A 71,522-nucleotide genomic window follows, 5' to 3' on the forward strand; every position below is an offset into this window, starting at 1 on the left:
AGTGGAGAGAACTGACTCCCACAGGTTGTCTTATGCTGTATCCTGCATGTACCCCCTACATCCACACACATATGACACACACAAACACCAAAAGCGTTTTAAATTTTAATAAGTAAAACAGGTATTATTTCACATATAATTAACAGCCCAGACATTAGCTAGGTATATAATTGCATCCCTGTTACCATAGCACTGAAGAGGAAATGGCAGGAGATGCTAGTTCAAGCCCACCCTGGGGGGATACTGTCCACCCATACCATTTTACAAAGGTTGTTTCACTGGTATATCTGTGTGGTGGTTTGAATGAGAGCGTCCCCCATGGGCTCAGACGCTGCCAAGTTGATAGCCAGGTTTGTGTAGGGTTAGGAACTGTGGCCTTGGTGGAGGAAAAATGCCACTGGGGGTAGGCTTGGAGGTTTCAAACGCCTCGCGCCATTTTCAGCGTGTTCTCTCTGCTTCCTGCCTGTGGTTTGAGATGTGAGCTCTCAGCTGTTCCAGTCACGATGTCTGCAGCCTAAATCCGCCATTCACTTCCATGATACACTCTAATCCCTCGGGAACAGAAAGCCCAAATAAACCCTTCCTTCTAGAAGTTACCCTGGTCACGGTGTTTTAGCACAGCAAGAGAAACAGAACTTAGGGAATTGCAAGAGTTTTTCTTGCACTCTGACGCCTCTTGCATCAGGCCATTGTCCACATGGCTGCCACACCTCCTCAATTCAGCCTCACCGTCCCTCTTCTTCCCACAGCCTCGTGCTTCATGCTGCACGTCCTCACCTTCAGGCGCCAACCTACTTAACTTGATGATGCTTCTCTCACGGCTCCTCCAGGCCCTGCTGCACATGCGCCCTAACTTCTGGCCACAGGCTGGCCTTCCCTCTGACCCCATACTTACCACCCCCACTTCCTCTCTGAGTCAGCAATTGCACTGGCCTCTGTCCTCATCAGCTCCTGTGCATCAGCTGAGTCTCGATGGCCCTGAGAGATGGAGTATTCCTTTCCCATGGGAAAACTGAGACACTAAAGAGCTTGATCCCAGCTGCCAAGTGATCTCTACCAGTTTCCACCCTGTGCCGTGTGTCCCCAGAGCACCTGCTCTTAACACCAGGCGGTGCTCCCTTTCCTAAGGGAACAAGCCCCAAATTCAAAAGACGGACAGCAACTTCAGTGAGCATCTCGTGCAGCGAAGGCATCAGCAGGGCAGGGCAGAACTCACAGCAAATCTCAGAGATAATGAGTTTTGAAGGTGACCAAGCTTGTGCCACCTGTAGGCCAACAAATCCTCCAGCCTCCAGTCTGGAGTCAGCGGTGACAGATGGTGCCGAGCCACAAGCAAGTTATGAAATGTGAGAAAAACAATTAGGGCAGAGCTGAGGCTCGGTGGATCCACGCAATTAATGGATTTTTTTTCTCCTGGCCACGCATGAAAGATACCTGTGAAGGGTGTGGCCGAGTGTGCGCTCTAATCCACTCAGCTTGTCCCAAGGGCTTTGCTTTTATATCAGCTGGACTCGGATGGAATCAGAAGGGCTGGTGCGACAGCTGCAGTTTCCAAATGGAAAAGCTTGCAGTTGAGGGCAAATGGCGTTTGAAAATGCATTGTACTTTTTTTTCTTAATTGGACCCATAATATAAAGAGGTCATAGAAATATAAAAGTCAGGGCTGGGAGATGGCCTTGGCGGATAAGGTGTCTGTCACTAAGCTTGATAACCTCTGTTTCATCCCTAAGACTCACGTAATAAATAAAGCAAGGTGACGGTCCTCAGTTCTTCTCTGACCTCCACACACTTCTGTCGCACACACGTGTGCGCGCGTGCGCACACACACACACACATGCACACATGGACAAATTAAATAAAATGTAAAAAAATAAAATAAAAAATTATGGTTGCCAGGACTGAGAATCTAAATAAACAAAATGAGAAAAGAAAAGAAAACTCCAACCAAGAGGTTGCAAAATTACAAGGATGTAAATTCTTGTAATCTTGCAGCCCCTTGAAGGCTCTTTGTGTCATCAAGAGGAGTTTTTCAGGCTATGGAGTTCAGGGAGCAGCAACTGCTGCAGGAACTCAGAGCGGCTTGTGCTGGGCCAAGGTGGCCAGGAAGGGTCAGCTGGCCATCAGGTGAGTGACGGTGCACGGTGCACACCTTCAATTTACAGCTAGACTGCCACTCCTCTCCATGGAGAGATCAAAGTCTACTGCCTGCTAATTAAAGGTGTCAACCTCAGAGGGCTGATCTATCAAAGGCTCTTTATAGGATCAAGCATCTGGAAAGGGGAGCCACCTGCTTTGTTCACAAGGGATTTGACAGGAAGAAGGGAAGCGCTTTCCCTGATCCTCACAGCCCTGACTTCTTATACTCTTGTTCCTTGCAGGAGGTGCTTGTCCTACGGCTGTTTTAGGGAGGTCCCAGAGACAACACCTTTTGAGAGTTAAAAAACTAACACCCCAACATTTTCTCCAAATGCTCAAGATTATTTACAGGAACACAAATATTCTATTTGTGCCGAATGTGATGGTCTGATGGTGCAATTAAGCTTCTTTAGACTGAGTAATTGCTGGTGTGGCATATTGATGCTTTTAATCTGGTCTCACACCCAAGAGGGGAAGATTATCATTCCACTCTAATTATACAACCGCAATGCCTAAGTGAGCAACCTCTCCTGGTCACACACACACAACCAGAAAACTGAAACAAACTCGAACCTTCCAGTGAGCATTTCCAGAACATAAAATGTGCACTATGGGTTTAACAATAACCCATTAGGACAAGGTATAGAGGAAATTCAATAAAAAAAAAATGTCTGATGTAGAGCCATAGTTTGGACACATTCCTGTGATCACAGCACAAGAGTTGGGGGGAGAAGAGGAGGGAAGATCAGAAGTTCAAGATCATCCTCCACAAGACAGCCAAGTTTGAGACCAGCCAGGGATAGATGCGGTCCTTTAGAAAGAAAAGAAAAGAAACAAGGAAGGAAGGAAGGGAGAGAGGGAGGGAGGGAGGGAGGGAGGGAGGGAGGAAGGAAGGAAGGAAGGAAGGAAGGAAGGAAGGAAGGAAGGAAGGAAGGAAGGAAGGAGAAAGTGCTAACTTTAGTGGGCAGGCTCCAAAGAAATAAGATCAATGAAATGATTTGAAACTAGATAGTGGTATTGGTGAGAGAACTTTGTGGATGGATTAAATGGTAATTATCTCTTCATGTTATGTAAATGTTACCTTGATTTAATTTTTTAAACTCTTCTTTCCATTTTAAATAGTGCTGTATGGGCTGGAGAGATGACTCAATGAAAAACAAATAAACAAACAAAAAAAATAAGACTTGGATAGCCTGTAACTGCCTATAACTCCAGCTCTGGGGACAAGCACATCTAGCTTCTGTGGGCACAGACACTCATGTGCACAAACCGACACTAAGGCACACATACACATATTTTAAAATATAAATAAATCTTAAAATACTGTTCCATGTGGACGTTAAACTGGAAATGGGAAACGTTAGGTATTTTAAATAAATCACTTACAACATGGCATACTACTTCCCCCATGAGTCCTTTGGGGAAATCTGATTCTCCACAAAGGAGAAAGGACATTTTATTACCCAATAAACATTAAGCCAGGGGGCTGGAGAGATGGCTCAGTGGTTAAGAGCATTGCCTGCTCTTCCAGAGGTCCTGAGTTCAATTCCCAGCAACCACATGGTGGCTCACAACCATCTGAAATGAGGCCTGGTGCCTTCTTCTGGCCTGCAGACATACATACAGATAGACTACTGTATACATAATAAATAAATATTAAAAAAACATTAATCCAGGAGGCGATGTGCATGGCAAGGGAGTCACTAAGGGTCCACAAGCACAGAGCAAACCCTGGCATGTTAGACAGCCAATCATACAACCAACAAGACTGTGTTCTCAAAATAAGCCCTGGTTAATTCTCTAGTAGGATGGTCTGGTGGACCATTTGCCACACAGACATCATCCTGGGTGCCCGGTGATTAGGATTATGTCTGTTTTACTTAATAGTCTTCATACACAGGACAAATGAACTTCTTCCATCTTTATAACAGAAGGCAGTTTAGAAACAAGGTGCCCATGGACATCAAAGTTGCTGAACTTGGGAGGCGAATGATGTTAGTTTCTTTGGACATTTACATCCCAAAGAGAGAGTTTCCAACTCCTTGAGAAAGACTGGAGTGGTAGTACACGCCTCTAATCTCAGCACTAGGGAGGCAGAGGCAGGCAGATCTCCGTGAGTTCAAAGCCAGCCTGGTCTACAAAGTGAGTTTCCAGGACACCCAGGGCTCATACAAAGAAACCTTGTTTCAGGGTGGAGAGAGACATTTCCTATGATTAAAGTCAAGCTGCCAAAAAGCTTATTTAACCTTTTTGTACGTTTGTTTATTTGTTCTGGTGTGTGTGCTGTTGTTCAAGTATATATGTGTAGGTAGACATGCGCCTTAAAAGCCAAAGGTTGTGCCCAGTGCCTGCCTTTATCACTCACTGTCTAATTTTTTGAAGGAGGGTTTCTCACTTAGACTAGAGTTTACCAGTTGGCTACAGTGACTGGCCAGAGAGCCTGGCGATCCATCTGTCTGTCTTCAGCTGAGACAAGAGGTGCCTGCAGCGACATCCCACATTTTATGTGGGCGCTAAGACTCCAGGCTTAGGTCCTCGTGATTGCACGGCAAGCACTTTGTGTCAGGGGAAATCATGTTAAGGTATGTTACTTTTGTTTATGCTGCGGAACATTTGTTTAACTCTGTGAAGCTGTGATTCTTTGCCTGGCTAAAGCAATTGACGGGCTAATAAAGAGCTGAACAGCCAATAGCAAGGCAGGAGCAAGGATAGGTGGGCTGGCAGGCAGAGAGAATAAAGGGGAGGAGAAACAAGGACAGAGGAAGAGCAATGAGAGAACAAGGGGAGGAGGACGTCAGGGGAGGGGCCAGCCACCCAGCCAGCCATGGAGTAAGGGTGAAAGTGAAATATTCAGAAGGGAAAAGCCCAGGGGCAGAAGGTAGATGGGATAATTTAAGTTAGAAAAACTGGCTTAGAAACAAGCCAAGTTAAAGCCCAGCATCCCTAACTAGTGTGTGACTTATTTGAAAGCTGAGTGGTGGGTCCTTCAAAAAGCCAAAAGAGTTAAAAAAAAAAAATCAAACAACAACTTTGCCCACCGAGTCGTCTCCCCACCCTTCGTTTGTCTTTTTGAAAGACTGACACTTGAAAGCCAAAGAAAGAATTTACAAAAGCATGCATAAATGATCACATTAAAAGGAATGAAGGAGACATCTCTTCCCTGATATCGTTTTGAGTGAAGGTCTTGCTATGCGTTGACTTTAATAACCTTCAGACAAGAGCCTCCTGCCTCAGCCTTCCAAGTGCTCCTGGGATTACAGGCATGTATCACCATGCCCATTCCTTCCCTTGGTGGGTGTGTGTGTGTGTGTGTGTGTGTGTGTGTGTGTGTGTGTGTGTTCTGGGAGTTAAAGGGACTATTCTTCCCTCATTTTTAACAGAAAGAAAAAAGACTTATTTTAATTTTTTTTACCCTTTTTTAGTCTTTTCTTAAAATGCAAGTAGATAAATAGATGATAGACTGACTGAGAGAGAAGAGATAAATAATAGATTCATAGATGATACATGATACACAAGACAGACAGAAACTATGTAGTCAGGGTTACCTTGGTGACAGATGCACACGCTAAACATGGTAAGGTTCTAGTTTCAATTTCCAGTACAAAACAGTTGTCACTCTTTCAGAGGACTGTTCTTGTGACACCTCCTACTTCCTACCTTAAATCAGAGCAGCTTCTATAGAATCAGCTCCAAGTCGATGAAGCACTGACTTAAGAAGCACAAGGTCCTAGATTCAGATCCACAGCCCCTACATAAAGAGCTGGACCAAGTCCCAATTTGTAATCCCAACCCTGGGGAGGTGGAGACAGGAGGATCCTTGAGGCTCATTGGCCAGCCAGCGTTACCCAATCAGTGAGCTCCAGGTTCAATGGCGATCCTGTCTCAAAAAATAAGAGTACTAGCTATGGCGGCTCATGCCTTCAGGAGGCAGAGGCAAGCAGATCTCTATGAGTTCAAGGCCAGCCTGATCTATGGAGCGAGTTCCGGGACGGCCAGGACTATTACACAGAGAAATCCTCTCTCTAAAAACCAAAGAGAGAGAGAGAGAGAGAGAGAGAGAGAGAGAGAGAGAGAGAGAGAGAGAGAGAGAACAATTGAGAAAGACACTAAGCTTTAACTTCTGACCTCCACAAGCACAGTACCCCACACATGGACAAAGAGATACATATGGATAGATACAAATACAAAATCCACTAAGAGAAGAGTTTTTGTTTTTGGGTTTGATGTTTGTTTGTTTTTTGAAACAGGGTTTCTCTGTGTAGCTTTGGAACCTGTCCTGGAACTCCCTCTGTAGAGGCTGGCCTCAAACTCACAGACATCTGCCTGCCTCTACCTCCCAACTGCTGGGATTGAAGGCATGCACCACTACCACCCAGGGAGAAGAGATTTTTTTTAAAACATCGTTTTAAGTAGGTGGCTAATAGAAAGGAAAGGACAGCAAACACCCAAACATGGGCATGGACATCCAAAGCAAGAATTACACTGGAAGTTTCTTATCAGTACCTAGACACAGGGCTTTGTGGTCCTCTCCAGTTATATCTCGAATGGTTGCTAAGAACTCCCCTTTGGGGCTGGAGAGATGGCTCAGTGGTTAAGAGCACTGTCTGCTCTTCCAGAGGTCCTGAGTTCAATTCCCAGCAACCACATGGTGGCTCCAAACCATCTGTAATGAGATCCGGCGCCCTCCTCTGGCATGTGGGTATAAATGGAGGCAGAAAGTTGTATACATAATAAATAAATAAATCTAAAAAAAAAAAAGAACTCCCCTTTGGTAAATGGCTCTCAGGGTGGTTTCTAGGGTGCTTTGGATAGGAACACAGTCACATAAGGCAAACCCACAGATCACAGGTTTCACAAGGGGACTAAGGCAAGCTTTTTATCATCAACAGAAGTTCTTAGAAGATTCTAGAAAGTGGCAGGTTTTCATCTGGACAAGGAGAAAGCCACACTTGATCACACACTTATACCATCATGAGGGTCTGTTGCTGTTTTAACATTATTTTAAACAGTTATGTAAAAGGACTGTAGCCTCTCCATCAGCAACCTCCACAGCACATTTATTAATTGTGCTGGAATCTGTGACTCTCTGGGACTTCAACCAGGCACCAGGGTGAGGGGCTCTTCTCTCTAGCCCTTATTTTTTGTTTTTCTGTCCTGATCCATTAGGACCCAACAAAGATCTCACTGCCAGAAGTGAGACGGGACAGAACATCTGTACCTGTGTGTGGACCTGGTGCACGGGAGTACCATTTTAGTTATAAGCCAGAAAGAACCTCAAGACTCGTTTTAGAAATAATCTCTGTATCTGGCAAAGGAATGCAAAAAGTGAAGGTATCTCAACAAGGCAAATCTTGATTGATAGATAGATAGATAGATAGATAGACAGATACATGGATAGATAGATACATGGATAGATAGATACATGGATAGATAGATACATGGATGAATGATAGATAGGTAGATGATAGATAGATAGATAGATAGATAGATAGATAGATAGATAGATAGATAACAGATGATAGATGGATAGATAGATAGATAGATAGATAGATAGATAGATAGATAGATAGATAGACATAGATACATACATAGATAGATGGGTTGTCCCAGAATCCAAACAGAGATAGCAATTCTTTGAGACCAAAATAGCTCGGGTCTTTTATCCCTCATTCCGGTGATAACTGTGTCTCACCCCATTAATGGGAGCTCGACTTCACCATCTGCTGTGATTGGCTAATTGTCACAAAGAGGAAGGGGAAGGTAGGGAAAACATAAGCCCTTACCCAGCTTTGATTAAAAAAGAGAAAACAACAACAAACAAGATAAACCTCATCTCTCACAGTGGCCAGAGAGGAAAATAGGGTGGGGAAGAGGAAGCAGATTCTGAATTATGGTCTGTAAAGCCAAAGCTTTGGGGCTACACTGCAGCCATGTGCTATCAAGGGCCTAACAGAGCCATCTTCTAATAAAGCTTATTTTTGAGCGGGAAGCATTTGCGTGCTCTCAATAGCAAGAATCAAGGCTGGAAGCAGAAGCACCACGGAAGATGCCGGAGGGGACTTTGTCCTGCTTGTCATCCTTGAGCGACAGGGACAAGGGATGAGTTCAGCATGTGGCATACACCCTGCTTGATCACTCCACATGAAATGCATGTTCAGGACTTATGGGCACGCGTGAAATCTTTTCTCATCCGCATGAAAACCTGCTGGGAAATGCTGACAGACAAGCACGTGCCATTGCAAAACTCTCCATCAAAGCTCCTAACTGACACACGGAACAAGCTCAGCCGCATCGTGTGGAGACACGCTACGTCCCGTGACCAGAAACCAGCCGCATCTCAGGAAAGCGGACAAGCCGGTAAAGGCCTCTCATCCATAGCAAGTTTTCTGAAAGATTAAAAAAAATTCTCTGTTTGCTGACTAGTATGTGTCTTTAATCCTATTACAATATAAGCTTGATTTAAAAAATCTTAAGCTGTTAAAAAATTATACTTCATAAATCAAGTAATGCCCAAGCCCTGTGAGATTATTGACCAAAATTAAGATAGTGGACTGACCTGTCTATCTAAAGAGACCCTTAAGGGCAAACTGCCTGGAGGGAAAAGCCAACCAGTGTAAACTTGCATTGCCAGTGAGTCTATCTGTGATGCTTTTTAAAGTAAAAACAGTACAAGGCCAGCAGGATGCCTGGGCAGGTAAAGGGGCTGGCTGTCAAATCTTATGACTTGTGTTTGATTCCCAGAACCCACTGGGTGGAAAGAGAACCAACTCCATCAGGTTATCTTCTGACCTCCACACACGCACCATAGCGCAGGTACTCACAGCCAGCAAATAAATACGTGTTTAACTCTGTGTGTGTGTGTGTGTGTGTGTGTGTGTGTGTGTGTGTGTGTGTGAACAGATAGGTAGGTAGGTAGGTAGGTAGGTAGGTAGATAGATGATGGATAGATAGATAGATAGATAGATAGATAGATAGATAGATAGATAGATGATAGATGGATGGATGGATAGATAGATAGATAGATAGATAGATAGATAGATAGATGATGGATAGATAGATGATAGATAGATAGATAGATAGATAGATAGATAGATAGATAGATAGATAGATAGATAATAGATGTTTGTGACAGGTAAGTTTATTAAATGGATTACAAGTTATCACCCTTGTATATAGCAATGTAATCATATAAAAATAAACTGACCTGTTACTTCCCTTTTGATATTTTTCCTTCTTCAAAGCAAAATTCCCATTCACACTTGTCACACGCTCTCACAAGAAAAGGCTGAAAGGGATGTCATTTTCTCCAAAACCTAATGCCGCACTCCTACCGTGTCATTTAGTAAAACACCGTCAGCATGACAGCCAGCTGTCTGCCCCACGTGCTCGAGGTTATGAACAGGAAGAACCTGAGAAATGGTGTGCTTCTACCTCCTGGCAATCCACTTCCTTCAGCTCCTTCGAGCAGACAAGGGAATACAGAAGATGCCTCTAAGGACATTTCCACTCAGGTAATATGGGACAGAGGTGTGAGTGGAAGTCACAAATCAATGACTTACAAGTGGAAAATCCTGATCCAGCCGACATTTGGCACAAGGTGGATGCCGAAGCTGACTGTATCTGCTTGACTCACTTGAGACTGTATAACACTGATGAGAGAGACGGTCGGAGCATCCTTATCATCTCTTACAATCTCATCGTGCAGATTTTTTAAGGCACAGCACTTTTCATCCATGGAAAAGGGGACTAAAGTAATGTTCCCATTGACCTCTCTCTTCCTGTATCACACTGTTACTCTGTGATCATTATCTTTGGAGAAATTTGAACAAAACCAAGACGTTTCCCAGGCCTTGGTCTCAGAGCAAAGGGAACTCGGACCCAGACACTGGTTCAGTGGAAATACCATTTCCCCCTCACATAGATGTTTCCTGCTTTCTCTGTGCCTGGCCCAGTGGGGAGGCTATGATGAATGAGTCAGACAGACAGGCTACGGAGTTGAGCTTCCAGCACTGGGAACAAGAATTCCCATCCCTCTCTTGAGAGAACAGCCTTCCTGCAGCAAGGGGAAAGAGGATAAGATTAAGGGATGGGCAGAGGTTGAATCTTAAGAAGGGGGCTGCCGATCCTGCACCTGCATCATAGAGCCTGGGAACCCACCAAACCGGAGGGGTGTTTGGGGATGAGAATATGAAGGACTGTGCCCTGCTCTGTAGATTGCAAGCCAGGCAAAGAACAAGAGCCAAATAGGTTCTGGGTGCACATGGAGTCTGGGCAGAAGATGCCAACAAACAACCCAGCTGCTATCTCCTTTCCCACCGACCCTCAAGCCCTACCTGCGAGAGGATGCAAAGGAGAGAGTGGCTGGATGCTTCAAAACATGTGGCTTGGCTTGGAGATGTAGCTCATTTGGTGGGGCACTTGCCTTGCATGTCCGAAGCTCTGGGTTCACTCCCCAGCACCCTGTAAACTGAGTATGGTAACAGAAGCCTGTGACCCCTGCACTCAGGAGCTAGAGACGTAGGGTGCGGGGGAGGTCACAAGATCAAGGAAGCTCTTAGCTACATAGCAAATTCAATTCTAGCCTGGGCTACATAAGACCCAGTCTCAAGACAAATTTAAAAACTAACAATTATAAAAAAAAAAAAAAAAGGCTTCGTCCTAGTGGATGCTGGGTGGTGGTGAACGCAGAGACTCGTGGTGCAGAAGGGGCTGAGAAAGTGGCAGGCGACAGATGAGTACTCACCCCTGAATGAGAGGTGTAGCGTTCCATCTAAGGCTCCAGGAACATCATTGTGCAAGGGGGGGGGGGCAGAAAAAATGGAAGAGCCAAAGGATAAGAAGAAGTGGAAATGCCACAGCCGTGGCAATCATGAACTCAAAGCAGCTTCAGATGCCCACACTGGGTCTGCACAAGAGTAGGCCCATCAACAGTAGTGCTGAATCATTTCCTAACAGATTCAGGGAGAGGGGGAGTCATCGCTTTCAGGCGTGTACCCACTGGTGACCCCACTGTTCTCCAGTGGGTAGGTCCGATCAGATGCTCACACAGAGAACTGTAGTAAAATGAAATAATTCACAAAACAAAGCTGGAAGTCATGGATCTGGAAAAGGGATTATGTGGGACTATGGGGAGGAATGATAGGAATGAGAAGGAGATGTGGGACAAGAAAGCCTGCAACTCTAGTCCCAGGGGTTTAGACTCCCCCTTCTGGCCTCTTCAGACACTACAGGCACATGGTACACAGATAATGGGCAAGCAAACACCTTAACACAAAAATAAATAAATAAATCTTTTTTGAAAAGGGTAGGAAGAAATGTGATTAGAATGCATTCATATGGGCTGGAGAGATGGTTCAGTGGTTAAGAGCATTGCCTGCTCTACCAAAGGTCCTGAGTTCAATTCCCAGCAACCACATGGTGGCTCACAACCATCTGTAAAGAGGTCTGGCGCCCTCTTCTGGCCTGCAGGCATACAGACAGAATATTGTATATATAATAAATAAATAAATATTTAAAAAAAAAGAATGCATTCATATGCATTTGAAGTCATCAAAAAACAAGCTAACAATTTTAATGGAGAAAAAGAGGCATAGTGGCACCTTATTGAAAATAAGACGTGCCTCCTTTTCTTCAGGTGTTAGTTTTTTACATGAATTTTACATGAATACACAGTGTGTGTTTGAAGTCTGAAACATGATGTTGTGGTGTACACAGGGGTTGGAAAGTGATTTCCGTAGTGAAGAGAATGACCGTTCAACTGTCTCACAGTTATGTTTTTAATGACAGGAGCAGCTAAACTCTATTTACTCAATAAAAATTCCACATGCCATATAATTTTGTTAACTCTATATTAGCTCTCTAGGCTTGCTGGGAGCAGTGACACACAACTTAAATCCCAGCAGTCCGAAGGCAGAATCAGGCAGATCTCTGTGAATTCAAGGCCAACTTGGTCTACAAATCGAGTTCCAGGACAGCCAGGAATACATAGAGAGACTTTTTCTCATAAAAACCAAAAATAAGAAATAGATCTCTAGGCTTGGTCACCCAACCTACCGGCCACTTTGTGCCCTTTGACCTTCGCTTTCCCACATCCTACTCCACCACCCACCCATGGTTTGTTCCCACAGCTTGGCTGTCGTGAATTCTTCAACGAACGCCAGAGCCAGACACCTTTGAGAGTGAAGCTAAGAGTATCTCTGTAGAAAGGCACCCATTCTTGTTTATTCTACAGCATTCTGAAGCATCTAGCTAATGCACCAAGGATAGCAGAAAGCCCACAAATGGCGTCTGATGAGCAGCTGTGACTGCTTGTCTTAATAAAGAGCAGTGTTTCTCACAAGTAGCTACATCTTTCTTTTTGGAAAAAAAGTTGAAGTCTTGAAATGACTAACCTCTTCACTCTCATGCTTATAGATGTGTAAATTCTAACCCCTTGGAGCAAACCCGGTGCTGTTGTCTTTACGCATGCGTAAGTATGTGAAGAGCATTTCCTGATGTGCAAGAGGAACAAATTTTAAACTTGCACTGTCTAACCCACTAGCTACGAGCCACAGTTTTATTTTTCTCTGGTGCTGGGACCTTGCACAGGCTAGGCAAGCTGTCTAAGAATGAACTATATCCCCAACCTATTGAACACTATTGGTGTATGTCCATGTGTGTTTGTGGATTTATACACTGTGTACATGTGTATAAATCATGTGTGTATAAGCCAGAGATAGATGTTGTGTATCTTCTCCAGTCCCTCACCTCCTTATTTTTGAGGCAGGGTCTGTCGCTGAACCTGGAGCTCGTGAATCTAGTTAGGATGGCTGAACAACCAGGTCCAGGGACCTGCCCGTTCTGCCTCCGAAACGCCTGCGTTATGAACGCATGTCACTACACCCATTTTTTAATGCAGTTCACGCGCGCGCGCACACACACACACACACACTTTTTTTTTTTAAACAAGAGGCACATGAAAGGCCCTGTGAGTTTTAGAACCAAGATCTGACTCATTCACTCTGTAAACAACAACAGACCTGTTCTCAAAAAATATTTCAGTTACATCTAACACGGTCTCTATCTTGAACAAGAATCCAGGTGAGGAGGGAATGAAGAAGCAGACAGGGCAGGCAGCTTGCGGTCAAAGTCCCTATCTCAGTGATGCTATCCCTTCCGTGAGCCAGCTTGGGTAGGACCCTTAACCTCTCTGACCACAGTCCTTCCATCTTCACAGTCACAAAATGTCAGGAACTGAGAAGATTGGGCCGAACAGTGTTACTGGAAGAGCTGAAGACGTGTCTCTAAGTGTGAGGTGCTGCTCTCTGCACGTTTGCAGAAACATCAGCCTCAGGGGTGCCCCGCCACAGGGACCAAGGGCTCGCTTCCACGACACTGGCAGTATTCACTAACCCACGACTTCCACACCGCTCCAGCGCCTGCTCCAGACTCATGACTTCAGGAGTTCCCTTCCATCCACCCCACTCTGCTCTGGGGCTGGCAATCCCCCACCGATTGAGAAACACAGCTAGCGGCATCATCGACGTTGTCTGAGAGAAGCTTTTTCCAACAGCTGTCAGAATGCTTGAGACGGATAACACGTTCAGGTGGCTTACCACACCATTTGGGTTTTCTTCACTGTTTTAAAGTCAACACACGAAGTTCTGGGCCCCATGGCAGCGTTTTCGTCCACGTGTGTCACCGTCCTTTGTGTTCCAACCCCTTCGCCATTTCCCACAGCCTTGCCCTTCCGTTGATTCTTCCTCCAGTCTGTTTCTGGTCACCTGGGTTCTTTTACCCTCTGTTTTCCTCCTCCTCCCCTCTCCTTTCGTATTTTGTTAAAAAAAAAAAAAAGTCCAAATACTGATTTAAAAAAAAAAAGAGCTATAAAAAAATTTGAACTATTATATTTGGAGCCCAGTTTAATGCCCACACAATAACACAATATCTATACACAATAAAATTTGGTGTGTGGTTTTTTGTTTGTTTGTTTGTTTTGTTTTTTGAGACAGGGTTTCTCTATAATTTTGGGGCCTGTCCTGTAGCCAGCTCTTGTAGACCAGACTGGCCTCGAACTCACAGAGATCTGCTTGCCTCTGCCTCCCGAATTTTGTTTTTGTTGTTGTTGGTTGGTGTTTGTTTGTTTTTGGTGATGGTTTGGATTTTCGTTGTTTTGTTTTCTCCCCACCCCTTCCCTAGACAGGGCCTCGCAATGAAGTCCTGACTGAGCTTGAATCCAAGATCTTTCTAACTGAGTCCTGAGGTAGCTAGCATGCCTGGCCACCATGCCTGGCTAACGACAGAGTTCTTAATGTCGTGACTCATTCCCTACCACAAAATAGAACGCCCCGCCCCCCACAGGCCAAGCGTTCACACGCGTAGGGGACCCTAGCAGTGACCTGTGGGTGTCATTTTCTTCTCTTCCCTGGAGATTCTGAGGTTTCTGCTGTACCAACGACAACGGGCGCGAACAGTTTCTCACATTTGCATAATTGACTAGCCGCGCGAGTTTCCCTGCTTCTGCTGGGGAAATGGATCTCTGCATCTTTAAGGCTCCGCGGGGCTGTCTGCTCCGGCGACGCAGGCAGGCAGGGCAGGCTCTGCCGCAGCAGCGACTCATCCCGTCGCTAAGGTCCAGTTAGCCAAGGTGGAGGATGGGAAAAGAATGGAGCTGTCCCAGCTCCTCAATGAGATCAGGGCAAACTATGAACAGCTTCTCACCAGAAATCAGATAGAGACGGTGCTGTCCACACGGATGCAGGTAATGATTTCATTCAGCCAGGCACCTTCGGGATAAGGAGACAGTCCATGTCTCCCCGAGTCCTGTCCCGGCCTCTCTGAGGTACAGTATTTCTTTTCCACGCAGCATCTACTGGGGAGGCAATGTAGATGTTTCTGCACTGGGTCTGGGGTGGCAGACAGGGATAAACCCGGTGGCTGTGCGGCTGAATGACCGTTCAATAAATATTGATCGATGAATTGGGATTTTACGTAGATAAGGTGACGGACCGTCATTACTAAAGCACGGGGTCAACACACAATAAAAGGGTGCACTCCGACCTCTTTAGATTTTTCTGGAAAGACGCATTCCAAACACTCTTCAAAGATATTATGGAGTTAATTATAGAAGCGATTTAAAAACATCTGTATAATGGAAGCTTGATAGTCGAGATTGTTTGCCTGCACATTCTGAGGCGATAAAAGCAAGTAAAATATTTTTTGAAAGGTTTCTATCCTCTTTCCCGTGCACTCAGTTTTTTGCTGATTGCCATTGCTATAAATAGAATCATCTGAGTGTGTGAACGCGGGTTTCAGAATCAGAGACAAATTCTAACAATCAAAATTCCCCCAGCTGGATAGTGACTCTCGACACTGAAAAGTACCCATTGTTGCATCTGGACGGTGAGAACTGTTTACTTCTGACATAAATGCAAGATATTTAAAATAGACGAACGAAACAGAGCCAACTCAGACCAAGGCTCAATTCAAAATATAATATATAGATTTATGCATGTGTGTGTATATATATTATATATAAACTGTTAGCAAGAAATCACAGGACTTCATTCCATTAGCAACTGAAAGATCATTGTAAATTTTGCTTGTGGGTAACATTTTCAGTGTTCAAAAAGAAAGACCAGTTCGCTGGATTAAATAAGGTCACTGGGCTGCTGGTTTAGATGCTGGAGAAGTTTGTTCGCCTTCATATGATAGGGGAAAATATTAAGAGATGACAACTTTTGACAGTTATAAACCAAATGAATACTTTATTTTACCAAGTAGAAATCTAAGTTTTGTTTACAAGTGCCCATGCTGAACCGAGTGACTACGAAGAAAAACAGCAGAAACTCTCACGAGTTCTGTTTGCAACATCTGATAACATAAAGGTTTTGAGAGAAATACTTTCCCCAAGTAATTCACAAAGCCAGTTTATTTTATTAACACAACATATTGCAAAGCCCTGGGTTCAAACCCTAGCACCAAGAGGCAAATAAGTCCGATAAAACAAGCATATAGCTGCTGCACTAAAAAGTTACCCCAAAATCTCAATGGGCTAAAATTTTAGGCTATTGTATTCTGGCTTGTAATTCTGTGGGATGAGGAGCAGCCTGGGCTGTGGAGACCCTGGTGCTATATGAGATGCGGAATAGGATGCAGTCACCTCAGGGTCCTACTGGCTGGCATCTCCAAATAATTGGCTAATGTGTTTGGAACCTTGGCAGTGGTTTGCCGCAAGGCTGACTTGAAACACCTGAGCCAGCTTCTGTCTCCACGTAGTCTCGGGTCCCTCTCCACCTAGCTTCCTTACAGGACCCTCTCTAACCAGGTATCCAGATTTCTTCTACAATGATGACCCAGGGCTCCCAAAAACATAATGTGGAAGCTGCCAGGCTTTCTTAAGGGCACAGCGTCACCGCTACCATACCCAACTGATCACAGCAAGACTCAGGGCATGAACTTGGGGGGGGGGGATTCACTGGGGACCATCTTGGGAATCTAGCTAACACCCAGTTTACCTGCCAGTTCCCTACTGGGAATCAAAAGACCAGTGGTCCCCACAGCCCTTATGCGATTTCTAAACGTCTTTTCATTCTTTTTTATAGTTGTTCCCGTAGTTGTTGTTGGTTGCTTGACTTTACCAAGTTAACACTAAACATGTGATCAGCTGATGAAAGAAAGGAAGAAAAAATTCCCTCCAGCATCTTTCTTTTTCCATTATTTGGTCAGGGGAAGGGGTGATTACGTGTATGTGTGTGCATGTTTGCATGTGTGTGGGTGAACTGTGCAAGATTCACAAGCATGTTGGTCTGTCTCGAACTCACAGAGATCCGCCTGCCTCTGCCTCCCAAGTGCTGGGATTAAAGGCGTGCGCCACCACCGCCCGGCTCAGATTCTACAAATTTAAAAGAACATTAAAACGTTGTCTTTTTTTTTTTTTACTTCATATCAACTCAACACATTGCTCCTAATGAGGTCAAATGTTGATAACGTTGTTAACTAGTGTTTTCTTTTAATTCCACCAGCATGAAAACATTTTAAGCAAAACAGAGAATACCGAGTTTCCCCCCCTCCACCCCATACCTGCCCAGGCAGGCATTTTACCACTGAGCCACACACCTTCCCCTAAGTGTTTTTATAATAGGAGAATATATATATGTGTGTGTATATATATATTTTTTTATTTTTATTTTTTTTTTTTTTGGTTTTTCGAGACAGGGTTTCTCGGTAGCTTTGGAGCCTGTCCTGGAACTCCCTTTGTAGACCAGGCTGGCCTCGAACTCACAGAGATCCTCCTGCCTCTGCCTCTGCCTCCCAAGTGCTGGGATTAAAGGCGTGCGCCACCACCGCCCGGCAATAGGAGAATATTTAGAAAATAATCTTTCAGATGTATTTTTGGGAGACTTAAAGGATAGCTCAGCTAGTGTTACTGTGAGAGTTTGAGGACCTGATCCTGACCCGCAGGATCCACATATAAAAGGGAAACACGGCGGTGTGCGGGTGTGATTCCAGCAATGCGATCTGGAGACAGGCACGCAGATCCCTGGGCTCACTGGTCAGCCATTCTAGCCTCCTCAGCAAGCCCCAGGCCCAGTGGGAAACCCTGTCTCAAAAAAACAAAAACGAACAAACAAAAAGATCTTTGGAAAAAAGTTAAAAGGTTTTTGCAACACAGAACTTTAAGAACCTTGACGCCTACGACAACTTGATTTTCCGATTTCCTAGCGTAGTAATACGTTTTCTAGTGGTGTCTCCTCCCAGTCCGTCCATCCAGAATTGACCCCTTTGGGGATAGACAGATGTGTATCTGCCTCTATGAAGCAGCCTACAAAAAAAAAAGTTGAAAAATATTCACTGAATTTCCCTCAATCTTTAATATCGACAGATAAGGGAATGTAAAATAATCAGAGGTCACAAAATTGTCTCGAAAACTTTCTCTTCGTTAAAACAGATGTGTTTCTCTGTATTTCACAGGCTGCCGTGTGGGAAGGGACTTTTCAGATCATTTTACAGCAGAGGAGATTGGGGCTGGGAGCATAATTGACTGGCTCGGGGATTTGATTAATTAGTGATGAAACGCTGGAGCACACACTTGTAATCTAATAGTGAAAAGAAGATGTGATTCGATTCCTGTATAATTGTTCTACGGTTGCTTTTAAGCACCTCCCTCTCAAGAATGCCCTTTGGGGTTTTTGTTTCTCTTGGGTTTTGTTTTCTTGCTCTTGTTGTTGTTGTTGGCTGTTGTTATTGTTGACTCTCTTGCAGCTAGAGGAAGATATAACGAAGAGAATGGACAAGGATGAGGAGGCTCTGAAGGCAGCTCAGGCCGAACTCAAGGAGGCCCGCCGCCAGTGCCACCACCTCCAGGTGGAAATCGAGTCTCTCCACGCCGTGGTAAGGAAGAGCACCAGAAACGGGCTCGCTGCACCCCAGAGGCTAGTGATTTATGGAGCAGAGGGGCCTTGGGAAAGAAGCTTGCTGACAGAGCGTCAGGTATAACAGAGGGAGGGAAAGAAGACACTGTCACTCTGCAGCGGAAGCCACTGAGTGCTGGCCCGGAGCCTAACTCTCTCCCGCCCTGTGGCCCTGTGTCTGTCAGAGCAGCTCACTGGAGGTTCCGTTTACACCTAGAAATATTCAGTTTTACTTCTCATTGCTCTGGGGCTCCCCGACAGTTGATAGGGAAAAAATGGATTGTGTGCTGCTGTTATCTATAGCCTTCCAAACACTGGCTTCTTGCATTGGTGTCATTGAGATTTCTAATGGAGAAAACACTTAAGCTCTTTCCTAATATGCCTTTTCCTATTACGTTTGTTTGTTTGTGTGTGTGTGTGTGTGTGTGTGTGTGTGTGTGTGTGTGTGTGTGTGCGCACATGTGAAAGCCAGTTCACGCCTTCCACCACGTGGGGCCAGGGTTTTGAACTCAGGTTGAGACAATACCTCTCTGTCCACTGAGCCATCTCATTAGCCTCTAGCATGCCTTTTATAAGCAGTCTGCTTCACCTTTGATATTCATTATGTTTTCAATAATTTACAAAATCAAATAATTCAGAATGACAGTAGGTAAATCACAATGTAAACCTTTTCTTGCCAGAGGAAATATTACAACACTATTTTGAAATACAGAAAGCTATCTCGTTATGTATATTTTAAAAAAATATCCAGTACTGGAGATTAAACTCAGGGCCTTGTGCATGCTAAACAAGTGCTTTACCACAGAGACAGGAGCCACATCCTCAGCCCCTGCTCCTTGTTGTTGTTGTTGTTGTTGTTGTTGTTGTTGAGATACCATCTCACAAAGTTGCCTAAGTGGGCCTTGAACTGATGCTCCTCCTGCCTCCACTTCCTGAGTAGCTGTGATTACAAGTGAGTGTCATCATGCTCAGTCGCTAAATATAATTTTTTTGGGGGGGAAAAAAAGGAAGACAGGCATAGTGGCTCATGTCTATAATCTCAGCATTTCAGAGGTTAAGGAAGAAGGATTGCCATTAGTGCAAGGTCAAATTGAACTTCAGAATGAACTAGGCCTCCTTACACACACACCAGTAACTCCAAGTTCAAGACCATCCTGGGCCACTTCACGAGACCTTGTCTCCAACAGCAGGAAGGGGGCCAGCTAGATGGCTCAGCAGGTGGCTTGCCGCACAGCCTGATACCCTGAGTTTAATCTCCCAAGCTCACATGATGGAACAAGAAAAACAGTTCCTGGAAGCTCTCCTCTGACTTCCACGTGCACACACTTACTTGCACAAAATAAATGTTAAATGTCGGGGGCCAGGCTCAACAAAAATACCTTTCTTCCAGAGTGGAGGCATGGGATTTAGAAATATAGTAAAGAAGACGAGAACGAAAATAATAAAACGCAAAAATATATAGGATAATATTGGGAGGGAATTTCAGTGAGTACTGAAAATTTGTCTGTGTTTAATTTCCAACTGGTTAATATACCCCTGACTACAAAAGGTAGGAGTAGAACAAAAGAACTACATTAACATACAAATTGAAAGTCATAGGGTACATTCATCACCATGCCTTTGACTGGAGCCCTAGACCAATCACTCTGTAGGCAAACCACTCCCTGGGTGGAATCCCAAGTTATTTCCATAAACGGAACTGGAACTTAGTTGGATCCTTAGACTTTTGTTTTAGGTAGGAACCAAGTACTTCCCTGTTTTAGGATCCCGGTCTGGCAACTAGCCACACCTGTTCACAATAGCCTTGAGAGAGCAGAACTCTTTGAGTTAGGAAGCACACAATCTCAAAAGAACTAAAAACAAGTCCCAAAATCTCTGACCTTTGGCCTTTTTGGGCCTCCACAGTGAAAGAAAGAAAGAAAGAAAGAAAGAAAGAAAGAAAGAAAGAAAGAAAGAAAGAAAGAAAGAAAGAAAGAAAGAAAGAAAGGAGAAAATTCAAATAGCAAAAAAAAAAGGTTCTCTTGCATAAGTAAAACACAACTGTTATAACCTTTCAAATAAAAAAAGTGGTACTCCAGGTGTAACTTGGTGCCTATCCTGTTTAACCTGTTTAAACCCCTGGCTTTGATTGCTAATGCCAAAACCACAAATAAAAATAGAAAGACAGATGATGGATGGATGGATGGATGGATGGATGGATGGATGGATACATAGACAGACAGAATGGAACAGGTGACGGAGACTTCAGAAGCCCATTCTGTGTCACTGGGTCACTGCTGCTGATATCTGTCCATAGGAAAGGGGCCTTGAAAACTCTCTGCAGGCCAGTGAGCAGCATTACCAGATGCAACTGCAAGATCTGGAGTCGGTGGTTGACAGACTAGAGAAGGAGCTGCAGGAAGTGAGGTGCGGCATCGAGAGGCAGCTTCAGGAGCATGAGATGCTTCTCAACACGAAGATGCGCCTGGAGCAGGAAATTGCCACCTACCGCCGCCTACTAGAACAGGAAGAGCTCAGGTACCTGAGTCTGCATCGCTAATGGCACAGGGTGGCATGGGGCCACATTCACAGAGCCACTGTTGATGCCATCAGAGAAACCAAATCCAAAATAGAGCCCACCGCCACCACAGCCGTTCACTGAGCTCCTATGGCAAAGTGGGATTAGCACACCCTCCAGGTAGCATGAAGAACTATGTCCAGCCTGCTCAAACCAGCACATTCATAGCCAGAGTTGGCTGTTACAACTCTTGTTCACTAAGGTGGTTTTTCTTGGCCTTCCCACTTTCTCCATTGCTTCTCTCTTTTAGAACTAGTCTGCATTTCATAGATCACTCCCAAAGAAGTTTGGTGACTCACAACCTGGCCCTAAGTTTCCACCCCCACCCCACAGTGAACACCAAAATGATATTACTATAGTTAGGGGGTGGGACTCAGCTAACGGAGAGGCTTGCTCAGGATGCATGAAACACCGAGTTTTCCCCAGCGTCACAAAATCCAGCCACGCACTCCAGTAATCCCAGCACTCGGGAGGCGGAGGCAGGAGGGTCAGGACGTCAGGAGGTTCAAGGTCATCCTCAGCTCTCTGGCAAGTTGGAGGCCAGTTTGAGTTCCAAGAGACCTTTTCAAAAAATGAAAAAGAGTAATAATGTGATTCTGCTAAAGCAAGGAAAGCAATACTGTCCCGAGCCATATTTAAATGGCTTCAGGTACCCTGAGATAAAAAAATAATAATAATAAAGTTAAAGGGGAATTCTTATTTATTCAATTTTGTATTTTACAACCATTTATAAGGCCTGAGACACCTGAACATGGCATTACCTCCATGTCTCCATATTCCCATGACAATAAATCTTTTTTCTTGCTTGTTTCAGAATTCTGAGTCTTCTGCAAAACGAGATGGAATAAGTTTAGTCTGTGATAAGCCTTGGCATTTCTTAAATCCTTCAAAATTATAAACTGAATTCAAAATATACCACTTACTAGCTGAGTGACCTTGGACAAGTTACTTAACCTCTCTGTGCTTCTCCTCAACAAAGTGAGAACAATAGTATCTACACCACAAGATTACTATAGGATCTAATGAGCTAACATCTGTAAAGTGCTTAAAGCACTACCTAGCACATTGTGCTTTGTAAGAAATATATTATTTTATATATAGTGTAAATGTAATATTATTAAATATATTATTAAATAATGATCATAGATGGCAATTCCTAATCATTTGAGATATTGACAGATTGGTTTTTAACATTTTAATAATTTTCTAAATTTTGTATTACTATATTTGATATAAATACAGGCAGATACAAATGAACAGTGTTATTACACAAAAGCCAGAAAATATAACGAACAATGTAATTAAGTAGTAGAGTTGTATTCCTATGACTTTTGAGGTCCTACATGTTAGCATACTTCTAGTTTCTCCCGTCTAAGATGTTATATTTTCTGGGAATCTAAACACCGTCCCTTTGCCCTCCACCCCTCACCCAACCTTAACCCACACCCACCCTGCTGGCTCCGAATTTGATATTAAGTAGTCTCACACAGCTCTTTTGGTAATATAAATGCCTATCTATACAATGTAGAAAACCGGTCTGTGTATTGTCTTAACCTTTATAAAACTAGCTCCTAGTGGCCCTGCACTCTCCCTTGTGCCTGGAAGGCTCACTGACAAAGACACTGCATGGCCTCGCTCATCACCGCTGAAGAAGTATTTCCATTGTGTGAGCGTAACAACTTACCCATTCTCTTGTCTATTTTCTTCTTGTTTTTGTCTTTTACTACTGCAGTGTTGTTTCCATGACTCTTTCCATTTCAGATATTATGGTTGTATCCAAGGAGAGAAAAAAGAAGAAAAACCTACCAGGAGTAAAGTCGGCTTTCTTCTGCCCTCAGGTGAGTTTCCCACACTACAGACTAATTTGAAAATCGGCCTGTTATTTGTGGAGGTTATACAGACAATTCTCCAAAGCAGCAAGAGAAGGAATTTCAGTACTTCAGTGTTGTGATTTCCCAACCCCCACTTTATGCCCCTTTTCTTTTCCAACGTTGTAACTTAATGTCACATTTTCACAGCCATTATAAATGAAATCTCTTTTTCAACGAAAGTCTCACAAAAGTACGAGAGTGAAAACGGGGAGACCGCGACCAAACAGGCGGTGTTAAATGGAAACGTGAAGGAGAGCGCAGAAGCTCGCGGCACCATTCAGTAAGTAGAACTGCTTGGACTACGAAGCAGTGCTAAAATGATGCCATTCACTTCAGCAGCCTCCCAAAAACTTTCAATAAACTGTGGTTTTTCAGGCAGACACGAAGAGACACAAAGAACAACACAAACAAGACTGTGAAAAGAATTCATTTTTTTTTTCTAAAACTAAAATCAGATCATAAAAATTTGTGTAGAGTCCCAGCATCTGGGAGGAAGAGGCAGGTGGGTCTCTGTGAGTTCAAGGCCTGCCTGGTCTACAGAGTGAGCTCTAGAAGTCAGGGCTACACAGCAAGCCCCTGTCTCAAAAAAGGTAAAAATAATTGTGTAGAAATTCCACAGAATTCCATATTAAAGATTATATTTTTGTGATTCTGGTGTGGAGAGATGGCTGTGGTAAAGATGGTGGCTCTCAACCATTTGCTGCTCCAGTTCCAGGGAATCTGACCTCCGTGGGTGCCAGGCAGGTACCACTCGGTACACATACATGCAGACAAAAGATACACATAAACAAATCTAAATTGTTAAAATCTCGCAATCTATATATTACACATATTTCTATTCATAAATACGAACTAGGCATTGTCTCTCTATCTCTTCTTCTATTAAAAAAAGTTTTCATTTTCTCATTTCAGGACAGAGAAAGTGGATGAAGTTATAAAAGAGTGGGAAGGTTCATTCTTTAAAGATAACCCCCGGCTGAGGAAAAAGTCTGTTTCTCTTCGATTTGATCTCCACTTAGCAGCCACCGATGAAGCCTGCTTACAGAGCAGACAGGATAATCTGCCAGACATTGAAGTCAGGCTCATCATGAGAAGATCATGTAGCATCCCCTCCATCAAGCCCCCGCCAGCCACCAACTAACCCAGAATAGTTTCTATCAGACACTAGGATGGACCCAGGTTGGCCATGCCGATGCCCAGCCCCGAATGTAAGTTATTCCATGTGTATGGATAATGTTAAGATGCTGTGGGCTGTGGATCTCTTCAGAGAACACAGATAATAAGAGGTAAAGTTGCTAGGACTCCAAAGACGAGCATATTTTTTTTTGGAACGGGGAGTGCTTAAAAATAAATCAGAAATTCAGTGTGGTTTCTGTTTTATTTATCATCCAAATAGTCTTTATCCTGCTGAGTGTTATCAGAAACTTGAAGGATAAAGCGACTTGGTTAAGTCTGTGACTTCCCTCCATGGCTGAGCATCCTCAGGATAATAAAACAGCTGGTCTGGATACTCAAGAGTCACCCTGGGTTACTCTCCATGGTCTCGGGACCACAGAACCTAAAGGGTTCGTCCTTCTAAAAAGACAGCAGGTAATGTGTAAGGAGTGCACTCCGTACTCTTAGGATTTTTCCTTTTGAGACAATCATTTGAACCCTGGGAATTGAGAAGTGGTCCGTCTGCGAGCAATTCTAGATGAAGTATAGAGCACACCTCAAGGCTATTTTGATGATTAATAAAATTGGGGTGTCCTATCCTGATTCTTTTAGAATCAGCATCTGATTTGCAGGAGAGTCATTTCGTTGAAAGAACTGTAAAAGTTGTATTCTTTTTTTTTTTTTTTTTTTTTTTTTTTTTTGGTTTTTCAAGACAGGGTTTGTCCTGGAATGAGATCTGTAGACCAGGCTGGTCTCGAACTCACGGAGATCCGCCTGCCTCTGCCTCCCGAGTGCTGGGATTAAAGGAGTGCGCCACCATCGCCCGGCTAAAAGTTGTATTCTTACACACAAACACATGACTGCACAAACAACATTCTAAGGCTAATTGAAAAGGTGATTACTCTAGTTACTAGGACACCCAACTGCTCATCATCTGAACTCTTCCATCCAAACGCCATGTTAGCAGCATTGGCTACAGCCTTAGAGAAGGTCCTCTCTGAACTAGGAGAAAGAGTTCTTACAGTCATTTCTGTGAAGTAGCAGCATAGCATTGCTAGCTGGGCTAAGAGTGTCTGCGGGACTTGTTCTCAATTGTTCAAACTGTAATAAAGGTGTAAAACATATTTATGAATAAGTGAAGAGTTGTTGCAACATTTTTAAAAACAACATAATTTGTTTAATGCAGGTATATTGGAGACCTTAGATAATAAATACCTGTTTTAAGGCACTAGATAGTTATAGGCTTTTTTTCCCCCTAAACAACAGAGGAATACAAACCACTGTTCTGTTTCCAGCTGAAGAATCATAAGGGCTACAGCTATGCTAGCATTTTAGTTCAGCCTTCAAAATCAATCCCCCATCCCTCCCTCTCTCCACATGCGTGTACATATATGTATATATTTTGACCAGTAAATAGGCTTTAGCCACAAAGCGATTGTTAAGTAACTTTTAATATAATACAGGGATTTAACATGTCTTTTTCTTTCCATTACCTCAGGTTCCTTTTAGCCTGACTCACTCTGTTTAGTAGAAAGGAATGATGTGGTTTTACCAAGGATACAGCAGCATATTAACTGCTTAGTCTTGCATAAGCATCTGAACTAAAATTGCATCCTGTACATAAAAATGTATCTTTTGGGCTAGAGGCATAGCAGGGCGGCACTGGGTCTGGACCTCAGTACAAATAAGGAAAATTTCATTCATCATCAAACGCTACAACTTTATTAAAGAAAGCTCTGACGTGCAGTCATATAAGCTGTTGTACTGGTTGCTGTCCTATTCAACGACGACTATGGTAAAGCGATACATTTAGTGTAATCTACTGCCGTACTGTTAGTACTGGGCATTGTGAATTAACAGCTTGCTAGAGAAATCCCACTATGCAGCTATTGTGTGTGTAACATGCAGTACTTGAATTTGTAAATGAGTTTTGTTTGCTTGAAAGCATTTTAAAATCGGAATATGAATTTACCAAAGTAAATGATACTGCTATAATAAAAAAAAATTGAAACATGAACTCTAAGGCTGCCTTGTATTTGAGCTCTCTTACTTCAAAGCTGTCTGTGCCTGGCTGAGGCAAACAAAGCTGGCTCACTCGAGGAAGAAAGGAAACTGCAGTCACAGCAGGTGGTGGGTTTAACCAGCACTTCAGGATGCCCACAGCGCACACCTCTAATCCCAGCACTTGAAAGGCAGAGGCAGGAAGAGCTTTTAGTTCCGGGCCCAGCCTGAACTACGTGGTGAGATCCTACGCATACACACACTTCTCACAACCATAATTACAAAACCCTGGAAAAGTATGATAGTAAAGAGCATTATTGGCAAAGTTCTTGCAGGATTCCAGGCACTGCAGTCAGCGGATGATCTGTAAGCCTCACGGCCACTGTACTAAATACTGTCCTCTCTGCCAGGGGTATAGAAATGAATATTCCTCCATCTCCTGAAAATATTCCAAATGCACTAGTTCATAACAAAATACAAAAATAAAGAGTAATTCCAGTTACTGACAATTGGAGGATCTGAGCCCCAGCTCTGCCAATAATAGACCAGATGAGAGGAGGGTTTGCTCTCTGCCTCTTAGGCCTCAAATTCACACCTGAAGACAAAGAAGATCATGCTTGCTTCTAAGCGCTGCCTTCCCTGCAGTGATATTTTGTTTACGTTTTAACAAATAAAGTTGAAAAGCTAATAAGTCACTAGAGGCCAGGGAGTGGAGGGACACATCTTTAATCCCAGGAATCAGGAGACAGAGGCAGTCAGATCTCTGTTAGTTCAAGGCCACTCTGGGCTAAACAAGATTGAATGTATCTAAAAGAGAAAGAGAGTTTACACATAAAAGTGACCCCAGCACTCGGGAGGTGGAGACAAGTTCTGTGGCTGGGTGGTGAGAGGAATATAAGGCTGGAGGAAACAGAAGGGAGCTCAGGGCAGTCTGAGGTTTGGTGGAGACAGATGCAGTCTGAGGACAGGATCGCCCTTCTGTCTAAGCATTGGTACAGGTAAAAGAACTCTCCAGTGTCTGGCCTCTCTGCTTCTCTGATCTTCAGCACTAACCCTTATATCTGACTCTGGGCTTTTATTATTAAGACCAACTAGAATTCGAGGTACACTTCCCTGCCTCACAGCTGCTTGAACTAATATGCACACTGAAGTATCCAGCAAGGATACTCAAATGTACAATTCTACTTAATGAAAACAGACTCTGGAAGTAAAGAATTTGTGAAGAAAATCATAACTGACAATGATTAAGCAGTAGTTCAAAGCATAATAGCTATTTTAAACTCAATTATTTCAGAAAATTATTCCTTCCTGGTAAAGTACCCAATTTTTACTATTCTGACATGACAGTCTTTGAAGTACAAGTGATGTCTAAAGAAAAAGAAATGATTTTTATATTAAAGTTTAAAATAAATTATTTGAAAATGATTTTTTTTATCTATTGTATATATGTGATGTTATTGCATTTCTCTGTCTGCATGTGAGCATGTGGAGGTCAGAGGACAATTTGCAGGGGTTGGTTCTCTCGTTCCATATGGGTGGATCCTGAGGCTCGAACTCGGGTCGTCAAGCTATGAAGCAGGCACCTTTACCAGCTAAGCCATCTTGACAGCCCCCTTTCTACATTTTTGAAATCTTAAGATCTAGAGGAAGAACCAAAGGGGAATAACAAGATCACCATCCGTTAATTTCACAGATAATAAGCATCTAAATAAATCACCCATTGTCCAAGATATCAAATATCCCCACGCCTAGACAATGAACTACAGGCAACCAAGGAATGCTGAGAGCAAGAGGAAGTCCTTCCCAGGGACAAACGCCCTAACGGGTTATCCAATACCAAAAGGTCAGCTCTGAATCATGTGACAGGAACACTAACTGAACTGAACATGTTGTGTTCATATAGTTACATGATCACACACACACACACACACACCCCACAGCACGGTGCGAACCCACCTCCTTTTCTACCACTGCATCCTACAATTGTTAAGGCAGGGAAGTAACAAGACTTCCCTGAGTTGCTGAGCAGATCAAAGAAAGAGGATACTGGGTCCCTGATGTGACTTTGTGGGTCCTACATTCACCTTCTGGATGCTTTTTATGCCAAAACCAATTCCAGATACATTCTCTCATGCCACTCCTTCTTCTGCCAAACTCTCTTTAGTCTTTGCTTTCAATGCACTCTTTCATTTCATTAATTTCTACTCATGGGTATGAAAATATTGGGCTATGGAAGAACTGGACAGTATTATCACTTATCCCTGCTCTGCAGGGCTGACGGGTAGCCCCAGAATTCAACCAGTTTCTCTAAATGCTAACACTGCCCTTAGATAACCACGGGTCATCTAATCGTTTTTTTTCTCCACCATGACCCACATCTTCCAGGTACTTGGAATTAATAAAATGAGCCTTGGAATGGTCCAGAAAGGTGCCGCTACACACACTAGCTGAACACCTAATTATGAAAGTAGTCCTTAGAAAATACTGGTAATTATGAAATTGTCCAGTTCGGATGTCTGAACCTTTGCTTTCAAGACTTTCCAGTAGTACAGATGGCCCAGTCCCATATAGAGGGTATCAAGACACAGGACTACAAAGAGCCTGGGAAAGTTCCCGGGTGGCATCACAAACAGTTGAGCTGGCTATCTGCAGGCAGGTGAGGCTAATTGGTTCTCCTGGAAAGACATGTAAATTGTCCCAGGTAGGCGACCTGGCGAGAGTGAGCTTGACAGCTGCGGACCCTAGGCTCAGAAACCCGTCGCCATCACTCAATCTCTAGAAGCATCTAGAAAACTACAAAACTCCCGTGTTGCTTTTCGCCGAGGCTTCTGAGGCAGGGAGCCCCGCTGGGCGCCGGCGAGAACCTAAACGCGGCGACCCGAGTCCTCCCCGCCTCCATCCTCCAGCCTGCAGCGGCGGCGTACTGAGGACCACGGCGAAGGGGATCGCCGGGGTGCGGGAGCTGCGTCCCGCCCTCTCCCGGCAGAGGCTCCGGCGTGCCTTCGCCCGGCGAGGGTCTCACACGGTGACACCACCGCCTCGGTGGATCCCTGCCGCGCTCCCGGCGGCGCAGTTCCTGCCGCCCGGCCGCGAACCAGGGCCCGCAACGCGGCCCGGCCTTCTCCGCCCTCCTCGCCGTGACGAATCGGCGCCCGGCTGGGATAGGATCCGAATTGGAAGAGTTCTGAGGAAACTGGAGAGCCTGAAAAAAAAATCCTCGGCTGCACTAAGCCTCGCCACGTCCTCACGGGAAGGGCTATTCGTCTGAGGAGAGCCGGCCGCGGCCCGCAGAGAAATCCCGGAGCGTGTGGAAAGTGCGAGCGCGGAAGCTCCGGCGCGAGGGGCGGGGCGAGCGCGGGACAAAGGGAAGCGAAGCCGGAGCTGCGGGCGCCTTTTCGGCCCGCGGGTGAGTGTTTCCAAGTGGGTCCGACCCGGTCGGGGAGGGTGGCGGACCGTGGTGTGTCGGCTTGGCGGGACCCCGAGTTCCCGCGGGGTGCTGGGGGTCGGGCTCAGCTCCGAGGCGGGAACTAGGGCCGGTGCGGCCTCTGTGAGGCCTAGCGGCGGCGGGGTCACAAGGAAGCCCCATCCGGGACAGCTCTTCCGAGGCGCCACTTTTCCCTTTCCGCTGGACCTCGGACGCTGGCCGAGCACCGATGCACACCCCCCTGCGGGGAAGTTGTCAGAAAAGCTCAACCTCGGCCACAAACTCAGGGGGTGGGGACCTCGGGAAGCCCTCCGAGCAAGACCAGCGGGGGGCCCTTACCCACCTGGAAAGTGGTTCCCTTTTTGGTTCAGGCAGCGACCTAAAGACTTCCGAGGTGGCCTGGAGTGAGGAGTGAACTCAGAGACGGCGTGGGTTGGGTTTAAACCCACCCCTGGCAGTTCTGGGCCCACGGCTTTAGTCACTATCTTAATGGCCCTGAGACTGTTTCTTGGTTTGTAAAATGAGGACAGCCGTCTGTGTCTGGTAGGGTCGTTGTGAATAGTGAGCGAGACTGTGTGATAAGCCTACCTTGTAAAGGTGATTAATTAATTATTTAACAGATACTGAGTTCCATGCCAGGCACTAGGGTTAGATCCTCTCTTAGGAGTTACGGGAGAGCAATCAGGTGTTAGCCTTGAAGTGGAAGGAACCAGGGACCCTGTTACAGTTTCTGTCGGGGCTCCCCACAGCAAGGCCTACTGGGTGTTGATGGTAGAAAAGAGAGGCCTGGGCTGAGAAACTTGAGTTCCCGCATCAGAACTCTTACACCGATGATGTGAGGCATTTTCTTAAATTGAAGACTAGAAGAAAAAAAAAGTGTTGTACGTAGCGATGGGTGAAAGGACTCCAGTAAGCATAGTTTATTCACCTTTCTAAAAATGAATTTTCATCATTACCGTTTGTGGTGTGTGTTGAGTAAGGAGCGGGCTCACATCTGTCCATGTTGTGAGCTGGTAGTACTTAGGACCAAATCCGTGAAGAATTGAGCTAGGTTTGAGCGATACAATAATAAATTAGACCATCCCTCCTCTCTTTCAAGACAAAACCGAGCCATATTGGCCTATCGTGTAAGGGAAGATGCCATTGATCTTTGTAACCAGATAAGAATACAGAGAAGATGCAGTTGTTCTGCCCAGATAATTTATCAGGAAAGTACCTGAGTAATTTCTGAAATGGGCTCTAAAGGACCAATAAGAGTCATTCCAGTAGACTCTGAAAATGTGTTCCCTCACTTAGGAAACTGTTTACCAACAGAAGAGAACGTAAAGGCCGTTATCATACCAAATTATCTTTCACACTGTTTCCAGGAAATAGACTTTTTGCTCTGTCTCCATAAAAGATGGCCCCTAAAAACATCAGAGCTGCTGGTTGGGGATTGGTCAGTGTCTGGTAGGCCTTGTTGGGGTCACCCTGATAATACATCCCATTCTATTGTCATTGTTTTTTTTTACCAGTCTAAGCAAACGTTTGCATGGCATCAGCAAAATGTTTTCCATACAAGACGTGGCTCAATATCATAAGCAAAAACTCAAAGATCCATTTCTAATACAACTCTAAATTTTCCAGTAACTTTATTCATTTAATTCTGATCAACCAAATGATTACAAGAACTAGTTAAAAATATGCAAAAGGCTTGATTACTAGCAATTAATAGTGACGTAATTCTGCTCAGAAATACCAATCAAACTACCCTATTCTTTAGGAAAACATTCTCTTATGCTTGCTGAGTTTTGATTCTCTTTTTTTTTCTTTTTTTTCTTTTTTTTTATTTTAGTGTCTCAGATTCATTCTTAAGGAACTGAGAACTTAATCTTCCAAAATGTCAAGTAAGTTTCAATTTTATATTTATCAATCTGTGTTAATACGAGACTAATGCCCTAGCAAATGGGAATTCCAAACTACTCTCATTTTTTTTTCTTCAAAACAGGACCATTGGTAGTTTTGTTGCATAGTATTATATCTCAGTTGTTTACAAGAAGTTATTTATTTTCTTTCAAACAGAAAGACCATCTTATGCCCCACCTCCCACCCCAGCTCCTGCAACAGTAAGTTTTAATTTTCTTGTTAATGTAATAGCCAAGTCTGGCCTTGATACAAAAACCCAGATGTCTTCCAGTGACAGTCACTCAGTCATCACAGCCACAAGATAGAAAATTCTGCTAAAAATCAGCACTTCCTACTAAATAAAATAATTCTTTTCATCCTACTTTGAACCAAACCCAACATCTAAAATTACATACTGTGAGCTTCCAACCTCCTGTGCTCTGTTTTTTTCCTAACGGGAAATGAATGAAACACTTCTTCCTTGTTTTCCCTGTTAAAGAGTCTATGCATTGATTAGATGCTCGCTCTGGCATTATTTGTCCTTTTGCTGTTGTTGATTTTAACCCTAACCTTCAGCTGGTTATCACGTTTTTTTCTCTCCCTCTAAGGCTAGGGACATAGCCGAGTGCAGAGCGCTCGCCTAGCATGTGCAAGGCCCAGGTTGGAGCCCCAGCAACACAAATTTTTTAATTAAACTTTCTTGTTGTATATATAAAATTTTCACATTAAATAAACTTTTTAGTTCTGAAGATAACAACACTCATCATAAGTCTTATTTTCAAGCTGCTCAAGTAAGAATTTCATTACCCGTGGGTCAGAACTTGCTGCTGAATTTTGTTCTTCTCCATAAATTATGCCGATTGGCCTACTGATCTGTTTCAAAGTGTCTGATGGTGGAAACTGTTTTCTCCCAGCAAGCTCTAGCCCTGCTTGATCAGCATGTAAAATAATCGTCCAGTCCACAATTCAGATTTCACAGCAGCTGTGCAGGCCCTTGTTGATATGCTGAAATGGCTTTCTTACCATTTAAAAAACAAAAATCACTTAGCATAACCATATCCTACAAAATCAGAGTCAGGGTTATTTTGATTTCTTTTGTTTTGTTTTGAGACAGGGTCTCTATGTAGCCCAGGCTGGCTTCGAAATGGTGATCCTTCTGCCTCGGCCTCCCAAATGCTGGGATTAGCAGCATGCCCAGCCCCAAATTAATTCTTTAATATCTGCTAGCTCTTCCTTCCATCCCTCTACCAACTAATTTCAGGCTAGTCTCCTTTTATTACTAATGAGTTCCTTTGTCATTTTGTTTTCTCCATTAGGTAACTAGTCTGATTTACTAACCTGTAGGTGAACGTTTTAGTTATATTTATTTATCAGCAGTTTGTTTCTCCTGAGATGATTTTTTAAAAAGTGCATCATACATTCTTAAGTTCACTTCATGTGATACAGTCTGTAAAGTTACTTTGGTAGACTGTAAAGTCTTGTGCTTCATTATTTTCTTTCTTAAAGAATAATTCTTACCACCATCTCCATCACATGCTCATGGCTTTGTAAAGATTGAGTTGAGCGATGAAGAGCCTCAAAGCTATAACTAGGTCCTTCAACTTTAGAAATGGTATAATTACCATATGCTAGTTTCATTTTTTTAAATCCCCTATTTGCTCACGTTATTGATTCATATTGAACTCTCATTCTTTATGCAGTGTTTGGAGGTATCATTTTATATAAATAGTGCTTCCAGGTATCATTTTTATATAAATAGTGCCTCCAGTAGTTTATATGAACAAACTTGCTATTTATTTTTGAAATAAAGATGTTTTAAAAACTGGATCCCCTCCTGAGTTTCATACAAAGAAGAGGATCTTTTTTTGTCCCTCGTACCATAATTTCACATCTTCACACAAAATCCAGGAGCTAGGAATTCTAACATCTAGTAGAATGAATATAGAATGAGTTAGCCGCTCTCTCTCTCTCTTTTTTACTCCATTGCTTTTCCCACCATCACCACCACCCACCCCTCCACAGCCACCACCCAGATGAACCACTCCATGTGTTACATGCACTTCTTTTGTGCCTTTACTATTTCATCTGTGTTTTGCTACTTAAATATGCTTAATTTGCGTCTTTTCTAACTATGGGCTATAATTGATCACTTTGTTCTCCTCTAAAGAGTATCACATGTGCTGCCTGCTTGAATGAATGTCTTTGGATACTAAGGATATGTACAAGGGCATGTTTTAGGAAATGACATTGATTTTGTGACAACTAAAGTCTAGTGGGGATGTGTCAAGCGTACTCTTGTGTAGTCAAGGAGAGCTATGTTAATTGCATGTAAAAATGACATTGCTATCACTTACTATGATTGAGTTTGACTAAGTAAACTATACATTTTTGGTTTCTCTTTACTACATTTTTTAACGCATTTTGTCTTGATTTTTATGAACATTGGATGTCATTGTATTAACCACAAGGCCACAATTACATAAGAACCCATTTGTGATTTTTATCAACACATAATTCACAAAAATCAAGAATTTTGTCGCTGCAGCGAGCAGTTGTATTTGGAAAGGCTGAGAGCCTTCAGGAAATCAGATGAAAAAGAAGTTCCAGTCTGGCAACTAAAAAGACGTAGTTCCCATTAAAATTAAATGCATGATCACCTATGGAAGATGGATCAAAGAAGAGATGGAAGAGAAAGCCTATGAGAGAATGACTGGGTTAAAGATCAGATAGTACCCCAGTATGAAATCTCTGCATTTCTTACAAGTCCTTGTTTGAAATCATGCATGTGACATCCATTGAATCTAGCATATGTTCTTTCCTACTGACAATTCCTGGCCTCCCAATTTGAGTCTCTTCTCATTTGTCACATATAAAATTACTTAAAGCTGTCTTTGAAAGCAGATCCATTTGTTTTTGTTTTTAGTAAATGAGTGCATTGGTGGCATCCACATAACTGTCCAATAAATCATGTTTTGTTTGCATGTAGTGTTTTCAGACTTAAAGTTTATCATACTTGAAGCTTTCCCATCTCAGACATCACAGATTGCCAAATTCTTATCTCATACTGTTGACCATGAAGTAGTTGTAGATGTTTGAAACTGCAGTGTGATGCCTTCCTCAGAAACAAAACACAACATACTCTGTCTCACAAGCATCCTTAACCCCCACCAAGGAAAAGAGGGAAAGAGAAGAAACATGCACAATCTCACATGCACATGCATGCACATACATACTTGCAGCTGGTTTCTCAATTTAAAAAAACTTAATTTCCGCAACAATAACAAAAAGAACAATTACAACACATCATTGCTTGTTTAAATTCAGGTTGCTTTTGCATGCCATATTGCAGATCATTTTTCATTTCTGTGTTTTCCTCGTTTGAGCTCATTTCTCATTCGTGTTTTTGTCTCATTTGTTTCCATCAGCAAATGCCCAGCACACCAGGGTTTGTGGGATACAATCCATACAGTCATCTCGCCTACAACAACTACAGGCTGGGAGGGAACCCGGGCACCAACAGCCGGGTCACGGTAGGAGAATCAACTATTACAGCCTCCGGCAAACAACTGGAATTGACCAGAAATGCCTCCAGAGTTAGGTCCTTTTGAATCAGAAGCACAGCCATTTAAAAAAAATTTAACCTGACTTTTCAACTGTTTTGTACAGTCTTACACTGGAAAAAAAAAAAGTGCAGTCTGGATATATACTTAGAAGAAAAGAAATCCATTCTGCTTGGTGATCAATAGGGATTAAGCCTTAAACACTTAATGCTCATACTATCTATGTAAACAAATCTCGAATTCTTTTGGTTAACATACTTTATGTCATGAAGAGTGTCTTTTGTTGTCTAAGGTAAATTGGTGGCGGTACTCTCAAGGATGTAGTTTCTTAAGGAATGCTTGGACTAGACCTGGCTTCATCTGGACTAGAAACTTCGGGCAGCCCTGCCCATCCAAACTGCCACACTCAGCTATTTGTCTTTTGGATTTAGTGATTGACCTATCTGAGACTTGCTTCTTTCCATTTAACACAGAAAAAGATTTTACTGTCACCTCAAGGAATTTCAGAATAAAACTTGAATTCTTGGTGTCAGATAAGTACAACTGGAGGTCTGTTTCCAGTCTGTTGTGAGAAAGATGGTTCCTAAAATTTGGGGTGTTTCATTTAAGTGATCCAGCTAAGATAATCAAAACTGGATACTTCAAAGCTTTTATTTTTAAATTATTTTAAACTCCAAGGAAATTAAGGTAATAAATCCAAAAGTCAAGTACCTCCATTAGAATGTGGTGACGGTGAGAATATATACAACACAGAATGGCTGTAATCTTTTTAGTATCTGGTTTTTCATTTGCTGTTTTCATAAAAAAGAAATGTAACTCAAAGAACAAAACAAAACCCTCTCACCCTGTAGTAAAGTTATAGCTGAAAACTCGTCACTATCAAACCGTGTGTCTATCTTGGTAAGCACATTGCTTAGCTTGATAGGTTTTGTTTGTCTAAATTTTTCATTGTTTCTGCATAATTTGTACTTCATAAGCATATCAAGTTCTATGTGCCATATGTATTTCACAGTATCTGAAAAGGATTCTGAAAAATATGTTTATGTGTGCATTGTGCAGTGCACATAGTTTCTATGTGCAGCAGTGTATGTTTTTCTTTGGCCTAAATGTGTTGTTTCACAAGTGTAATGAGTGGCAAGGTTATCGGATGAAAAAGAACATTATAATTCACATAGTAAGCAGAATTAGTTTTAGATCATTTGTATTAATGCAGAAATTTTATTTATGGGTATTAAGTAAGAATGATGATTTCTGAATCACTCCATACTTTAAGCTCTTGGTAGCCATGCTGATGAGCCAGTAGTCGCTGTGATCCTAGAATAACTTGGTTTTGGGTTTGTATAAACAGCCAGTTCTTAACTTGTGGATAGCTGTGAGGCCTCTCTGTTGTTACAAAGTAAGGTCATTCAGTAGAAACCTGATTAGAAAAGGGAGAGTTCACTCCTTTCTGGACCTTGGCTGGTCGCGTGTTTTCAACCCTTTCCCTCCTAGGGAGTAGAGAACTCGGTGCAGAGTGAGCTCTAGCCTTCAGGGTAGCGAGTGGGTTAGGAGTGAAATTTGGTGTGTGCCTTCTCTGTAGTTGTTTCTTTGTATTATTGTCCTTTTGTTCTATCACCTCCAGACTGACGTGTGAGCAGACTGCTGGAAACCTAGGGCTTGCATTCTCTTGTATGTCTGACTTAGTGTTTTGGGACTCAGATGCTTATAAAAAGGGTTTGTAGAGAATGACCCCAATGATGCACTATTTGGTGAGCAATGTTCCTGTTGAGTAAATTGTTTTCTATAAATAACCATAGTGATTTGGTGAAATGATTCTGTGAAACTGCAGTCAAGAGCTGTCTTAACATGTGGGTTGTTTTCAGATAATAAAGCATTAGGTACCTTTGGAGGATTAGGATAGCTTTGAGTGCAGCCCATGCCTGATCGGTTTGTTCAGGTGATGGTTCACAGTCTCTAATATACAGGATCGTAAACAGATTGAAATAGAGTGTTAAAAGTAGCCTACTTCTTGCTAGTAGAAATCCGGTCTCCAGAAGAAAATCCTTAAATAAGACCTTGCCAGAGAAACAGCTAAGAATTGAGAAATAACAAAAAATTCTCTTGTGCTATTCAAGATGAATCGACCACAAAATCATGGACTTTCTCCACAGATTGACCAGGACCTAACTCTTAGATCAGAACAGTTTTTACAAGCCTAAGTATTTGCTTCCCACCTCCAATTCATTGCAAATGGGAAGAAAGAAATTGGAAAGGTGGAGACTTGGTGCTACAGGTGGATTTCCTGATAGCGACAAGGAAAGGTCCTCATCGACGGCAGAGTTGAGCTCTCCAAAATTGTGCTCCTAGGCCACTTAGCCAAAGAGCAGGGCCGACTGCAGTTTTTCTTATTCACAGCACAGCAAGCACATAGTAGCTGTTCCTAGTTGACTTTTAACAAGAAAGGACGGAATACCGCACTCAGTGCAGAGTAGAAAAATGTTTGGAACATTTAGAAAGGAGTCTGAGATGTTAAGCAGATTGGTGATATGTGATGATAAACTTCTTTAGGGTCCCCAAGCCAACTGGAATTTCACTTATTATTCTTAGGGAGTAGGGGAAGTATTGTTTTGTGTTGTTTTGTTTTGTTTTTTATTTGTAATTCTATTTGGGTCCCTTTTTTGGAAAGGAGGTGAATTAGCAAATCTATTAATGTTCTAAAATGTGATTCTTTGGAAGATTTGAGAAAATATTTAAAAACTTTGTTTTTTAGCTGTTTTAATGTATACCCAAAGTTTGAAATGTAAACGTGTTAAAAATTTTTACTTGTTAACGGTATTTAGGTCCCTTCAAATATGGGCACAACTTTATTTTGGTTTATTTGTCACTCACTTTGTATTCCAAAAGTTTGTCTGGGACTGGGTTAGAAATGTTTTCTAATCATGTCCTGTATTGGGAAGCAGACTTTCCATGCAAAGGTTAGCCGTGTAGGACTCTGACTTCTTAGGGCTCCTGCAGTGGTGCCTGCGTCTCTGATTGGCTACTCTAACCACTGTGACAGTTCTGCCTGCATGTCTCACTGCATTCCACCTCCCACTGCTGGTTAAGACCACATCTGTCTGTGGGTCCGAGCAGCAAGGACTTGCCGGTATGTGTGTTGGTGATGAGAGTGAAGCAAGCAGTCCTCTCCCCATTCTGACCGTGAGAGTCAGTGGCAGGGTTCCTTCCCCCGCGACATCAGAGCCAAGTCTGATAGACCATGTTCCTTCTTATTCTGGCCCGTTCATCAGTGTGGAGATATGAAGAGGAGATAGAAAAGTTCAGAACTAGATGCCCTTGGAGTGGCAGCTTTATATATGGGGCATCTGCTGGAAGTCATCTGATGTCTCTTTGCCTGTGCCTCGCATAGACAGGACCAATCACTTTAAATATATTTTTTTAAATTTTCCTTTTTCTGTATCCTGTCCTTCCTTGTCCTCATTTCTTTTCCACAAAAGCAATTTTGTGGAATGGGCCTCAAAAGTAACATGAGCAAGGTCTGCCAGTGTCAGCACCTAACGCGCTTCCTTGTTTCCTTGTGGCCGGCTAATGAGGAAAGGACAGTGTGACTTGATCCACTGTATAAAAACCGCTGCAACAAGACTACAGAGACATGAAACAAAACTACAAGATAATGTAAAACCTTAAGAGAAATAAATCTATTTCTAAAGGACATATTTTATTTTCTTTTTAATTGTATTTGCTAGGTTTCTAGTTACCTCCTATTTCTTATTGGTGATTTTTTTTTAATGTGGGAGGTGGTCTTTATGTTATTTGTCTGGGGTACATTCCTGATATAACGAGATCCCCTGTAGGCAGTGTGCGTATGGTAAGTGCTCAGAGTCTGCAGATATCCAACGTTGACTGTATGCGTAATAGTTACTGAGGAAATAAAAGGTAACGTCCTAAGTGTGAGGCGTTTGACATATAATTCCATTCTCAGTGTATGAATTATGTATAATACTTTATTTTTGCAGCCAGGCTGTCCAACAGTGGAAATAAACTGCTAAGTAAAACATTAAATATTATGTGTTTAAAGTCATTTTCCTTTGATATAAACATTTCTGAATTTACAGTGATATCTATTTTCTTTGGCGAAAATAATAATCTTGTATCCATGGACGAGTAGAAGAAAGGCGCATTAGAATTTTTAAGGGGCTTTCTTTCAGGTGCTGGTGAGCTCCTAGCAATTGAAGAATGAATGTGTTTAACTCTTTTACAGGCGTCATCTGGTATCACGATTCCAAAGCCTCCAAAGCCACCAGATAAGCCGCTGATGCCCTACATGAGGTACAGCAGAAAGGTGTGTACCGGGGACCAGAAGATGGCCTTCTATGCCACTGCAGACAGACTCGGCATCGTCCTTACACAAAATAGGGGGAAGGATTAAGTGGTTCATTCTGTTTCAGAGTTCCAGAACTCAGATCGAAGAGGAGCATGGTTAAATAAACTGCTAAAATCTTTTAAACAGATTAGTCTGTAGCCATGAGTAATACGTTTTAGAGAATATTGAAAGACATGAGGAAAATGTTAAGTAGAAAGGAGAATGTGCCAGGTGGTGGTGGCGCACGCCTTTAATCCCAGCACTCGGGAGGCAGAGGCAGGCAGATCTCTGTTAAGGTCAAAGGCAGCCTGGTCTACAGAGCGAGTCTCAGAACAGACTCCAAAGCTACAGAGAAACCCTTTCTTGAAGAAAAAAAAGAAAGGGGAATGCAAGACTGTATATATTAATATCTTATTTTTATTAAGAATAATAATAAGTTTGAGGTGTAGCTCAGTAGTAAAACATGTGCCGTCAGAGCCCTTAGGATCAATTCCAAGGGCACAAAATGAATTAATTTGTAAGTATAGTAAAAGTATTATTTTGATCCTAATTATTTCTGTGTTTGATACTATGACGCCATTGTATTATACAAATTAACTCTTCTAGATTTGCTTGAACTGTTAGAGACATATTTAAATTGTTTGCTTAATTTGCTGTAAGCATGTTCTGTGATTAATGGTGTTCTTAAATTATCAATTTGAAGTATTTGAGTAAAATGACATGGTGTATGAGATCCGCCAGGGTAAAGATGAAATGAGATAAGCCAGCTGTTGGCAGTTTTGAAGCAGGCTGATTGGTACGTGCTAGTTTGATACTGTCTTCTCTGCCTTTGTTTGTATTTAAAGGGTTCCATAGTAGAGTATTTTTAAATGACTATATACTTGGGCATTAATATTGAATTTTTAACTGTTGATTTTTAAGGTCTGGGACCAAGTAAAGGCTTCCAACCCTGACCTAAAGTTGTGGGAAATTGGCAAGATTATTGGTGGCATGTGGCGAGATCTCACTGATGAAGAGAAACAAGAATATTTAAACGAATACGAAGCCGAAAAGGTAGGGGATAAATAAAATATTTAAATATAAATAAAACATTTTATTATTTGTGAAAGAAACATAAGGCTTGACCAGAAAGCTGAGGCAGCACTGAAGTTGTGTCCACCAAGCTCCGCTCACCTAATGTCTGAACCTCGTGTTCTCTGTTCAGGAGGAGATGACTGTCATGACACCATGCTTTGCCTTGTGTCCCACATTCAGATGGCTGAGGCAGCACATGGTAGCCTGTGCATTATAAAACACCAACACCCTTTCAATTTCAGATAGAGTACAATGAGTCTATGAAGGCCTATCACAATTCCCCTGCATACCTTGCATATATTAATGCAAAAAGTCGTGCCGAAGCTGCGTTAGAGGAAGAAAGTCGACAGAGACAGTCTCGCATGGAGAAAGGAGAACCTTATATGAGCATTCAGCCTGCTGAGGATCCAGATGGTAAGGAGGGAAGTGGGGTTTATGTGTGCATTCTCTCTGAATTAAAATAGAAGATAAATCTTAATTCAAGGATTTTATTCTATTAAATGGAAAACGTAATTTTAAGTTAATTTCAATAATAGGATTTTAGAGTGTGGAAAGTGAGTAACGAAAAACAGCTGCATGTGTTACTTTTCACTGTCTTTATACTCAATATAGGATTTGTTTGTTTTTTGAAGATAGGATCTCACTGTGTTGCTCAGATTTATAATGAACTGGTTTCTCCAGCCTCGGCCTCCAAACCCTGGATTTTAGGCTTCTGTGGCACACCCTAAGTGATATTATGGAGTTTTTTTGTTTGTTTGTTTTGGGGGGTTGTTTTGTTTGGGTTAGTTGGTTAGTTCTTTTGTTTTGGTTTGTTTTTTTGTTGTTTGGTTTGCTTTTTGAGAGCAGGATATCTACACAGCCCTGGCTGTCCTGGAGCTCACTGTGCACTCCAAGTTGGCTTTGAACTCACAGAGATCTGCCTGCCTCTGCCTTGAATGCTGGGATCAAAGATGTGTGCTACCACACCCAGATAACTTCTTTTCTAAAAATTTGAAGTAACCCAGTCTTTATTTTTTTAATTATGTGTGTAGCAAGCCTGTAGGTTTGTACATGTGAGTCCAGCGCCTGAGGAGGCCAGAAGAAGGTGTCAAACCCTCTGGAGCTGGAGTTATGGGCAGTTGTGAGCTCCCTGGCATGGGTGCTGGGAACTGAGTGCTCGCCTTCTAGAAGAGCTGCACATGCTCTTAATTGCCATACCCGATCTTACTGATTACCTAAATTTGCTGAATTACAGGCTCTTGGGAGCAAAAATTAATGAGTGTGTGGAAGCATTATAAAACTTCATTCAAAATTTACTATGAATTTGAGAATACCACTTGAGATCACTCCTGAGTGTGTCATATATTACATGTAGACAGAGTATCATGTATTACACACATACATTACTCACAGATGGCCAGGCTTCCTAGTTAGGATTCCAAGTGCAGATGAGCAGATTACTCTCCGGGCCTCCACAGCCAGGCAGTCTGTAACTATAAGGTGCTCCCAAGATAGTCCCCTCCCTTTAGGAGCATGCTCATCCACTCACTTGGCATGCTGTGTAAATGTTTATTTGTCTCTGTGTCTTACTCCATGCTGAACAAACAGGATTGGAAGCAGCAATTACCAGCCACAAAAATTCCAGGATCGTAATTTAAGATTCCATTTTTAACACACCAGAGGGGTTCTTAAGAACTTTTAAGAGATTTAAAGAGTGGAGGAAGTTACAACAACACCAAAATACAGGAATAAATTCAGCCAAGTAGGATGAAGGAGCAGAAAGGAGCTTCAGAAGGATTCATTGAGGTGTTACTGGCAAAAATTCTCATAAATACAGTAGGATGTAATAAAATTTGAACTAGAAACAGAAATTGAGCGTTAAGCATTATTAGTACTGCTAAAAGTCCATATGCAGACTTGAATTACCCGGATGAGGTGATTGATACAAGAAAAAGATGACTAAAACAGTCAAAGAGCAAGTTTGCAATAACTGCGAGAGTGAATATGTCTATACAGTAGAAACAAAGGTTCGCATCTTAGAAGCCATACGTAGAGAATAAAATATTTCCTAAGCAAAATATAACAGCAGGAACGAAGCTTGAGAGGCTCTTACATGAGCAGTAGCATGAGAAATAATTAAGAAGCTATATTAATATAATGTGACCCTCTATGACAGTATTTCTCAACTTTCTAATGTGGTCACCTTTTAATATAGTTCATGTGGTGACCCCCCCAATCATAAAATTATTTCATTGTTACTTCATAACTGTAATTTAGTACAGTTATGAATCATGATGTCAATATTGAAACGGAAGATATCTGATATGCGACCCCATGAAAGGGTCATTTGATTGCTCCAGCAGATTAAGACCCACAGGTTGAAAACCACTGCTCTAGAACTTGAGAGGTAGAAATATACGGGAAAACCAAGAGATGGGAGCCATACATCAAGATACGAGGGCGACATCTGCAGACTCCTTAGAAAACTCTTGAGAAAGTCCACAAGTCAGACCTTGATTCACGCAAGATAGCAAAGGCTTTTTAAATGACTTCAGAGACCATCATGTGCAGCATGCGGGCTTCCATGTATAGCAGGGTTTCCTAAGCACAGCCCCTGTACACTAAGGATTTGGCTGTTTCTGAGACAACCTTTATTTTTATCTATATTGGAAGGAAAACTTGCTTTGTTTAATGAGTTAGTGTAAAGAAAAGTAGATATTAGTACAGATGACTCCCAGGTGAAGGTGATAAAGCAAGATAAAGGAGATACTTGTGTTCCAGAAATAAGCACACATGCTAGGTACAGTAGGGCACACTTGTTATCCCAGACTTGAGAAATTAAGGCAGGCAGGCTGATACGGGTTCAAAGCCAGCCTGGGGTGCATGGTAGATTTTGTCTCAGAAAGATCACACATCCTGGGGCTCGAGGGCTTTGGCTGTACAAGCACACGGACTTAAGTTCAAATCTCCAGCACACATATAAAAGACCAAGCATAGGACAGCTGGCACATACCCGTATCTCCAGCATTGGGGAGCTGGAACAGGCAGATTCTGGGACCATGGTGGGCTGTTAGTCTAGTCAAAATGGTGAGCTTCCGGTTCAGTGAGAGACCTTGTCTATAAGGCAGAAAGAGAAGAAGACACCTGTCATAATCTGGCCTCCACATGCCCGTGTGCACACTGCAGACCCACATACATGCATCACACATACCGAAAATAACAGCACCTTTATACGTTCATAACAGCCATGTACATGTTTAAACTGACAAAAATTAAAAATAAATTATAATCAAGTATTTCGGAGTGTGTAGTGGATGTTCTTGTGTGTGTCAATGTTGAGTGTCTTCCTCAGTCTCCACCTTTTCGTCATGTGGTTGGGTGTAGTATATGCCCTTGTACTTCCCTGTGCAGGCATGTGGAGGTCGGGGGTGACATCCAGAATCCTTCCTCAGTTTCTTCTCTGCTTTATTCTTTGATAGAGTATCTCTCTGAACCTAGAGCTTGCTGTTTTAGCTCGAATGACTGCCAAGCCTCCTGAATCTGCCACACCTGGCTTTTACTTGATACTGGCTGGTTTCAAATTTAGATCCTCGTGCTTGCCTCACAGATCCTCATGTGAGCAGTCTCCCAGCCTTGAAATCAAGTTGTTTTTTTCTGTGAGATTAGTTTGGGTCTTTACCATTTTTTTAATGTAATAAACTGTAAGTACTGCCTGGAAAACTAAATACTGCTAGAGAGGATGGTGATAAGTTAATTTTACAAATGGATATTTTTATTAATTTTAACTATGATAAAGATACCTCCTATTTACAGTCCAGCATTTATCAAATGCTACTGGGAGAGTAGAACATTGGCAGAATTTCAAGTACTGCCATCACATGCAGGCTTCACATGGATTCCAGGGCCTAAAGAGATGTGAACAAACGTTGTTTGTATTTTAACCAAACCTCAGACATGAATTATCTCTTAGTACAGTCGTTCGCAATCTTCCTAATGCTGTGACCCTTTATTAATACAGTTCCTCATATTGTGGTGACCTCCAACCATATTATTATTTTTGTTGCTACTTCATAACTAATTTTGCTACTGTTATGAATTATAATGTAAATATCTGATATATGACCTCTGTGGAAGGGTCATTTGGTACCCCACCCTGGGGTTGAGAACACCTGCCTACTAGCTTTATGGAAACATTCGGCTGGTTTTTTTTCTGTCTCTGTGTGGTTCTTACTGTGGCCTGCCCTTACTCCCCTGATGCTGGGCAAGCCCACTTGCTAGGACAGTTGAGGACAGTGCTTACTTGGTGATTCTTGTTACCACTGTCCTGGTGACTAGCCAGCTGATTCCCAGAACATTTCTTTCCTTCTAGATTATGATGACGGCTTTTCAATGAAGCATACAGCTACCGCCCGTTTCCAGAGAAACCACCGCCTCATCAGTGAGATCCTCAGTGAAAGCGTGGTCCCTGATGTGCGGTCGGTTGTCACAACAGCCAGAATGCAGGTCCTCAAGCGACAGGTCCAGTCTTTAATGGTTCATCAGGTAAGGGCAGAAAGCATTCGTTCTAATAAGAGGAGTCTCTGCCTCACGTCCTAGATGATGTGGCTCTGAGACAGTGTATTATAAGTAGACCTGTGAAAAGATAGGTGCACACTGAAGGATTTGGGGCACCCCATCAGCCTTTGCTGCATTACTATGAAATGATTTTCCCTTTATCATCTTGTTAATGGTAGTCTTTCCTTTCCTGTGTTACATTTTTTTTAAAAAAAATAGCTAGATTTTATACCTAATTTTTTTTTTTAATGCAAAATTAGTGGGCTGGAGAGATGGCTCAGTGGTTAAGAACATATACAGCTCTTCCAGAGAACCTGAGTTCAGTTCCCAGAACCCATCTGAGGTGACTCACACTGCCTGTAACTCCTGCTCCTGGGCACCCAACACCCTCTTTTGACCTCCCTGGGCTCCTCCACCTGTGCACATACCCACATACACATCACAGAATTCAAAATGCCACACTTGGTGTGCTTCACATCTGCTCTAGAGAGACGGTGTAACTATATAATCTGACCTGATACCTTGCAGCGAAAACTGGAAGCCGAACTTCTTCAGATAGAGGAGCGACACCAGGAAAAGAAGAGGAAATTCCTGGAAAGCACGGATTCCTTTAACAATGAACTTAAAAGGGTATCCATTCCATTCCATTCCGTGACTGCCTTTATCATGTGCCTGTTGCTTTGGTTTTTTTCTTAAAGTGATGTTTGAAACAGTTCTAACATCACAGTATAACTTGTACTGTCTTTATAAGATTATTCTTGTTTTTTAGAAAAATTACAATAAATTTGCAGTGTCATGTATACATTGAAGTAGTAGGCCCACAGCTGATAGATCCCTTTAGTGCTTTTGTTTAAAATCTTTGTAGTTGTGAATTATTTTCACTTTATTATAATTTATTCTAGGGTATATTCATTAGATGTAGTTCAGTTGCACTTTGTATTAAAACAAGTAAATCTCAACTGGGCGTGGTGGCACACACCTTTGATCCCAGGTAGAAGTAAGAGAGTCTCAGTGAGTTCAAGTCCAGCCTAGTCTACACAGTGAAGTCTAGGACTACGTAGAGAGACCCTGTCTCAATAAATAAATAAATAAATAAAATGAATAGAGTATTTGGTAGCTGACGTGTGAGTGGAGCATCCTAAGGCTAGCCCAGTCCTGGGCAGTGCCCCAGCAGCCCCTGCCCTGCCATGTCTGGTTTGCTGCTACAGCAGCTTTTTTGTCCTGTGCAGTTTGAGGACAAAACACTGATATGTTTTACTCGCCCATGTAAATACCATTATTAAGCCAAGAAATAACTTACCTGATCCCAAGGTCCAAAGAAGACAACATTGCTAAGAGTTGTCTGATTTGTGTTTGACTAGTTATGCGGTCTGAAGGTGGAAGTAGACATGGAGAAAATCGCAGCCGAAATTGCACAGGCAGAGGAGCAGGCCCGCAAAAGGCAGGAGGAGCGGGAGAAGGAAGCAGTGGAGCAAGCCGAGCGCAGTCAGGGCAGCATTGCCCCTGAGGAAGAGCAAGCAACGAACAAAGCTGAGGAGAAGAAGGATGAAGAGAGCATCCCTATGGAGACAGGTAACCAGCTCCCTGGTAGGAACATGTGAGGGCCCTGATAGCTACCTTCTGACCTTTCCCTCTGGATGCTTTGCAGCAGCCACTCCCGTTAGTTAATCCCTGTGACTTTCCATTCTCTCCATAGTAGAACCCAGGTGGGCGCGTGTGGCTCTGGAGACAGATGGAAAGGGATCCTGTTCATTTCCCCCATTGCTGGCACTGTGACTTTACTGAGCTCGTTTCTTCATTGAAAAGTACCTGCCTCTGGGTGCATTCTGGTACTGGATTTGACATAGGATTAATAGGCAGTAATAATATTTTAACCTTTACCATTGTCCCCAAGATTCGTTTGGTCTTTGGTACCTAGGCTTTGAGCAAAGTAAAAGCTGTAAGCCAGATCTTGCCTCCATCTTTCTGTAAGTAAAGTTTCACTGGAAGATGGCCACACTCATCTGTGGCTGTTTTGAGGTGATAACGTGGGGGGAGGGGGGAGTTTTCAAAACTTGTAACAAAGACTTCCTGGCCCACAAAACCTAAAATGACAGTTATCTAGGCCTATGGATAACTGACCTCACCATAGAGCAGTTTGCTTTTTGATGTTCTGATTTCCCTAAATAAAAGCATTTTGGGTTTGTTTTTTTTTTAAGGTAAAGTTTAGATAAAATACTAATAAATTTAGTTATTCTTGGAATTTTGAGAGCAGCTTAACTTCTGGCAGCATTTGACCTGCCTTGTGGGTAAACAGGAGTAAGCCAGAAGTAGTTGGGGGATGCCAGTAGAGTTCACAGGAAATAGAAGGGCATGGCATACTTTATACTCAAACAGCAACTGCCTGTTCAGGGTTTAATGAACATCATCTCTACCAGGCGGTTATGCAGTGTGTAACTCAGCAGATTATCTTTTCTGACAAGTCTGGGTTTAATCTTCATTTTCTGGGCTTCTTTCTATTCTTGTGAACCTCTTTTTTACCATGAATTTGAGCCTGGAACACATTGTTGTGGTTATAGCGGGTGCTTGAGAATCAGATTCTGCTTGCAGCTGTGCTCAGTCCTGAGTGTTTTCCCCGTGAATGAGATCTTCCTTACTCTGACAGCACAGGGTGTCTACTTTTGTCTTCTAACTTAAGGAAAAGAAAAGGGAGGGGGGAACTGAAGGGGGAAAAAAATGAGTTGTCAAAAACCTTATGGTCTTAACTTCCTAAAGGAAATGACCCAGCAGGACTGGCATTTGGCAGCAGAGCGTGGCATCTTCATTCTGTGCCCTCATTTTGTGTTTCAGGCAGGATCTTGCTATACTATATTGCCCAGGATGGCCTCAAGCCCTGGGCACAAGCAGTCTTAACCTTAGCCCTCTGAGCAGCTGAAACACCAGGTGCCCATGTCTCTGGCTTAGTTTTAATGTTACATGTAACCCAGTAAATTCAGAATACTGAAATGTTATCAACATGTTTAAATTATTAACATTCTAGGCTAGAGAGAGCTCAGTGGGTGGTACTGGAGCCTGTGTATAAACAGCAGGAGAGGAGACTGAGGCAGGCAGATTGCTAGGGATCATCTCCAACCAGCGTAGCCTGCTCGGTGACTTCAGGGCCAGTGAGAGATCTTGTCTTCAAAGGGTAAACAGTGCTTGAGGAACACAACACTCTTCTAACCTACACATGGTGTGTGCACATGCACACACACAACGACCATAACTGTCTTATATTCTTTTGTCATAGCAAGTCTTCAAAATCCAGTGTGTGCGTTTTGTACACTTCATACTTTGAAAAGCTCAGTTCTCACAAGTGTTTGGCTTATATTTAAATGTCATAAACCTATAGGTTAAAAATGTAGATTTTTGTATTCTAAGTTGTCTCAAATATGCTTAAAATTTTTGGGTCATACTGGTCCATTTCAGGTGCTTCTCCGTGTGTAGCTAGTGGCTGTCATATTGGACAGAACGTCTTATGCCATCAGCATAGGTAAGAGTCAGTGTTTGTCTTAGAACTGACAGTTGCAAATGTGTCTTACAGAGGAGACACACCTGGAAGAAACAACAGAGAGCCAGCAGAATGGTGAAGAAGGCACATCTACTCCTGAGGACAAGGAGAGTGGGCAGGAGGGGGTTGACAGCATGGAGGTCGAAGGGACCAGTGATAGTAATACTGGCTCAGAGAGCAACAGTGCCACAGTAGAGGAGCCACCCACAGACCCCATGCCAGAAGACGAGAAGAAGGAATAAATGTTGCCTTGTTTTATGTGTCCTAAAACTTTTTTAAATGGAAAAAAAAAATGTTTTTTGGTTTTAATGGTGTTATGTGGTCTGTGTATTAATTATTTCCTTTTCCATTGATACCACCAAAGTCTTTTCAACCATCAACATCACAGCCTGATGTCAGGCACGCACCTTTCTCAGCATCTCGGAAATGGCTTTCCTTTGGATGCTGTTGGTAGCTCTCCACTTCTGAAGCCTCAGAACTGAGATTAATTGAGAAGACACCCAGCTCTTTTCGAGAATTACCTTCGATGCTGCAGAATCTACTCTTACAAATGCCTTCCTTCATCTCACGTGGGTGCTCAGCAAAGCCATAGCTTTAACCCTTCCCAGCCCTGTCCACAGCTTTCCGAGCCCCTGTCCTGTGTTCTTGTACAGAGGACCCTCTTGCAAACGTCATGTGAGTACGTTTGTTAACTTGTTACCCTTTGTATTTCTAATGTCAGATCCAGGAGTTCTCTTCCAGGGTGGACTGGTGCGATTGTCTCCATGGTAGAGTAGTTACGGTGTGAATAGTCGTTAGAGTGAGCACAGCACGTGTACTTTATCTGTAGTGTTTTCATTCTGGTTAATACGGGATGTGTTCTGGGAAATTCATCCTCACTGTACAGGGGGAAAGAAATACTTTTTTTAAACCAGGTTGGTTTTCCAAAGACATGATAGACAACAGAGCTTAAGGAATGGAATATTCTTATAATGGACTACAAACTTAAAACTTAGCCTGTTCCAGCAGAAAAACAGTAATAAAGTTTATCCACTTGAACATATTTTACAGTGATGAAAACCTCAAGGCTTGAGATTCCATAGATCAGAGCCTACCTTTTTGATAAATCCTTGGTAGTCTTAGAGACCAGAAACAAGATAGTTTGTGGTGTGTGCTTCCTAAAACCTAGAATAGATTTTTACTGAATAGTGGTATATATTATGGTATATGTTTCTTAAAGGTCCAAACATAATAAAGATATGAAGATAAAGGTTTCAGTGTTTTTATTGCACTATAGAAGATAAAAGACAGGCATATAATTTGACCCCTGTGATACATGAGCATCATAGAATGTCATACATAAGTCTCATGAGTCTCAGTGTTAATCTGACTGAAGAAATCTATGGTGTCTGAATAGCATGTAAGACGTGTGGCTAAGTAATGCATATAGCCTGTGCTCGTGTGGGGACACTCCCCCTGCACTCCTCAGTTACAGTAACTCACTGCATTTGAGCACACAGCATCCCAGTGTCCAAGTCTGCGCCATTCAGCTTCCTGAGAGGAAGACCAATGTGTGAGGGCATCCTTTGGTCAGTGTTTCCATGATTCTCCGTAGAACTTTCGCACAGTTCCTTGTGAATCAAAGAACTTTGTTACCAACTGGTCTACTTTGGGTGTTGAGCTGGTAGAGCAAGAATTCAGTATGTCTCATTCCAGACAAATTGGATAGCTAGGGATAGAATCCTCTAGTGGGTGAGATGGAGCAGAAACCATGCAGTCTTAGGTTCTTACGGTGCCAGGAGCCTGGAGGCATCTCCGCCTGCACTGAGGGCAGTACTGGGTAAGGAGGTCCAGACCGAGGCTGCTGTCACTGGCCAGAAAGTGAACCTCAGTGGGGAAGGATTGAACTGTGGTTTCTGTTAGGCTAGTGCAGGTAGATACCAGTGTTTGAGAACACAGACTATGACAGGCCTTTGATATCCTGCACCCCATAGGCCTTGGACAAGGAGCCTAAATCAAGTCTATAAAGTACAGAAATACCTTTAGCCTCTCTACCCTTACATGATCTGTACTTGTTTTATGAGTGCTAAATTTAAGGGTCTTTTATTAGGTTCTAAGAAATTGGGAAATACATATTTTCTGCAGCTTGCCTAGACAAGCTACAGGCCTTCCTCTAGACAACTGAGCTGATCGGAGCAGCTAGGTGCGGCATAAGGGCATTCCTGTCAGCCAAAGGCTTGGTGTCAGACCGGTCCCGCCACTGACACAGGAGCTAGAAATGCCTGTTAGAATTTCCACCATACTCTCAGGTGTTTAGGCTCAAATGCTTCCTGTTGGATTATGGTGGCCTATATTGTTGAATATGGTGACACTTGGTACTAAATTAAGAGGCAGGACAAAAGAAAAATCATGAGGTCATGGAAGCAGAAAGGGGCTGCTCACCAAGGATCCTGGATGAAGCCTCTTGAAGACTAAGCAAGAGCTTGACCACAATTGACATTTGCTGTGAAGCCACTAACAGAGATAGCATGCCTTTCAGATGTGGATGTTAGAGCAATGAAGCCTTGTAGAGCCCCACTCCTTTACCCAGGCATTTTCTAGGAATTTTAACACCAACTTTGTTACAGTCATGATTTCCTGCCTCTCCCTCGACAGTCTGTAATCCTGTCAGTGCCCCTTGGGAACCACCCTGTGATCTCATTTGGGTTCCTTCACAACCCTTTGAAGATAATAGCTTCAAAACCCCAAATTCTCTATATGACTATTGTAAAAAGGATGACATGTGACCCTGAGAAGCCCACACATGTGCTCTCGGGATTTTCTTTCTTTCTGAACACCTCTCTGACTGCAGCTTAGGAAATCTAAACTAAGATACCTCTAAGACAGCTGGTTCAGTGACTAAGATAAGAGCATTAGTTATTCTAGAAGATCCGGATTTGAGTCCCAGCACCCACATGGCAGCTCACAGAGGATCAAAAGCCACCTTCTGACCTCTGAGGGTGCCAGGCATGCAGGTGGTGCGCATCCATACATGCAGGCGAAACCTTCAAACCCTTTTTAAAGATAACTGTAATAAACCCTACTCGGCTTCATACTGTCTACTCCAGAAATTATCTACCATGCCCAAGCCAACGATGTCAAGTCTCTTGAAAGATGAGAGAACCCAGGCTTCGAGGCAGCGATGCGGAGCTGTCTCCCTATTCATAGACTTGACAGGTTGTAGCCCGGTAGTTATCTGTAGTAGGGGTGTATATCAGCTACGAGACACTTCATGATGTCTGCTTGGTGAAAATAATCCAACAATAGATTTTTTTTAAATGTCTCTTTTACTAAGTGATACATAACTATATATATAATTATTTTGTATTTTGAGACAGGCCCTGGCTATACATAGACCAGGCTGACCTTGAACTAAGAGATCCATTTGCCTCTGATTCCCAAGTTCAGGCCTATGCTACCACTGACAAGCAGTTACAGTCTTTAAAGCAGGAATTAGGGAGAAGCAAAATGCTATCTCATTTTGGCACGATAATATGAAGGCCAAATGGAAAATATATGGTAGATAAGAGGACTATCCAAAAAGGGAATCAGGTCATGGATGGCTACAGAGTGTAGCTAACCTGCTTCCAGATCTTTGGCTTAGCTCCTCCCCATTTCCACACCAGCTCTGGAAAGGAGACAGTTGGCTCCGACAGGATGAAACACCTAGAGCCTGCAGTTAAATTGAAGCTTTAGTTTTTCATGTGAACAAGCACTGGAGCGGAGATCATAATTTGTTAAATCCTCATTTTAGAAACAGTTCCTTCTCCACCCCGAAGCGCTACCCCAGCGAGTCTCCACCTGGTTTCCTCTCCTGCTTTGGGTTTATCTTGTTGCTCTGAATTCACCCCGCAGCAACCTTGCAGGGCCAACTACTGCTGACTTCCTAATGATTTGCACTTCAGATGGCTTTGTGGGTTCCAAATGGAAAACAGACTGCCGGGGAACAAGCTTGAAGCCCCTTTAGAAGACACCATGCTGAATTATAACTCAGCTTGCTGGGGAAAAGTGTCTTCCATCAGTATGGTAAGGAAAACAGTTTAGTACAAAATGCTATCAGTGTGGTAACAACCAGTAAAACTGTTTATAAATGTCTTAATTGTCATCTTGAATCACATGCAATTGCCCACACAGGTTGATTGGTTTGCTTTTGTCTGCATGTGTGGTTGTGTACCTGATCATGTGTGTGCCCAGGTGCACACACATGTGCCTGTGGAGACCAGAAGTTGATGACAAATGTCTTCCTCTATCACTCTCTACCTCTATTTTTAGACAGGTCTCTCACTGAATTGAGCCAACTGATTTAACTGGTTGAATCTGGCCAGCAAGCCCCTGGGATCTCCACTCTGCCCCCAGCCAGCCTCCTCCTCCCCCTACCAAGCATTGAGATGATAGGTACACACCACTGTGCCCAGTTTGCACTTTGCCAACTAAGTCACCTCCCATGTTTTCTACAGAATGACAGGTCCACCTGCTTGCTAACAAGTCCGCATTTAACCTCACAAGTACAACTGCTTGCCTGCAGTTTTGAGAAAGAAATGACATTTGCAGTTTGCCAGGCTGACGTGCATTCTCTTGTAGCTTTAGTGTTCAAGGAAACCCAGAGTAAAATTCCAATCCCAAGGTACTCGGTATTGAACATACTGATCTTCTATCTTCATTATGTGTTATGTCCATGCATGTGCAGGGGTATATGCATGGGAGTGCAGTTACCACCAGAGGCCAGAAGAGGACATCAGATCCCCAGTGCTGGGATTACAGGCTGTCGTGAGCCTCCTGATGTAGGTACTAGGAACTGATCTTGATTCTTCTGCAAGTGCAGCAAGGGCTCCTACCCACTGAGCCATCTCTCCGGTCCTAACTTGCTGGTGTACACACCCCAGTAGCCATGTAGTCAAACCACCTGTTGGGGTTCACATGGTTTCACTATCAACAATGTTTTTCTTCATTTACTTAAAGAGTAAAAAATGTTAAGTAGGGAGGGGAAATTCCCAAATACAGTTTTCTCTTTACACAAAACTCAGATAGTATCTGCAGATATTGGTCCCTTTTGATGCACCATCTGAAAGCAAGAGAATGACATTCAGGAGAGGCAACCTCAGAGGATTCACTTCCTGCCAAGCACTTGGTCCATAGGTCCCCCAAGGGCACCATATTCTGTTTAAATAAATACCTCTGGTCTAGGATAATCCATTGTCTCTTATGATAGCTCATTACCTCCATGGCCAATTTAAAAAAACAAAACAAAAATGTTCTTTAAGCTAAAACCTGCTTGCCTATACTTTCAAATCTTCTTACAAATACACTTTGGATTAAAACAGAAACGTGATATCCTTCCAATTAAGAGATTAACTGTTTCAGGACAAGTGTTCCTTGAGAGCCTGAGCCCATGACCCTCTTCTCCTACCATGTGGTGGCGCACGCCTTTAATCCCAGCACTCGGGAGGCAGAAGCAGGCGGATCTCTGAGTTCGAGGCCAACCTGATCTACAAGAGCTAGTTCCAGGACAGGCTCCAAAGCTACAGAGAAACGCTGTCTAAAATTAATTAATTAATTAAAAAAGAAAGAGAAATTGTTCCTTTGGGCCTGGGAGCTGTAGCCCAGTTGGTAGAGTATTTGCCTGGCGTTCAAGAAATCCTGAGTTCAACCCCCAGCACTGTATAGAATTAGCTTTTGTGGCACACACTTATATTCTCAGTTTCTTGAGAGGCAGAAGCAGGAAGCTCTTTCAAGGTCATCTTTGGCTACTCAATGAGTTTGGGGACAGCCTGGGGTACTTGAGACCCCATCTCAAAACAAAATTGTTCCTGGGTTTAATCTCGGTTGTCAACTTGATGGGATTTAGAATTCCCATGGAAACAAACCTCTAGGCATGTATATGAGGGAGTAAAGCGGGAAGTCTCACCATGAATATGGCTGGCACGGCTCCACTGGCTGGGATCCTGGATTGAATGCTAGATGGTCAGCTGCCTCACACTCCTGTCTTCATGCCTTCCCCTGCCATGATGGACCACCACGATGGACCACATCCTCACCGTGAGCCATTAATGAACCCTTCCTTCCTTAAATTGCTTCTGCCAGGGTTCTATCACAGCAACTAATAAGGCTGCTTTCATATTCTGTGTTATACAGGCATACGTGCGCTCCGTATCATAAAAAGGAAGTATGTACATGTTATCCCCAGTCCAGCTCACACCATTGATGCTTGTTCTAAATGAATCCCTTCCCAGACCACACCCCCCTGGAGAAGCACACGGTTGACACTGACAGACACTAACTAGACTCATTGTGTCTACAAGTGGCTGGTGGGCAGAGAATGAGAAAAAGGAGGGAGACATAGACATCACAGGCCTCAGAATCGTGGCTGATCAACTGAGCAGCGGGCCACACCTGAGCTCTGGGTGATGGATGACTTGGTTCTCCCTACACAGTCTGTATGCTGTCATTAAGATGGATTCCTTGAGGGGCTGGAGAGATGGCTCAGAGGTTAAGAGCATTGCCTGCTCTTCCAAAGGTCCTGAGTTCAATTCCCAGCAACCACATGGTGGCTCACAACCATCTGTAATGAGATCTGGTGCCCTCTTCTGGCCAGCAGGCATACACACAGAATATTGTATACATAATAAATAAATATTAAAAAAAAAAGATGGATCCTTGAGATAGTGATCCATTGTCTTGGATTTCTGGCTCTCTGAATAAAGCATAGTTTAGAGATTCCATCACTGGGTTTAGCCCATGTGACATGGCCCAGTTACACAATGAGAAACATTACGAATAGACTGGATCAATAAGAGGAAGTTACTTTTCATAGTCACCTAAAAGCCTATATGAGTGCTTAATCTATGCCCAAGTGCTTTTAATGCAATTTCTGGTTGTTTTGGCTTTTTAAAAAGGTAGTGGCGCACGCCCTTAATCCCAGCACACGGGAGGTAGAGGCAGGTGGATCTCTGTGAGTTCGAGGCCAACCTGGTTTACAAGAGCTGGTTCCAGGACAGGCTCCAAAAACTACAGAGAAACCCTGTCTTGGGGGGAAAAAAGTTTACTTTGTGTGCCTGCACATGTATGTGGGTATGTGTTTGATGTATGTACATAAGGCACGTGCCCTGTACTATCACTCTCTGCCCTAGGAGAAATGGGGTCTCTCAGTTAACCCGGGTCTTGATTGGCAGCCAGGAAGTTCCTGTGCTCCCCCTGTCTACGCTCCTCTACCTCATTGCTAGGTTTACAAGCTCATGCATGAGACCACATCCAGCTTTTTGCCAGGGTTCTGGGGATTTGAACTCAGGTCCTCACACTTACGCAGCAGGCACTCTTATCCACTGAGCTACCTCCCCAGCCCTTTTGACTCATGGCTAAATCCTGAAGTGAATATTAAAATGTATCACTTTATCATGGCAATCTATGTTTTTAATCTTTGGCCTGAGTTGATAAATAAACTCATATAAAACACATTTCCCAGAGAAAGAGAAAAATGGCCTCAGGCTGTAGCACAACGCGCTAAGTGACAGGACACGTGAGTCACTAATTCAAAAGATTCAAGGCAAACAAATCCACCCAGAGACCAGCTTCTCTTGGTAAACTGAGAGAAGCACAGGTAAAAACAACTCCCCTTTGAATCTCCTGCCCTCCGGTGCTGTCTGTACTGCCAAAGCGAAAGTGTGCACACACACAGAACAGAAGCCAGCAGCTCAGAAAGCCTGGGATAATTCAAGATGGGCAATGCAGAGAACCATCTTCGTGGGTTTGGGGGGGGGGTTGTTTGCGTTTACCTTTATTGTGGTTTCCTGTGAATCTTCACTCGTGGGGTTCCACATGCCTATAATCCCATCACTTGGGAGGGGGAGGCAGAAGGATCTGGAGTCTGAGGTCAACCCGGGCTGCATAGTAAGACTCTGTCACAAAAGCGTAAAAGCTAAAAATGACCTACCTTTCCTGTCTGTGTACGCTCTGAGTAGGCCTCCTTGACCTCTCTCTACCTTATCTCTTGAGATATTAGCTTTGATGGAGCTCAGAGGCCTCCATGAAACCCCAGTGGCTGTTTCTGTGGCAAGTTCCCACACTGAATGTCAGTCAGCACGTCTCTAGGAAAGATGCCTGGGCCCCACCCACAACTACTTCATCCACGGTGGTGAGGACTGAGCCAAGGAACCTAGCACATTGACTGTTACTAAAGCCCTTCATTTTAACAAAGGAGAAGTCAATACCCAAAGAAAAGATCTGAATGGTTCGTCTCAAATCCACCGACTTCAGAGCCAAAGCCAGATTTGGCTTCTTCTCCTGGGGCGAGAACATCTCCAAAGCCAGAACCACATGTTCACACCTGGCCATGCTAATCTTTGCCAAGAGTCTGATGCCTTCCAGAACGTGGGACTTCTCATTATTTCCTCCCCCAAACACTCTCCAACTGCTTTGCAGTAGCTGGTGGCACACATTTCCTTCCCCATTGTCCCAAACACCAAAACCAGTTGAAAGCAGCACCCAGGAACTACACTTTTCTGAGATTTCCAGAGCAGAACTGGGAAAATGTAACCCATGCTCGGCTATATAAGGGCCGGGCAGTGAGGAGGTCAGGGCAAGAGCACAGACTTCAGTATGGTCTCTAGTTCCAGTTGAGGTCTGAGTGTTCCCGTGTACACGCAAGAGAAGAATGGCTGTGGGATCCGCTTCTTAGTGTGACCGTGAGAAGAACATGATTGACATAGAGAGCGTTTTGCCCGTTGCCTGAAATAAAGCAGACATCTGGGGACCCTTAGCCGGAATTGCTGCTGTTGTGGGTTATGACGGGTGTGTTTTATCTTAGTCTTTATGGTCAACTTGATCCAATCTAAAGTCACCTTTAGACTAAAGGGATTAAAAAAGGGATTAAAGGCATGCGCCACTACTGCCCGGCTGATGGTGACAGCTCAAAACAGAGCTCCTGAGAGCCTTGAGAACCATCTACACCGTCCACCTATGCAGCTAAATGCCACCACTGAAAGCCGGGACTCAATCTGCTACCACATAAGTTTGAACAACACTGGGCTAACAGGACGGACAGTCAGCTCCCCACCTTTCCCGTTGCTGTTAGCCCCCTGCAGAGGCTAGTCTCAACCCAAATGCTTCCCGGGTTTCAGCCCATGGAACCCTACCCATACCTTAGTATGGGGTGGGCTGTGAGTATCATTCCCATTCTGCAGATGGAGAGATCAAGGTCATAAGAAACCAATAGCATAAGACTTATGTTGAATGCCGAACTCCCAACTGGGTCTGGCTGACAGATATCCTGCCTAGGAGACACAAACTCAGAATGATAGCAAACTCTTTGAAGTTCTTCAAAATCCAAAGTCAAGCATGATGGCATAGGCCTGTTGTCAAGCACTTGGGATATAGGGGCAGGAGGATAAGAAATTCAAGGTTATCCTTTGCTAGGTAATGAGTCTGAGGCCAGCCTGGGCTACATAGTAAATTCGAGGCCAGGACATTCTGTCTCGAACAAGCAAAACCTGGTGTGGGACCATGGTCTGTATTCTGTCAATTATATTTTAAATAAACACTGATTGGCCAATAGCCAGGTAGGAAGTATAGGCGGGACAACCAGACAGGAAGTAGAGGTGGGTCAATGAGAACAGGAGAATTCTGGGAAGAAGGAAGCCCATTCTCTCTGCAGTTGTGAGCCTACCACAGAAGAAGCAAGATGTGACTGCCTCGCTGAAAAAGGTACTGAGCCATGTAGCTAACACAGATAAGAATAATGGGCTAATATAAGTTATAAGAGTTAATAAGAAGCCTGAGCTAATGGGCCAATCAGTTTATAACTAATGTAGAACTCTGTGTGATTTCTTTGGGACTTAATGATTGTGGGAACTGGGCAGGACAGAAACCCCGTCAACAAAAACCCATCAACCAGGCTATTAAGATGCCTCAAGAGGCAAAGGTACTTGCCATGTAAACCTGGTATCCAGAGTTCAATCCCTGGAATCCATACAAAGATGGAAGGAAAGAAATGGCTCCACAAAGTTGTCCTCTGTCCAAGAAAGGTGGCACATGTCTTTAATCCCAGTACCCAGGCAGCAAAGGAAGGTGGATCTTTGTGAGGTCGAGGCCAGCCTGGGCTACATAGTAAGTTCCAGGCCAGGGCTACACAGTGAGATCCTGTCTCAAACACAAACAACAGTGTACATGCGCAGTGACAAACAATAAAACAATGTACATAGTTTAGAAACCCATGTCATAACCTATCTAATTCTTTAAAAAACAAGTCTAAGAGTATATTGTGAAAATTCTTCCCCAGGAGGAGATGTAACATCTACCACCTCTCCTAAGGTTCCAACAACAAATCAAGGCATAAGACATAAGTCTCCCAAAACTCACTCTGAGGAACCATTGAGTTTATTGGGCTTCCCTGTGGAACAGTGGGCTACATACAGCAATGTGTATTCCTGGCCACATCAGGCCACACCTGGAAAGCCTTTAACCAGCAGGGATGAGACTTCCCAGCAGGGGTAATTAAAGCAGGTTGCATACAACAGGTAGTAGGAAGCAGCTGGGTACTCACGACCCTCCTCACCCCTCCACAGGGGAGCGTGTGGTGGTTTAAATAAAAATGGCCCCCATAAACCCTCAGAGAGTGGCACTATTAGGAACTGTGGCCTTGTTGGAGGAAGTGTGTCACTGGGGGTGAGCTTTGAGGTTTCAGGACCTCAAGCCAGGACCAATAGCTCACTTGTTTTTCCTGCTGTCTGCAGATCCAGATACAGAACTCTCAAGTTACCTCTCCAGCACCAGGTCTGCCTGCATGCTGCCATGCTTCCCACCATGATGATAATGGACTAAACCCCTGAACCATAAGCGAGTCCCAGTTAAATGTTTTCTTTCGTAAGTGTTGCCATAATCATGGCATATTCTTTCTATTGGCAGCTATAGAACCCCTAAGATAGAGTGTTAACAGTCAACAAGCCCACCTGGGCTGATGCTTTTGCAAGGAAGGCCCAGCTGAATCCCTAAGATGGAGGCTGTTTGGCTGGGAGGGCTCTCTTGACAGGGAGCGAAAGGCTTTCCCAAATGACTTCTCCTTACCAAACAGAAAGAGACACTCTTGTCCCATAGCCACTTCCCAGAGCTTAGCAAAGGAAGAAACAAAAACACAGATGACATTTCCAGTAGTAAACAGCAGCTGTGTGTGTTTTTGAAATCATTTTGTGGGCGTTTCTAGCCTGGTCCTCCTTACAGAGCGACTCTCGCAGCTTACCCTGCTGCTATTGTTACACAGAACGTAGGCTTTAACTGGGAAGGCTGAATGGAAGAGCCACGAAAGACCAGCCATGAGGCCATCTATCACAGCACCCACAATCCACTTGAGGACCTAAGCCACACAAAATATGCAGTAAAGCTGGGTGTGGATGATGCGCTTATCTAATTATTCTTTATTAATAAAAACTCACGAACTGGATATGGGGTGAGAACCTGAATGATCAGAGAAGCAGCGGAAAAGCCACCAGTGACCACCTACCTATCTCTGTAGTCCTCCATCCAAAAGGGCTGAGACCCTCTCTACGCCCCGCCCTACTACTTCCTGACTGTCTGTCCTCGGTCCTCCAAAACCTCTATGGTTAATTTTGGTCAGCTAGTAGCTAGCTCCACCATCTGATTCAAAGATAGCTTTATTGTCAGAATGCAATCAAAACATCACACAACAGATGGACACATGGGAAGCCCCAAGAAATCTTCACTTGGCAGAAGTCATACTCTACTCACCTGCTGTGAACTTAAACCCAAGTCAGTGCCTAAAGAAGGATTTGTGTCTCCTTGCCTGCTGGAATTATTTATAAAGTTTTTTTTTCACTCTTTCTATTCACTGTGAAAATAAATTTTGTCTTTCCCCACTCAGTTTCCCACTCAGCTTCCCGAGTAAGGTAGTTAAACCTAGGAAGAAGCGGTGGAGAGACACATTTGAAAAAAAGTTAATGGGGTTTGGGAAACATCAGCCCAAAACATGGTGTGGGTTCACTGAGATAAGATAGCAGCAGACTGGAGAGATGGCACAGTGGCTAAGAGCACTGGCTGCTCTTCCACAGGTCCTGAGTTCAATTCCCAGCAACCACATGGTGGTTCACAACCATCTGTAATGAGATCTGGCACCTTCCTCTGGTGTGCGGGCATACATGGAGGTAGAATGTTGCATTCATAATAATAAATAAATCTTTTTTTAAAAAAGACAGCAGCAAAGGTGCTTATTGTCAAGCCTAATGGTTTGAACCAAATTCCCAGCACCCATACCCAGGATGGAGAGAACGAGCTTCCAAAAAGTTATAAGGAGAAAGATCACTGACCCAGATTATCATGGCCAAATTAATTAAAGCAAGATTTCTGTATTTGTGTACCCAGCTACCTCCCTCTAAGGTAGGTTCAAGAGCCTTGGATATGAGGAAGACAAGGTTTTTATAGCTCAGGGGTTTCCAAATGGGCAAAATAAGCAGGGTTACAGCAGAAGAATGTAGGTATAACAAGTTAATCATAACAACCTCCTGAAGCAAAGACATGGTTGCAATGAGGTAGTCATAACAGCCTTTTGAAACAGGGGTCAGGTCATAAGATAGTTTGGGTTTTTTTGTTTTGGGTTCTTTTGTTTTGTTTTGTTTTGATTTGGTTTGGTTTTGGTTTTGGTTTTTAGAGACAGGGTTTCTCTGTGTAACAGCCCTGGCTGTCCTGGAACTCACTTTATAGACCAGGCTGGTTTTGAACTCACTGCGATCCATCTGCCTCTGCCTCCCGAGTGCTGGGATTAAAGGCGTGCGCCACCACCGCCCGGCCACAAGATGGTTTTGAAGCAAAGACATGATGGCCTTTCCTATAACAGGCAGTACAGAACCATTTGTAGTTAAGGTTACAGGTGGGGCATAGCCCAATTCCTGAGAAACAAAGGTTCAACCACAAACAAGAATGAGCCTAGTTTGCCTTTACTATAAGATGGCCTTTAAGCCTAAGAGGCAGGCTAGTTCCTCATTCCTCCCTTGTCTTCTATGTCCCAATCAAATCTTTGATAGGGTTCTAGCATTCTTTATCTTTGTTAAGGACAAAGGGTGACAAATTCTTCTCCGTAACTACTTCCCGCTGAAATTAGGACACCATTGTCAGGGCCCAGGAAGGCTAGAATATTAGCCAAAGTCTGGGAGGGAATTAGGACATGTGTTATCAGAAGCATCCAGTTAGCTGGCCCAGCTGAAGACACAGGGAGCAATCACATCAACTGGACTGGTTTATATCAGCTTTCGGCCAAGTCCAGGGCTTTCTGGTTTTGTAGGACTACCTCGGGCAGGTGGGATTGGGATCACCTTTGGAACAGTTTGTAGTCCACAGTTGACTTATGGATTGTGTCTACCAGCTGAGTAGAACCCCGCCAAGACAGATACAGACTAAAGACAAAAGTTAAAGAACATAGAGGAAGCCTTAATATTTGTAGCTTCCTCCTCAAGAACAGCCAAAGGAAGGGAAGCTTAGGCTGTTGACTGACAGGAGTACTTATCCGGAGGGTCCACCTTTCACAGGTCAAATGGACGCCTGTCAATCAACAACCTAAGCTTCCCTGCGTTGAAATCCACACTGTAGAAAAAGCAACCAACATGAGTCTGTAAAACAGCTAGACTCACTCCTTTGAGTCATAGCAAAAGCTATGGCTTTGGGTTAAAAGGGACATTTTTTTTCTGTCCAGGGGGCTAGGTATGTAAATTGGAGAGAGGTGTTTACGGCATGATGAAAAGCATCTCTAAGTCTACTTTTAGAAACAACCAGAGGAAACCCGGAACCTTGAGCTTGTGACCGTAAGAGTAGTCAGAACTTTACCAGCTTATTAGAACTCCATGGGGCGATGTTAAAACTTTGAATTTTTGAAACCTTATTGTAACAGTAGCACAGGGGCTGGGTGATGGTGACACACACCTTTAATTCCAGCACTCTGGAGGCAGAGACAGTGGATCTTTGTGAGTTCGAGGCCAGTCTGGTTCACAGCGCTAGTTCTAGGACTGGCTCCTTAGCTACTGAGAAACCCTGTCTCGAGAAGAGTAACAAAAAACAAATAGCATAGAGTAACTTGTATTTGTAGATGTTTATCATTTAAATTATTTTTTACTTTCATAATTTATATAAACCGTAAACCTTCCTATCCAATTATTTATCATTAGACATATATATATATATAACTGGATGATTCCGGAGAGCAGTCTTTGCAAAGCAAGTTCCTTTAAATAGTAAAAGTTACATCTGAAACTTATTTGTCCTTTAATATGAAGCCTGTTGGTGAGGCAAACCTGTCTGTGAGTTTGCCTTTTTTTTACCAGGTGACCTAATACAGCTCTAGAAAAGTAAGGCCTGGTTTTTATGTATGAAATACATTGACCAGGCAGCTACTGCTAAGTTGATAAAGCCAGAGTTAGCTGTCAACACCATCAGAGACCTGAGAAGGATGAATGATGGAAACGAAATGACTTATGTATCCACTCAAAGGGCAGAGACGTGCCCTCTACTTAGACCGTTGCCTCAGGCTCCCATGGTCTCGATGATTTCCCTGGAGATGGTGGTCGGTCTTCGGCTGTCATACAGAATTTTTTTAAGATTTATTTTTTTTTTTTACATATACAACATTCTGCCTCCATGTACGCCCACACACCAGAAGAGGGCGCCAGACCTCATGACAGATGGTTGTGAGCCACCATGTGGTTGCTGGGAATTGAACTCAGGACCTCTGGAAGAGCAGCTAGCGCTCTTAACCACTGAGCCATCTCTCCATCCCCACAAGACAGAATTTAATCTTTCGCGCCATACAGAGCAGCATCAGCCTTTGGCTGCCAGACCCACGTTGGAGAGATGTTCCTGTAGATGAGGAGCTTGGGATACCTGACCCCACTTTGGCTTATGCAGAGTAGGACACTCAACCCAACAGTGTCCACAGTTTGGGCACAGCCCTGGGGTGGGGCTGCTTTGCCCACTGATTAATGTTATCATAACCCAAGTGGAGTCATTGGTGTTCCATATGAGCTTTTAAAACAAAACAAAAACAAGCTTTTAAAACATGGTGTCCCCAAAGGACAGTTGCATTAGGCTGCTTGTTCGTCCCAGCCACCCAGAACCAAAATAATCACACAGAAACTATATTATTTAAAATACTCCTTGGCCCATTAGCTCTAGTTGCTTATTAGCTAACTCTTACATCTTAATTTAACCCATTTCTATTAATCTTACACATCATCACGAGGCTGTGGTTTACCGGCTAAAGTTCTGTTCGGCTTTGGCGGGGCTACATGGCTTCTCCCTGACTCTGCCTCCTTTCTCCCAGCATGCCATTTAGTTTTCCCGGCCTACTTCTATTCCCCGCACAGGCCCAACACAGTTTCTTTATTAACCAATGGTATTCACAGCATACAGAGGGGAATCCCACATCAAAGTACGGATTGAGAAAAGGCCTTCCTGAATTCTTCTTGAACCAAGTCTTGAGACTGTTTTGAGAGGTGTCCTCCCTATGGCTCAGGGAACATCTTTGTCCCAGGAGGGACAGGGGAGAGGAGGTTAAACAGGCCTGCCATCCCCCTGACCACACCAGTTTTCCTACTCTTCCCCTCAGTCCCCTCTGTCCTGTAGGATGGGGAAGACCTGCGCTCTCCACCCACCTGTTCCACGCACGCTCAGATTTAACTGTTTCTTGGGGTCTTTGATAGGTCTCAGACAGTCCAGGTGTCTAAATATAGGCTCAAACTGGACTAAAGAATTCCCGGTGGTTACACAAAAGCCAGCTTTCCTCGTGAACTTGCGAAACAGATTTTCCATCCCCAAAAAGAGTCATTTCCGTGCCTCTGGCAGAAGGAACATGACTCGTTGCCTGACAGAGCTCCAGCATTTTGGCATTGCCTGTCACACACTGATATATACCTGTGATTGCCTCTCAAAGCCGGTGCGGGCCTCCAGCTCCCTCAGTCCCTACTCACAAGTACTTGGTGCATATCGCAAAGCCTCCACAATTGCATGCTCTCTCCCCTCTCCTCCCAGGCTCCCCCCCACACACACCTCTCACTTCTCTCGTTACTGTTACTCTTTATTCTCTGCCCTCTAGCCCTGTCCCTGTCCAATCTGATTCTCTTTCCCTCTGCTCTGGACTCTTCCCGATGCCTATGAATATTTTCTCTCTCCTATTCACTGTAAAAATGTTTCTCTTGAAGGAGTGGTCATGTCAACTGTTTCTGTCCTGAGCCCCCCACACACACACACACACACACGCAGTCCTCATCCCTTACAAGGTTCTATTGTTCTATAAAACATTTTAATGTTTGCATGGTTTTTTTTTTCTCGTTAATCTGTCTTTTATAACAAAACTCCAGACAGGAACCCAAAAAGGTTAAAGGGGGTGGGGTCGGAGAGATTCCCTTGTTTACAAAATCAGCTTTTTTTTCTGCCTTTTCTAATCTATGTTGTTCTAGGTCAATGCAGCTGGACGGGCGCCGCCATTGGAATAGTTAGAGCAAGAACACACTTGGAAGCCTGGTAGCCTGTAACAACTCAGTTTGTTTACAAGCAATTTGATTCATTAAGATCAAGAAAGGAAAGTAAGCCTGCCCTTTCTGGCTCATATCTGTGCTCCTGGCACTTGGACACTGAGGCTGGAAGGTTGCTGTAAGTCCGAAGCCAGCTTGTCTCCAAAAAAAAAAAAAAGAAGAAGAAGAAGAGGAGGAGGAGGAGGAGGAAGAAGAAGGAAGGAAGGACAAAAGGAGAGAGAGGGACGAGAGAGGGTTGTTAGCATCAGTTTGCTGCGTCTTTTCCAGCTAGCATGTCTCTGCCAGCAGTTCCTGGTGGGAAGGTTAGGAGAGAAGCGAAAACAGAAGCCTGTGGCAGCTGGTGCCCGTGATGCGCTCCTGCAGCCCACCTGGAAGTATCAATCTGAGCAGGTTGGCACCGCCTCCTCGGCTTGGCCTCCAGCGCCCCCTACAGGAGCTCGACAAGAACTGGCATCAGGGAGCTAGAAACAAATCGGACTCCATTTAGCCTGAGACTGAGGAAGGGTTTTTTTACACAACCCTGGGAAAGCCCCAGGGTTAACTGAAAAAAATTGGTCACCACGCTATGTAAAGATGAGCCTAAAGCTGTATGCGGGGAGTCTGACAGGGACCCGTATCATCCCCACGCTTCATCAATCTATGGCTGAAATGAGGAGAGCGAGAAAGGGCAAGTTCTGAGTCAGAGTCTCGCGGGGAGAGAATGCTGTGTCAGCCTCTGCAGTGGAGCCTGGACCGAGCGAGCCATTAATCGCTCGTCTACCATTCGCTCAACAAATGGCTACTATGTATCTCTTTATCAGCCAAGGGCCTTACTTGGGACCAATGATAGGAGATTTATTATGACATGGTCCCTGTACTTTGTCTAGTTTAAAGAGCTATTTATACATATGACTTCCATCCCATGGGCAAACACACCCACAGATGTGCCCTAGAAATGTCCTTAAAAGACAGGGGCAGCTGGGCAGTGGCTGTGCAAGCTTTTAATCCCAGTACTCGGGAGGCAGAGGCAGGTAGATCTCTGAGTTCAAGGCCAGCCTGTACTGAGTTCCAGGACAGCCAGAGCTAGACAATAGCCCTTGGCCACAGCAGGACACATTCATTAAGGGTCAGTCCAGAGTCAAACTGAAGGCAAAAGGGAGTGATTTGAACCCAGCTCTAAAGATGAAGACCATCTCTGCCCCGCCCCAGGCACAATAACCCATAAAACAGAATAAATCGCTTGCTTTAAAGCATGATCAAATTCCAAACACAGGAAGATAGATAAGTAAAATATGATACTAAACATACTTGGTGGGTTTTTTTGTTTTGTTTTGTTTTTGGTGTTTTGTGGTTGTTGTTGTTGTTGTTTTTCAAAACAGGGTTTTTCTGTAGCGTTGAGGCCTGTCCTGGAACTTACTCTTGCAGACCAGGCTGGCCTTGAACTCACAGAGATCCCCCTGCCTCTACCTCCTGAGTGCTGGGGTTAAAGGCATGCGCCACCATCGCCCGGCCATACTTTGTGTATTAATGTCTTCCTCTGACTGCCACATTCATGCATACAGGAGAGAGAGAGAGAGGGAGAGAGAGAGAGAGAGAGAGAGAGAGAGAGAGAGAGAGAGAAGAAAGAAAGAAAGAGAACCATTGCATGTGTGTAATTATTGAACACCAATTTTAAACAGTTCTCTCTGCGTATGTGTTTCTTTTTTGGTTTTTCGAGACAGGGTTCCTCTGTATAACAGCCTTGGCTGTTCTGGAACTCACTCTGTAGAGCAGGCTGGCCTCAGACTCACAGAGATCCTCCTGCCTTTGCCTCCCGAGTGCAGGGATTAAAGGTGTGTGCCACCACTCCCATTTAAAATATATGCTTTAACTACTACCATAAATTAGACCTTTTCCAAAAGGAAAGATAACAGGTCCTTTGAAGAATCCAGGGTGGGGGTAGGGGGACAAGTGGTGGGGAATTCATGCAAACTAATCCTGCTTGACTCATGGAGCTCCATTATTTTGTTTCTTTCCCGCTCCATTTGGTGCTAGTGAAGGCATCAGAACACCGAGGCCTGGAGCCAGCTTCCAGACCAGGCTTCGTGTGTCTGGACTGGCTGAGCCCATAAGAAGAGGCCATGTCCGTTCCAAGGGGAGATCATCACAGGACCACAAACCCAGGCTGCCCTCTACATAAAGAGGTAGCAACCTCACAGTATGTTAGAGGGAGAGAGGCCGAAATAATCACACAGAAACAGTATTAATTTAAATCACTGTTTGGCCCATTAGCTCTGGCTTCTTATTGGCTAACTCTTACATCTTAATTTAACCCATTTCTATTGATCTGTGTATTGCCACGTGGCTGTGACTTACCGGGTAAAATTCTGGCATCTGTCTCCGGCAGGGCTACACAGCTTATCTCTGACTCTGCCTCCTTTCTCCCAGCATGCCATTTAGTTTTCCCCGCCTACCTAAATTCTGCCCTATCAACAGGCTAAGGCAGTTTCTTTATTCATTAATGGTAATCACAGCATACAGAGGGACATCTCACATCAACAATATTCAGATGGGACCAAGATAACTGAGGAAGAGGGGCCACCAGGACAGGGACCCAAGATAGACCCGATGTCAACCAGAGACAGTCCTACACCACAGCCCCACTAACCTTCTCATGGCACTTCACAGAAGACGAGAGCATTTGTGTAAGGCCAAAACAACCAGATGCCTCCATAATCCTGACCCTATGAGGCTTTGGCTGTCCAGACCCTTGGGAGGAGTTTGCCATGACAGCCCCCTCCCACCACTTCCTTCCCCACTCTCCCTCTTCTCCAGCACAGAAAACCAGATCCGCTGTCATCTTGGATCTAGGGATGGCGCATTTGCCTCTCCTTGTATCCATTTCGGATCTGTTGACATCTTCACAGAGCCTGGGGGAAGGGGCAAACCCTGAGCAGCAGGAGCCATGGGCCCCACCCTCGGGAAGAAGAATATTGAAGACTGAAGAAATAAGTGGAGACCCTTGGATGGAGATTTCATGTGTGGGTCTGTGAGCCAGGGTGGGGGTTAGAAGGAAGAGCACTCTTAAGCGAGGAGGCTGGGGAGACTTTTGTAGTACTGGGATCTGAGAGGAGAGAAGGAGCTGGCCCTAGCCTAAACTGGAAAGGAAAGGGAGGAGTGATGTGGGGGGAGGGGGAGTTCTGATTCCCAGCCCAGACTGAATCCCCGACCTCTGAGCAGTCAGCCTGCCTGGCAGGCCCAGGGGCCCATCTTGAAGTCTGGGCGGGAGAGGGACCCTGAGTGAGTACCATGCCCCTGTAGCTTCCCTTAGCCTGGATGAGCACCCAATGGCGCTGCACTCCATTTCCATCCAGCACCCTGACCTCCAGCTTCTCCTCTGGTCCCTAGTCTCCAAACTCCAACCAAGGCCAAGCCCAGCGGGAGCAAGAGAAAGCCATCCTGCTGTCTCCTTCCCAGCCAGTCCCATCTACAATCCATGCCACAGACCCTTATTCTCAATGCGGCTCGGCCACATCACCGTCCTTCCCAAACAGTGACACTGGAATGTATGAAAACCCACTGTTGACTTGTCCCTTCCCTCCCGGGGCATCCTGAGCGGTCTGATCCTGCCTCACTCTTGTAAGGTAAAGTGTTGTTTTTCACTCTTTTACTCTTCCCCACCCCCACCCCACCATCCAGCGCCCGAATAAACATATGGAGGCTTATTCTTTCTTATGAATGCGGCCTTAGCTTCTTTATTTCCAGTCAGCTTTTCTTAACTTATCCCATCGACGGTTTGCCTCTGGGCTTTTACCTTTCTCCATCCACCCAGAAGAGAATTGACTGAGGTCCCTGCCCTAACGAGCCTTCCTGCCCCAGATACAGACAGAAACTCAGAAATTCCAGAGTCTCCTCAGAATGACTACAACGTTTCCTCCTTCCCAAACAGTCTGTCCTGGACCCTTTGCTGCAGCCCTAGGAATGTTCCTGCCTCCAAAAAAAAACCAAACACAAACATAAAACAAAACAAAAAAACACCAAGTAAAATCTGGCCACATCAGAAGTCTGCCTCCCACCTGGGGGAGCTCTAAGGACCAAGAACCAAGAAAGGCCGTGAATGGGAGCAGGCTACAGAAAAGCCCGCAGCCCTGCTCAAACCCAAAGGGGGGTTTTGGTTGTTGTCTGCAAGGCAAGAAGTACTGTGGGAGAATTCTCCCCTCTTGCTCTCACTTCCCCTTCTTTTTCTTGGGCCCAAGAAGGGGAAAATCCTAAGGATCAGGAGCTAATGTAAAATAATCTAAACAAGACTTGTATAGTTGCATTTCTCCCCTCCCCAATATTTTCTGATAGCCTTCCCATAACTGGGTTCCAATGATTCTAGTTGGAGGTCATTAAAAATCACTGGGTCTCTGGATGGTGGTGGCGCACACCTTTAATCCCAGCACCCAGAAGGCAGAGGCAAGTGGATCTCTGAGTTCAAGGCCAGCCTAGACTACGGAATAAGTTCAAGGACAGCCAGAGAAATCCTATCTCAGAAAAACAAATATAAAAACAAAAAACAAACACAATAAAATCACTGGATCAGAAGAAATTGTGTTGGGAGAAAACTAAAGGCCTGCCTCTCTGATGCTCCATCATACAACCCTAGTGCAGCCGCCCCTTGGGAAGAGAGAGAGTGACAGCCTATTCCAGCAGCCCCGATAAAGACATTGGTTCCAACACTATGCTAACCCCCTAGGCTTACCATCCCCTGGTTCTCAGTGTGGCTGTGCTAGCATTTCAGTCGCAGAGAGAGCCCAGGAATGCCTCATCCTGCTCACCCTGCTTCCCTTACAACAGGGTCTGAGTGGTACCACGGAGTTCAGGGAAGAATTCCCCATCTACTGTGAATCATAACAATCATGGTACGTATTTACTTTGGTACCCATTCTCCAGGGTGAGCAGAGCAGGGAGCGAGCGTTCAAGGCAAAACAAACTGAAAGACAGGACGTGTCCCAAGGGGTTGGGGACTGTGAAGACCATGAGTGTAGAGCTGTAACTGAAAGGTGACCCTAGCTCACCCTTGAGAGACACTGGGCCTCCTTACCTGCGGATATTCTGCCTGGATACGAATCACCACAACCTGATGGACAGTTACCCTGAAGCTGAGATACAACCAAACACTTTGTCAAACCTCTACTTCCAACTACAGAGAGATGTTTCCTGTTTGTATCTTCTACCCAAAGATGTGGTCCCAACCTGAGTCAATACACATCCCAGTAACCTGGCTCATGACAGGGATGGGGGAAAGTTTTAGTGATTTCTATCTTTGTGTCCCCAATGATGAATATACATCATTTTTAGAGAACTGAATCTTTCAAAGAAGTCTGATGGAAGGATGCGTAGGTGGATATATGTATATATGGACGGGTGGGTGGATAGATGGGTAGATATATGTATATATGGATGGGTGGGTGGGTGGATGGGTGGATATATGTATATATGGACGGGTGGGTGGATAGATGGGTAGATATATGTATATATGGATGGGTGGGTGGGTGGATGGGTGGATATATGTATATATGGACGGGTGGGTGGATGGATGGGTAGATATATGTATATATGGATGGGTGGGTGGGTAGATATATGTATATATGGATGGGTGGATGGGTGGATGGGTGGGTGGGTGGGTGGGTGGATATATGTATATATGGATGGGTGGATGGGTGGGTGGGTGGGTGGGTAGATATATGTATATATGGATTGGCTGATAGACAGATGGTGGGATGGATGGTTAGATGGATATAGGTGTAGATAACCAAGTGGTTACAGCCTGAGCCACCTGCCTCCGGGATTTAAAGTTCTAGTGACATGGTTTCTTTCAAGCTCCTGTGTTCTCAACAACAGTGAGGAATGGAGGGAGTAGTTCAGTGGCAGGGTGCCTGGGGCAAGACCCTACATTGTGATCCTCATACCACAAAGAGAAGCAGTGAGAGACGGTTGTGCCCCAAAGCAGAACCAGAAGGATGGGCCATTTCAGCCATCCTGGCAAATTTGGAGGACACTGTACCTTGTGTCTCGGTCCCTGTTCCACTGCTGAGAAGAGATAGCATGACCATGGCAACTCTTATAAATGAAAGCATTTCATTGAGACTTGCTTACAGTTTCAGAGGTCTGGTCCATTACCATCATGGTGGGGAGTGTGACGGCACACGGGCACAATGCTGGAGAAGTAACTGAGCGGTCTAAGTCCAGATCCGTGGGCAGCAGGAAGGAGAGAAAGATACTGGGCTTGGAATAGGCTTTTTGAAACACAAAGCCCACCCCACAGTGACACAATTCCTTCAATAAGGTCACACCTCCTTGTAGCATGAGGTGCTGCTTGTTGGGGTTTCTGTCCTGCCTGGTTCCCACAGTCGTTAGGTCCCAAAGAAAATCACACAGAAGTCTCCATAAGTTATAAACTGATTGGCCCATTAGCTCAGGCTTCTTATTAACTCTTATAACTTATTTTTTTAATATTTTTTATGGTTTATTTAACTTTATTTTATGTGCATTGGTGTGAAGGTGTCAGATCCCCTGCAACTGGATCTTCA

The 71,522-nt window shown here is 43.8% G+C and overlaps 2 protein-coding genes across 8 annotated transcripts; both read left to right on the top strand.

Moving 5' to 3' along the window:
• The first annotated feature begins 14,451 nt into the window (after positions 1-14,451).
• Positions 14,452-26,127, top strand: Krt222 (keratin 222). 2 transcript variants are annotated; one of them, XM_075990791.1, is made up of 6 exons: positions 14,452-14,875; positions 18,379-18,507; positions 20,824-21,044; positions 22,846-22,922; positions 23,103-23,235; positions 23,868-26,127. In XM_075990791.1, exons 1-6 carry the CDS (start codon positions 14,780-14,782, stop codon positions 24,094-24,096), a joined length of 885 nt encoding a protein of 294 aa, XP_075846906.1. In that variant the 5' UTR covers positions 14,452-14,779; the 3' UTR covers positions 24,097-26,127. The 2 variants fall into 2 exon arrangements, with proteins under 2 accessions (XP_075846906.1, XP_075846907.1); XM_075990792.1 differs by having other exon boundaries at positions 14,741-14,956.
• Positions 26,128-28,941: 2,814 nt separating this feature from the next.
• On the top strand, positions 28,942-48,768 carry Smarce1 (SWI/SNF related BAF chromatin remodeling complex subunit E1). Of its 6 annotated transcripts, XM_075990784.1 has the most exons (11): positions 29,190-29,517; positions 31,370-31,421; positions 31,597-31,640; positions 34,845-34,949; positions 39,217-39,297; positions 40,240-40,371; positions 40,635-40,806; positions 44,741-44,913; positions 45,454-45,555; positions 46,287-46,497; positions 48,488-48,768. In XM_075990784.1, exons 2-11 carry the CDS (start codon positions 31,415-31,417, stop codon positions 48,694-48,696), a joined length of 1,236 nt encoding a protein of 411 aa, XP_075846899.1. In that variant the 5' UTR covers positions 29,190-29,517; positions 31,370-31,414; the 3' UTR covers positions 48,697-48,768. The 6 variants fall into 6 exon arrangements, with proteins under 6 accessions (XP_075846901.1, XP_075846900.1, XP_075846899.1 ...); XM_075990785.1 differs by lacking the exon at positions 34,845-34,949 and having other exon boundaries at positions 29,040-29,517; XM_075990789.1 differs by lacking the exon at positions 31,370-31,421 and having other exon boundaries at positions 29,309-29,517.
• Positions 48,769-71,522: the final 22,754 nt, after the last annotated feature.

Source organism: Microtus pennsylvanicus, chromosome 11 (assembly GCF_037038515.1).
Source record: "Microtus pennsylvanicus isolate mMicPen1 chromosome 11, mMicPen1.hap1, whole genome shotgun sequence".
NCBI lineage: Eukaryota > Metazoa > Chordata > Mammalia > Rodentia > Cricetidae > Microtus > Microtus pennsylvanicus.

Bases quoted from the DNA above. Each gene is read 5' to 3' on its own strand.
- Krt222 (XM_075990791.1), top strand. From the start codon at position 14,780: ATGGAGCTGTCCCAGCTCCTCAATGAGATCAGGGCAAACTATGAACAG. The intron at 18,508-20,823 runs GTAAGGAAGAGC...ATCTGTCCATAG, and splicing joins TCGAGTCTCTCCACGCCGTG to GAAAGGGGCCTTGAAAACTC. The intron at 23,236-23,867 runs GTAAGTAGAACT...TTCTCATTTCAG, and splicing joins GAAGCTCGCGGCACCATTCA to GACAGAGAAAGTGGATGAAG.
- Smarce1 (XM_075990784.1), top strand. The intron at 39,298-40,239 runs GTGTGTACCGGG...TTGATTTTTAAG, and splicing joins ACATGAGGTACAGCAGAAAG to GTCTGGGACCAAGTAAAGGC. The intron at 46,498-48,487 runs GTAACCAGCTCC...TGTGTCTTACAG, and splicing joins GAGCATCCCTATGGAGACAG to AGGAGACACACCTGGAAGAA.